This window comes from Cornus florida, unplaced genomic scaffold, assembly GCF_030987335.1.
Source record: "Cornus florida cultivar Cherokee Brave unplaced genomic scaffold, ASM3098733v1 CherokeeBrave_3.0.0_Hap2_Chr04, whole genome shotgun sequence".
NCBI lineage: Eukaryota > Viridiplantae > Streptophyta > Magnoliopsida > Cornales > Cornaceae > Cornus > Cornus florida.
In genome coordinates this window covers 29,538,965-29,611,053 of record NW_026775574.1, presented here as the reverse complement: position 1 = coordinate 29,611,053, position 72,089 = coordinate 29,538,965, and the positions used below count along the sequence as shown (strand labels likewise).

At 34.5% G+C, this 72,089-nt stretch overlaps 5 protein-coding genes across 11 annotated transcripts in view; 1 reads left to right on the top strand and 4 right to left on the bottom strand.

The window, feature by feature from the left end:
* Positions 1–13,860: 13,860 nt before the first annotated feature.
* LOC132303092 (ATP-citrate synthase alpha chain protein 2) lies at positions 13,861–19,147 on the bottom strand. The gene is made up of 13 exons (XM_059800181.1): positions 19,016–19,147; positions 18,628–18,737; positions 16,765–16,941; positions 16,487–16,648; positions 16,247–16,327; positions 15,835–15,886; positions 15,602–15,716; positions 15,391–15,472; positions 14,938–15,033; positions 14,716–14,817; positions 14,409–14,525; positions 14,202–14,318; positions 13,861–14,109 (listed from the first exon to the last, which is right to left on the bottom strand). The coding sequence occupies exons 2-13, from the start codon at positions 18,724–18,726 to the stop codon at positions 14,038–14,040; spliced, it is 1,272 nt and encodes a 423-aa protein (XP_059656164.1). The 5' UTR covers positions 18,727–18,737; positions 19,016–19,147; the 3' UTR covers positions 13,861–14,037.
* Positions 19,148–22,620: 3,473 nt separating this feature from the next.
* On the top strand, positions 22,621–26,444 carry LOC132303091 (uncharacterized). Of its 4 annotated transcripts, none has more exons than XM_059800177.1 (7): positions 22,621–22,738; positions 22,951–23,105; positions 24,173–24,255; positions 24,818–24,904; positions 25,167–25,315; positions 25,423–25,554; positions 25,956–26,444. In XM_059800177.1, the coding sequence occupies exons 2-7, from the start codon at positions 22,961–22,963 to the stop codon at positions 26,143–26,145; spliced, it is 786 nt and encodes a 261-aa protein (XP_059656160.1). In that variant the 5' UTR covers positions 22,621–22,738; positions 22,951–22,960; the 3' UTR covers positions 26,146–26,444. The 4 variants fall into 4 exon arrangements, with proteins under 4 accessions (XP_059656160.1, XP_059656161.1, XP_059656162.1 ...); XM_059800178.1 differs by having other exon boundaries at positions 22,630–22,738; positions 22,919–23,105; XM_059800179.1 differs by having other exon boundaries at positions 22,630–22,738; positions 22,908–23,105; positions 24,824–24,904.
* A 475-nt stretch (positions 26,445–26,919) lies between these two features.
* LOC132303090 (uncharacterized) lies at positions 26,920–36,898 on the bottom strand. 2 transcript variants are annotated; one of them, XM_059800174.1, is made up of 9 exons: positions 36,699–36,898; positions 35,279–35,628; positions 34,694–34,727; positions 34,131–34,358; positions 29,087–29,176; positions 28,183–28,248; positions 28,010–28,101; positions 27,861–27,908; positions 26,920–27,334 (listed from the first exon to the last, which is right to left on the bottom strand). In XM_059800174.1, exons 2-9 carry the CDS (start codon positions 35,599–35,601, stop codon positions 27,208–27,210), a joined length of 1,008 nt encoding a protein of 335 aa, XP_059656157.1. In that variant the 5' UTR covers positions 35,602–35,628; positions 36,699–36,898; the 3' UTR covers positions 26,920–27,207. The 2 variants fall into 2 exon arrangements, with proteins under 2 accessions (XP_059656157.1, XP_059656158.1); XM_059800175.1 differs by lacking the exon at positions 36,699–36,898 and adding an exon at positions 36,509–36,675.
* A 13,130-nt stretch (positions 36,899–50,028) lies between these two features.
* On the bottom strand, positions 50,029–52,062 carry LOC132304883 (uncharacterized). The gene is made up of 6 exons (XM_059802585.1): positions 51,918–52,062; positions 51,700–51,800; positions 51,537–51,603; positions 51,252–51,396; positions 50,311–50,389; positions 50,029–50,151 (listed from the first exon to the last, which is right to left on the bottom strand). Exons 1-6 carry the CDS (start codon positions 52,060–52,062, stop codon positions 50,029–50,031), a joined length of 660 nt encoding a protein of 219 aa, XP_059658568.1.
* A 4,910-nt stretch (positions 52,063–56,972) lies between these two features.
* LOC132303089 (uncharacterized) overlaps positions 56,973–72,089 on the bottom strand; it is a 16,636-nt gene continuing 1,519 nt past the window's right edge. Inside the window, exons 1-4 of one of the 3 annotated variants that reach the window (XR_009481092.1) lie at positions 65,153–65,338; positions 64,880–65,001; positions 57,540–57,624; positions 56,973–57,263 (exon numbers count right to left, since the gene is read on the bottom strand). Coding sequence is in view for 2 of the 3 variants with exons in the window: in XM_059800172.1 (XP_059656155.1) it covers positions 57,070–57,263; positions 57,540–57,624; positions 64,880–65,014; positions 65,153–65,167 (429 nt within the window). In the remaining variant the exon portion in view is untranslated. Of the gene's footprint in view, positions 57,264–57,539; positions 57,625–64,879; positions 65,015–65,152; positions 65,339–66,244; positions 66,315–72,089 lie in introns of those variants that run through there. The other 2 variants (XM_059800173.1, XM_059800172.1) reach the window with 2 other exon arrangements.

Below are 72,089 nucleotides of genomic sequence, written 5' to 3'. Positions count from 1 at the left end.
GCCCGTGTTGCCTCTTGGCAACAGTCTTGCGCTTAGTCATGGCTTGAAAAATAATTTAAAACTTGTAAGGGGAGTCAGTGCCAGAATAAAGAATTGAAAGCACAAAATAGAAACATGCATGTCAAATAAGATAGACAAAACATATATGACATGAATCTATACAAGTGACAGGAGGTGAACATGCTAAGCAATATAAGTATGAAATACATCCAATGTGGAATATCACAGGCATTGGGCATGAATGAGATAGCATGGACACAAGATAAGATAAATGGAATGTGTGTATGAAATATGTGAAGTTCGATCGATCACAAAAAAATATGAGATCGATCTCAAAACTTCGATCGATCTGAGAAACTGAAAAAAATGAGTTCGATCGATCTCTCAAGATCGATCTGAGATAGAAGTTCGATCGATTGAACTGTGTGAAGATGAAAACTGAAAGGTCACAGATCTGTGACTTTGGAAGCACGGGGGCCACACGAACAAGGTCGTGGGCCCATCAACACAACAATTCCTCAATCTTACTCACTTTACAAAGCCCATACTCCCACAAAACAAATCAAAACTCAAATATATACAAATATATACAAACACATATATACACAATGTTTCAAGCTTCATCAATGGTGGATTTCATCATTAAAATATCATGGATCTAGCATGTAAAGTACGAATACATAAAATAGAAGCTTAAATCATAAAGTGGATCTCGGATCTCACCTAAAATATAAGAGAAGTGGATAAGATACGAAGGGGGTGATGGAATCCAAGAGAAGAGAGAAGTCAACGCCCATCGGATCTCGCCGGAGATTCGCCAGAGAAGATGATGAAGATGGGTGCACAGTGGTGACGGGAATGAGGGACAATGGTCTGGAGGGTTGGATCGATCTAATGAATCAATCTTGAGACCCTCAGGTTCTATTTTTAAAAACTTTTCCCGTTCAGTTCGATCAATCGAACTGAGATTTCAGATCGATCGAACTGTGATGATCTCTCTTCAAAGTAATTTTAGAATTTTTGAAATTTTAGAAAAATTAAAAACTAAAATTAAAATTGAAAAATGGAAAATATTTTTGGATTTTTGAAAAATAAAAGTAAAAATAAAATCTTTTTGGTTTTTTTGAAACAGGAAACAAAATAAAAATATTTTTGGATTTTTAAAATTAAAAAGTCAAACAAAGTCAAAGATGGTGAGATGAAGAACTGAGATCGATCTGAACAAAATGTTCGATTGATCAGACAGAGAGCAAAAATATGCAGGTTTTTGGTTCAAAAATTTGATTAAGTGTTAGAACTTACAGATCGATCTAATGATGAAGTTGGATCGATCGAAAAACTTCAGATCGATCTTAAAATGTTTTCGATCGATGAGACAGAGAGCTAAAATATGCAGTTTGATGCAGGCTTAATTTTCTTAAGTGTTGGATCTCAAGATCGATCGAAATTTGAAGTTGGATCGATCTAAGGTCTTCTAATCAATCTGAGAATAAGTTCGAACGATGGGACAGAGAGGTGATTTGGATGAAGGTGGATGCAAGTCGAAAATTTTTCTAAGTGTTGGATGCAGGTGGAAGTTCGATCGATCGAACTCTCATTTGGGATCGATCGAACTTATGCAAAATGCTCAATCACAACATAAAAGTTCATGCAACCCTAATCACAGTTCCTAGCAATGCATATGAACCAAAACAAGTATCTAGACTTTGCAAGAAATGAAATTTAAGATAAAAATGAGGGAGGAATAGGGTTTTGACACCCTACGAAATGTTTTGCTAGTCTTTAACGTCTCTAGCAAGACGTTGGGCTCTTTTAGCCCGGATCAAAGATCTTGTAATGCATCCCCTCCTTGTTGGGGTGATAGATGTTTTGAACTCCACCCAACAAATAGTTCTTTGAAGAACTTGTTGGATTAAGCTCAAAAGAAACTTTTGATCCACTGTTAATGCAATCACAATCTTTGGGCTTCCATGCCCTTTCAAGGCAAGAATTTGAAACAAGACTTTGAGAATGCAAGGTTGAAGATGATCCCTTTGAAGTTTTGGTCTTACACAAAAGCTCACTTCCTTGACATTGAAGATCGTAGCATTTATCTACATCATTAACCTCTTCTTCATATTTGTCAAATGAGTTGGGTGTGGGATTGAAGATATTCAACTTCATCTTCATGTGGCCAAATGAGATCTTCATTATCCCCGTCCTACAATTGATGTTGGCAGTAGCTGTTGCCAAAAAAGGACGGCCAAGGATAATGGGAATTGGCTTTTAGAATTGGGGACCGGTTCCGTGTCAATGACAACGAAATCAACGGGGAAGAGAAAATTGTCAATCTTTATCAAAACATCCTCAATTATACCCCTAGGCTTCTTAATGGATCGGTCAGTAAGTTGTAAAACTACCGAAGTCGATTTCAATTCACCTAGGCCCAATTTGACATAAACTGAGTATGGAAGAAGGTTAACACTTGCTCCTAAGTCAAGAAGCGCCCGATTAATGATATGATCACCAATAATGCATGAAGTAGTCGGTGAACCGGGGTCCTTAAACTTTGGTAAAGTGTTATGTTGCAAAATTGAGCTCACTTGCTCAGTTAAAACCACTTTTCTTGGTGCTTGGCTCTTGTTCTTCCGCTTTTGGGTGCATAAGTCTTTCAAGAATTTGGCATAAGCCGGAATTTGCTTGATTGCATCCAAAAGTGGAAGATTGACTTTCACTTGCCTAAACATTTCCATGATTTCATTGGTTTTTGCCTTTTGCTTGTCTTTTGAAATGAATCCTTTTAAGGCATCCGGAAATGGAGCTTTTGGCTCAAACACTTTTTCAGCATTTTCTTTTGAAAACTCTTCGACACAAGAATTTTTTAAATCACTTTGTTTCAAATCATTTTTCAACAAAACCTTTTCAAATTTATTTTTTGGCAAATCTTTCTTCAAATCATTTTCAAAATCATTCTTCAAATCACATTTTGAAGCTTTCTCATTCACAAGATCATGTATATGCAATGAAGAAGGAATGGGATGTGAAACGGGACGGGTGACAACTTGAGGTTGCACCTGTTCACTCTCTTCATTGAACTTTTTGACTTGATTGTCCACAATCCTACCACTCCGCAAGGTAGTCACGCATTAACATGCTCAATGGTGTGGCCTTCCGATGAGGAATGGGTTTCCACAACACATTGTTGCTTAGGTGGGGCATTCATAGGCATCTTTCCTTTCTCTCTTGCATTAAGAGTGCTTGCTATTTGCCCTACTTGGGTTTCTAGCTTTACAATAGATTGAGATTGGGAATGAAGCAATTGTGTATTTACCTCAAGAGTGTCCAAAGCATTCAAAACTTTTTCTTCAAAGGCAGGACTTCTAGCATTTCCTTGGGAATAAGATTGGTTGGGAAAATGAGAGTTAGCAAATTGATTCCCTTATGATTGATAAGATCTATAACCTTGGGATCTTTGGTTTTGAAGTAGAGGTGGAATGTACTTCCCTTGAAAACCGCCTTGGGAAGGGTTTGAGCCCTCTCCTTGGTTTTTCCAAGAGAAATTCGGATGATTTCTCCAACTTGGATTATAATGAGTACTACAAGGATTGTTCCCTTGGTTCACAAAAGCTGCATTGACTTGTTCATTAGGTTCATTATGCACTTGTCCGTGAGGATAATGAGAAGTAGAATGAAGAACATTAGAATAAGTCATACATGTTTTATTTGATGCACGATGAGAATGGTTAAGGAAGGAAGATACTTGGTTCGCCGAGTTTTGGTTAATAAAAAATTGATCAAACCTTTGAGACAAAGACTTCATTTCGGCGGCTATTTCATTTAAATGGTCGACTTGATGTAAGCCAACACTCTTCCTACCTTGTGAATTTCTACCATTCTTGGATGATAATGTTCTATGCAAAAAAATTTCACTCATGCTCTCATAAAGACGCCACATGTCATCCTCATGCCTATCAATGTATGAGCCACCCATGGAAGCATCAATCATGCCTTTGTAATTGTCCGATAAGCTCTCAAAGAAATATTAAACTAATTGCCATTTGGGCTGTCATGATGTGGACACTTCCTAAGTAATTCATTAAAGCGTTTCCCTGCCTCATGAAACGTTTCTCCATCCCCATGTGAAAATTCCCGAATTGAGGTTCTCATGGCATTGGTCTTAGAAACCGGATAGTACTTCTTTAAAAACTCTTGTTGCATTTTTGCCCAAGAAGTGATTGAAAAAGGCCTAAGATTGTTAAACCAATACTTTGCCTTGTCTTTTAAGGTGAATGGAAAAATTTTGAGTCTTAAGACCTCTTCCGGCATGTCCGTATATTTTACTGTGGAATATACTTTTAGAAACTCATCCAAATGCTTGTAAGGTTCTTCACTTGGAAGTCCATGATAGTTAGGAAGCATTTGAATGGTTTGTGGCTTAATTTCATAGTGATGTGCTCTAAATGGTGGCAATTGAATGCATGTGGGTGCATTGTATTCATTAGGCACATAGTGATCTCTTAAACCAACTGTAGGATTAACAATTTGAGGTGCAACATGGACACCTTGATTTTGATTTCCTTGAATGATGGGAGGTTGTAGAGCATACATTGGCCTTGGCATTCCAAATGGAACTTGGCCTTGTTGTTGTTGTGGTTGGTGAAGAATGGCCTAGGCATGTCTAATGGTACTTGAATGTTCTCATGATGCACATTTAGATGGAGGATACCTTGTTGGTCTATGTGACCAAGGTCCTCTACATGCTCTTCATTATAGCCTGCCATTAATGTAATGGATTGGGTAGAACTAGAACTTCCTCTTCCCCTAGGATTTCTAACTACGGATTCAAGATGCAAATCAAGAAGGACAAAAGTTGGTTTAGTGATCTACGACCATGCATGCACAATGTAAAAACACACAAACACAATGAATGAACAAACACTTCGACTTCACAACAATTCAATGAATCTTCCTCCACAAACACTTACTCCTATGCTTTAACAACAATGATACAAAGAACAATTAAGAATGCCTCCACACAGGCTCACGATTTATCTAAGAATTTAAAAACAAGCCTCCACGCGGGCCGACGATTTAACTAAGCAATTGAGTAAAAAAAGTCTCACAAAGGTCCTTTAACATTTCAACTCCAAATTTATAGCTTAGCTTAGCAATTTTTTTAAAATTTTTAGCATTTTTCCTTTCTTGCTTAGCTCCTTTGCCTGAATGCTCCTTTGCTTGCTTCCTAGCACAATGCTCCTTGTCAAAGATGAACAAACACAATAAGTAATCAAAAGAAAAATAAAAACAAAGTAAAGACACGATCAAAAGAGTACTAATTCCTAATTGATTCCACAAATACAACGTTGCCTAATCCCCGGCAACAGCGCCAAAAACTATGGTGCGTCGCTACACCATAAGCTTAAGAGTGTGTATTAAGGCGAGGGCCAAGTTTTATATTTATAAAAGCCACTACTACCTTCACTAAAAATATAGTTAGGGTGAGTAGGGATCGTCCCAAGGGATTGGAGTCGAATTTGGTTGTGGAATCACTATTAGGGTTAGTAGGTCGAGTGATTAAACAAATAGTTGGTTGGTTGATTAAACTAGAGAGCAAATTAAACTAAATAATTGAATCCAATAAAGAGTAAGTAAGAGAGAGATCTTGGGATTTAGAGGTCACCACCAAACAATACTTTTCTACACCTTTAATAAGTGACTAATAAGGGAAATGTGTGTTGCAATATTGATGTGTGTGTGTGTGTGTTTGGTTGATTCAATTAGTAAGGGTGACCAATTAAGTATATATTGTCTAAGCAACATGTGAAAAGCACAATATATCTAACAATTAAGTATATATTGTCTAAATAACATGTGAAAAGCACAATATATCTAGCAAGTCATTAATCCTTTCATTAAGCTCACAAGCCAAATGCACCACAAGGTTAGAGACATATGCTACTTGTATTCAAAAGTATGGAACATTAAATAACAAGCATGGATTGTCCTCTCATCTAACAACTATGCTACCACTACATTACAATTAAGATAATGACATGAAATTAAACTAATTAAGCTAAGGAAGAGGCACAATCCATCAAGAAATGAGCATTAACCATCAAGAAAATTACAAGAGCATTCTATTAAGCACAATGTTTTGACAATCTCTAGATCTATGGCATTAATACACAGACATGCATCAATAACACAAGAAATAGAGACAAACACATGAACATCTATTCTAGCATACATAGACATGTGGATATAATGAAATGATCAATTGGAAGCATCAAACCACATAAATCATTGAATAAACAAGATCTATATATATAAAAGTGTCAAAACATGTATTACAATACTAATCCCTCAATAATACACAAAATCAAGATGTAGAAAGTATGCTTGGGGCTAACTCTAGCCCCAAGAGGATGTCTAGCCACTCATGGTAGTGCTTCTCCAACCCTCAAGGGCTAACTCTATGGTAGATATTTGCTTCTTGGTTGATGAAGAGTCTCCAATGGTATCTCTAGCCTCCTCTTCCTCTAAGCTTCCTCTCCAAGAGTTCTACAAGGTATGATATGATATGATGTGATATAATGTAAAAAGTAATCATTATCCTTATATAGGTAGGTCAAATGACATCCAAAATAAGTTGGGGTCATACAGCAAATATTCCCCAATGATTGGATAAATGATAACTTTTTATGAGATGGAAATTTAACTTTTTCGCAGTGGAGGAAGTTCGATCGATCGAACCTTGGACTTGGATCGATCGAACATGGTTGAGATCTATCGAACTGAAGTTAGATCGATCCTCAATGGCGGCGCTTTTTGGATACAAACAAATCTGAGATATTTCGAAAATATTTTTGAGCAAAAGGACAAAAGTGGTTGGTAGGGTAGTACAACTAGATAAGATCAATCATTTGGATAAGGACAAGGTAGTTCAATCGATCAAAGAATGATGTTGGATCGATCGAACTTTTGAGATCTCTGAAAATATCATCATGGCTCTGATCCATCTTGAAGTGCTGAGATCGATCATGTTGGATTGATCGAACCTTGATCTGAGATCGATTGAAGATGTTGAATTCCACCTTTTTCTTCATTTTGCTTCCACTTGGCTCCTTTCTTTGATTCATCCCAGAATTGCTTCATTTCTACTTTTATTTGGCTGAGTTAGCTTATTTTCGGGATAAGTGCCTGAAAATGGAAATAACATGAAATCAATCTAACACGGTAAAGTAAGATAGATAAGGGTACTAGAATGCCTAAGCTTAAGGAGTTTAAATATGCACTTTTCAGCACTCATCACCACCTCAGCGGTGACGTGGACCAGTGATGGGCCGACACGTGTTCAGCATGATTCTAAGGAAAGTCGGCCAACAGAAAGACAAAAGGAGAAAATCTAGGAAATATATTTCAACCACTTTATTTATAAGTTTGTTGCTGAAAATATATATATATATATTGTAAAAAGAATTTGAATTAATTCAAATTTAGTTATTAACTGAAAAAGGAATACTAGATACACGGCTAGAGAGAAATCCCTATGAAGTAGGGATTTAATCGGAGAAGGGATTCCAACAAAGAAAGAACAGTCATATGGATTCAAAAGCTGTAAAAGGTTATTTAGGCCATTAAAGGGAAGTACTTCATCCGAGCTTAAGGAAAGAGATTGCTAAAAATTAACAACTACTCTACCAACTTTTTAGTAATAAATCTGCAATTTGTATTTGACTAAATCAAGGAGAGTCTTCAGCAAGGATTTTCTACTGAAGTTTATTGAAGCAAGACGAAACAAGACACAGAAAAAATACTGGGTTGTGACCTAGTTTAAATAACAAAGTGAAGAAAATCAAGGAAAAGATGATTTTTAGAGCAATTAATTAGGGAATAAGTTGATTAAAACTTCTATAAATAGAAGTATTGTAATTCATTCCAATTAGTCCAGCACCAACCACAAATCAGCATGAATCAAAAATTCATCAAATGACTCAACGTCATCTTTATCTTCAATTTATTTGTCCAAATGGCAAATTTCATTCAAAGAAACTAAGTTCTAGTAACTTATTCTTCTTTTGCAATGCTTAATTATGCTATTTACAAATTTAATCTTTATTTTATGCAATAAATTCAAATGACAAATCTTTGATTAGATTCATGTTAATTTAATTCGGCTTATTCTATTCCATTGCACTATTACTTTTCAATCCATTTTAATTCAGCTATCTTTATTTTAAAGTCAATTAAAATTCAGCCAATTCATTTAAGTTACTTTACTTTTTATTGCATTTTTACTTCTTTAAACACTTTAGATAAAAAGTCCTTACTGCAAACAAGGCATAAAAGAACCTTGCTAGGAGTTCTTACTAGTCTCTCTCCCACACATTCGCCTGAGAGTCAGCCATCAAAAAAAGGGATAGGCTGGTGTTCGAATCAATATTCCAGCTAGTATAGTTACACAGTATAGTAACTAGCGTGGGAGTAAAAGATGAAAATGACAAGTTATTTGTCAAAGAGAAACACCAACAGGTTAAGAACCTAGTGATACTAGGAATCTACTTCTCAAAGGGAACTTAGGGATTCAAATCTATATAGAGGCATATGTGTATGTGTGTGTGGGGTACCAAAAAAAAAATTTACAAGTTGGTGAGTGAATCTTAAATTTCTTGCGTAAAGTTTTTATTTATTATGGTGGAAATTTTGTTCTCTATCTTTTTAATCTTTTGTTTTATAATTTCTATATTTTGCTTTAAATTGGTGAGTCAATCAATTTCAATTTCATAGAATGATCATGTGAGATGACAATAAGAAGTTTCGTGTGGAAGTCTTGAAGAAGAGGTTGATCAACAATGTTGCATGACCTTCCATGCCGTGAAGAAAATTTTGGTTGATTACCAAAACGTAACGTTGCATATATAATTATGGTGTACGTTTGGACCTTCTTCTTCTATCACCCAACTAAAATATATGTATACTCAGGTTGGATCAGATTTAAAACCATAAAAATGTTGAATTTGATAATGTATATTTTACATATGTGATTGTCCACCAATTATATTCTCCATCTGTTTTTGATAGCTGATGTTAATAACTTCACCTGGAATATACTCGTAGTACATTTATCATATAATAAGGCCTATACAGATGATATCTGTTTTTTCTTCAAAATGGATAAGTCCATTAGTAGTGTCATTCTCAAATTAAACATATAAAAAATGATAAAAATTCGTACAAACAAGCATGACGGGTTAGGTTTGAGTTTGACAACACTGGGTGATTAAAAACATTTATGTTTGGTTGGTTAGAAGGAAGGAAGATGAAAAGAAATAAATAAGTTTTTTACGTTACGTTTAGTAGATAAAAAGAAAAAAGATTATAGAATGAATGAGTAATCTTTTATCCTTCACAAATTTTCATGTTTTCAAATATGACAATAACAAATGACGTAAGATAAGCGAAATTTTTATAAAAGTTTTAAATTACAATACTATCATTCATAAATTACAATATTATTGATAGAGACGGGTATAATGATAAAAATAATTTAAAAATTCTCTTTCACATCCTCTTAATTGTCAGCTTGTTTTATTCTCTTCTATTCAACTGAAATGTTTCATTCATCTCGTTTTTTTTTTCAATTCCATCCAATTTTTTTACCTTCATACAAACATACAATGGAATCATAAATTAAAATATAAACTCTTAACACCCTATCCTAAGTTCCTAACACACACATTCTAAGGATATATATATATATATATATATAAAAGGATTCTCAAACCTTATAAGTAGAGAGCATTGTGAAATTAAGCTGAAAAAGCAGGATAAAAGTAGGGGAACATGTTGGATGGTTCAAAGTTAGAGTTGGTGATGATTATGATGCCAAATTGAAGAATAGGGTCCATTGCAGTACTGAGCAATGGATAAGAGCACATTGATGGAGATATGCACCACAAGAAACACCATCAACCACTTGTATGATATCACAGCCATTCTCACCATACACCTACCTATGGATAATGGATGTTGGACATCACAGATTTAATTTGGCATTCATTATTTGGATAAACCAACACCATTAAGGTCTCTAGCTATGGGAATTTGAATGTGAAAGTGTAAAATGAATGAGGCTATACCAGCATCAGGTTTTGTTTCACCTCCAGGTCCCCTCCACTTTCTCCAAAGCGAAACCCTAACAAGTGTGGGAAAAAGTGAAATCATAATGGTCCAAAGAAGTTCAATCAAAAATGAAAAAATAAAAAAATATAAAGAAATTCAGATTGATTATATATAATAAGTATGACAATCACACTCTTTACCACACTCGTTTGGTTATGAATAGAGATAAATGTTGGGCACAACACAAGAAAAATTAATGATTTACCAAGTCAGAAGAAGAAAAGTAATTTCAATTTTAAATCACAACACAAGATTTACATGGTTCATTTAAAATCAGGCTACGTTTATAAATGAAGAAATTTACTATAATCACGTAGAGATATTACAACACTTTGTAAATCCTCTCTACCCATTGTACTCACACCCTCACGAGATTGCCTTTTACGGATTGGACTATACATATCTCCACTCATAACTCACCTATATATTTTATTTCGGTAATTAACTCCCGTATATATTTATAGAGACCAAACATAACTTACCGACAGAGTTATCATAAAATTTAACGATACAATACGACTCTAAAATAAACACGTAATCATAAAAGAATTTGAAACATTATTATCCTAACAAAAAATGCTTTAAACAATTCAGTTTATGTAACTCCAAGACCTAATTTAATATTGAAAGGAGAAGAAAGAAATGGTATAAACTTTTGAAAAAAAATTAATGGATTTGGAGGGTTCGCTAAATCCATCAATTCTCTTCCAAAACTTAAAGTCTTAGATATCAGAATTCTATGTTGTTTTTGTTTTTTGTTTTTACTTTCTTTTCTCTTTACTATCTTTTGCCAAACACCATATGGGTTTAATACTGATTCTATCATTCTTCTTTGTTTTTTTCCCTTTCTCGTAACTTATCATTTCATTTTGAAAAACGAAAGTCAACTTTGTCAACTATTCACCGTTTTTAACATGACTTACACAGCCAACATTGGAAAGATATTATTTATGTAACAAAAGTAATGTTCTAGATTTGCGATTTTAGTGGGAGAAACTCCAAGACACATCGCTCGTTCAACAGACGATTTTAGAGAATTCAACGATTTGTAACATTGGAAAGATATTATTTACACAACATTTCTATAGAAAATTCATGTTAAATTTGACTCAACTGGATTTTATTGTAGATTTTTAAGTGTTTTTAATTGTTTTTTTTTTTTTAAAGTACTCCCTCACATATTTTACAAATTGCTCGTCTTGGTCTATGCAAATCCTTCATCTCTCCTTCAAAGAAAGAGATGTTCTATCATTAGATTAGTGACAAATCGATATATTTTAAGTGCATCATTCTAACTATCTTGTAAAACTCGCTTAAAATTTAAAATTTTCACATACAGCAAAATTTAAAAGAAGAAGAAAATAGAAGAGAAGAAAAACACAAGCAGAAGAAAGAAACACACTCAAATATTTTTTATTTTATTGTTTTGCTATTTGTTCTAAAGCATTAGGTATACAAATAAATTCCTTTCATGGGTTGAGACTTTTTTAGCGTGGTTAATGGAAAGTGAACTTTCTTTCTCTCTCTCTCTCTCTCTCTCTCTCCATTTAAAAGAAAAATACGATTGCCATAATGTTAGTGGAAATTCCAGGCTTTGGGATACACATGTTATACATGTATTTGATCTCAATTATGATGTAGAAGAATTGGAATGGAGTGACAAAATATTAATGGAAATACTAAAAGAAAAGGGTCCCATTTGGGTAAGTTCTACCAGAAAACTCACAACTTTTGTTACCCTCCTTTCTAAGCCCACTTACAACGGAGAAAGTCCAAAGAAAATGTTCCAAGGGTCAAATTTGGTATTTGGTTAGCTAAACCCTAAATTGGTCTCCTCCTTAGCCACTTTTTATTTATTTTTTTATTAATCCTGATAAATTAGGAAAAGGAAAACTCCAACATAAACATGTTTATTTGAGGAGTTGGACACTCTACCAACTAAACCTTCAGAAAGCTGAGTACTTTATCAATTAAGCGTTATAAGGTGAAAAGAGTAAAATGAATAGGTATGTAATACTAACAATTTAAATTTTTAAATAAAAAATATATATATTATAAGAGATACTTTTCCTTGTCGGATCTGACTAATATGAGACCACTTCAGTAATGCCCCTCTCCTAAGCCACTTACTATGAAAATTTAAAATAAAATATCGAAGGTCTCTCTCCTCTTTCACTGTCCTTATTGGGAAGACTTTGGGAAGTCAACAACCAACCTACCAAAATGTTACAAACAAACTAGGTTTCAAAGTAAATTTCAAATTAGTAGTGGATGGGTAACCTAAGTTGTTAAATTTCCATTTCTTAAGGTATTAGAAATTAAGACTTTAGAGAGGTGGATTATTTTGACTTATGATAACAATATATTAATTAATGAATGTAGTTGTTGGAATAGTAATATTTGATAAGAATTATCAATAATAATAATAATAATAATAATAATATTTGACAGGGCCCGTAATGATTATAATACGTATATTATAAAATTATTTCTTAAGAAGAAAAATGAATCAAAAGTTAATGATGCACCAAAATGCTTTGTGCTTCAAATCAAATGACTAATGACTTGATCAGGTCTAAGACAGCCCTTAAACAAAATCATATCGAATAGAGTTGTAATTGAGTTGAGCTGTTCACCAATATTTCAAGCTTGGAATTTTTAGCTTGATTTTTATGTTTATTAATTACTAATGTTGTTGTGAGATGGTAATAATTTATGGCATTGTGAAGCGTACTCTGTAGATTCAATCCTATGAACTCCAATTCCATAAGTTTAGTTTTTCTTTTCCCCATCAAACTATAAAACCCAAATTCATTCCTCACTGAAGATTTTGGGGAGGAAAAAAAAAAAAAAGAATAGCTTTGTTGTTGTAAATGGATCACTGACCCAACCTCAACCTGCCCATATTTTAGTGCACTAAAAGCCCAAGCCAAGTCCTAGTCCTGGACAAAATTTATAGATGCAAGCCTGTAGGAGCCTAAGAGCTGGGCTTATGTAGCTGGGCTAACCCGACTACCATATCACAATCCAAATCATACAACGCGGGAAGGGGGACAAAATCTAAGTGACACATAGTGAAAAGAGATCGAGAACGCACGGAGCATTTGATCGGCGATCATTTAGAAGGAAGTGTTCAGTTGTTCATTATCCCTATTGAGATGAGGCATGCAGCAAGCTTCCATGAGAATCTTTATAAACTTAAATTTCAGGTTTGGATATTTTGTTACTCTAACCCTCCACAATATATCTAAACCTCATTTTTTTCCCTCTTAACATTCACATTGTGGTATCTGAATCTCTTCTGTTTTGTTCCTTCGCAATTCACAATTGTTCACACATTAAGCATTATGTGTAGGTTGATTCCATGAATCGGGATCCTAATGCATATAGATACAAATGATCCAATGAGAGCAACAATTTCCAGAAACATTTCGTTTGAGCCATTTTCAAGTAATGTTCGATCAATTACGTATTAATCAATATTCGATTGATTGGCATTAATATTTATTGGCATGTACTTTTAGCGCACAATCTTCTCTACTTTAGGTGGTGATTTGAAACGACGGATAGCCTTAGATTCGGTATAAGTCTAAGCTTTGATAGTACTGAGATAAAGCCTAATTTCTGAAGAAATTAAATCCAAAGAAAGGTCCATTTCCAATAAGGTTGAGCTCATGAAAACAATGCAAGCAGCAAGCATAAAATTGAACACAAACTATTTAATTTATAGGGAACATTATTATTGGTCACAATTATATTAAAGTCACAGATACAATTGTACTCACCGACACATTTTCGGGTACAATATCACAAGTAAAACTTAAATTTGAACACAAACTAGCTATGAAGGGAGAATTACAACAAGAGTTGACAGACTTATGCAGCTGCAGTGATGCACTCAATTGCCTGTTTGCATATACCAGTCATTGTCGCCTCGGGTCCATAAACCTGCAACAGAACATACAAACAAAGCAAAAAAAATTCAGACCACCTTCCAAATCTACAATTAAAACCATTGTGTTGCATGTATGTATTGGTACCTCAATAGGGATGCCGATTTCCTCCCCAAGTGTCCTCATTTTCGCTAGACCCCTTTGGTAATTTGGACCTCCTCTTCTTACATAAATGTGCATTCTTGCGGCCTTAAGCTTTGATTCCTGTTTACAAAAACGACAGATTCAGCAATCGTGCTTGTAGCAAGAGGATGATGTTGAGAATAAGCATGGTCTCGATAGATGTAAGCTTACCTTCTCCTTCAAGGCTCTAATTATGCCGTTAAATGTAGCGGCAACATCAGTGAAGTTGGCGATTCCACCACCGATTACAAGGGCTCTAGTATGGCCATCAGGCTCAGCAGTTGCACACTGTAGAGAATTCATGAAATTAGTTGTAGAACTATAAGCAGAATTTCATAGCCTGATAAAAGCATATGTTAGGTTTATTGAAGGGAACGTAGAATTAGTTTTGCTAGTATGGTTGATAAATAAAAACAATTCTTCATCTGCAAAGTGGACCTGTAACATTAAATTAGGAGCGTAGAGGAAGAGTTCTTACATCAATTACAACTCTGGCATACTGCAACACCTCCTCTTCATTGGGAGCTCCACTGTATTCAGCATAGTTCCCAAGCTCAGAAGCATAGCCAAGATCTCCAACCTGATCAGGCAAAATTAGTTAGCATTTAAGAGAAGGACAACGATGATGGGGTGTGTGTGACAGAGAGAAAGAGAGTTTTAAGTCCATAAAAACTGCAACTGCATAGGATAAGAACCACACCGTATCTGCATAGATGACACTAGCACCTCCTCCAGCCACCATAGTCCAAATTCGGCCCTTGGGGTTCAGAACTGTGAACTTCAAAGAAGCACTTGTCTGCAAACAAATAACAAACTCGGAAATTTAATAAGATCCTTGTGGGTAAAGAAATTCATTGAACAGCATGTCATTTATAATCTTTTACCCACCTTGCTTCACAGAGGAAAAAAAAAAATGAAAAACTAAAAATGCAAACTTTTAAAAGCATGAACTTTTGGGTTTCAAGAAGCAAGCCACAACTCTAAGGTTTGCTTTTGGGTAAAAACATGAGAGTTCAGACAGAGTTGGAAATTTTTTTCAGAGATTCGAGAAAAAATCAACTCTAATAGCTTATGTTTTTCTTAAATCCAGGATTTATTAGTTTAAAAAAAAAAAAAAAAACAAATATCGAACACTTAATTCATCTATTTATACCTTTTCATCTAGACCATGTATAAAGCTTTCAGTAGGACTCATAACTCTTCCGAATGGCATTGGAAATTCAATATTGCCCCACCTGCAATAGAAAACTATTGTAAGAGGAGACAGTAATAGAATGATTAAATTGAATTGTTTGAGTTCCATAATAATATTATTGATAATGAAAAAACAAAGTAAATGTGCTAATCACTGAAAATTAATATACTTCTTGAAGTTCTTGAAAGCAGCAGTGTCATCAAGTTCTCCTCTCATATCCAAAGGATAAGGCTTTCCCTCGACCAATGTGAAAGGATTCATCTCAAGGAAAGTGAAGTCCAGATCTAACATAAGAAACAAATTTCCAAAAAAGGTAATGTAAATTACAACAGGATTTAAGGTTGCCTTAACAACTTGAAATGTAAAAAATAGATATATATCTGTTAAAGATCCTCAACATACCTAAAAATAGAGTAAAGATCACTGTAATGAAGTCCTCAAGTACACCTTTGATCTGAATAATAGAGCAACAGTGTCAGAAGATCTAAAACCGGTATTACAGGTATCTACACCAAGTTGTGTCTTAATTGCTACCCAGAGGGCATTACACATAACCTTATGTGAAGAGGGATTTAACAGCAGTTGGAATAAATTGTTTCATTTTTTGTATAATATTGATAGAAAAGGTAAAGGTAGGTATTTGTAACTATGAAAACAAAATTCAACAGAAAGAGACAGTATGACTGAACGTATGATTTTTTTTTCTTGGCAAAAAAACTTAGTGTTCCAGGACCTTTTGACTTTGAAATTTTGCAGCAAGGAATAAATAGAAGCAGGAGAATAGCCCACTGAAATATTGTTGCACAGAAATTACCTCCAAGGGAAGAGTTGCAACAAGTGGAGCGCATGTCTCTGATGTAAACGATACCCCTGTTGGGACAAATATAGTTTTAACCTGGACATAGAAGAAAAATCTTCCATTACTTTTTTAGATCTACAAAACAACATACTACAATAGCGGAAGGAAAAAGAAAAAGAAAAAAAATTGTTTTAGATTTCAAAAGAGTTTTATTATTTTGTAGAGTTAAACAGCGAATTTCATGGTCAAAAGTACCTTGTCCCAGTTCTCTTCGATATCGATTCCTCCACATTCAGAAAAGCTTATGCTACATCCAAGTCGATCTGAAACAATGTTAAGGTAAAATTCTTCATTGTGTGGGATAAAGGGTTCGACAATGAATGTTGTTATAGGTCCTTTGCATCCCCCCATCTCTACCTATTGAACAAAGAAGATGAATGTGAGCAACACAATTGAAAAATCACGTCATAAAAGGATTATATTGGAACCTGCTGAATTATTAAAATGAGCAACATAATGAAAATTTAAGTTACCTCTTTCCCAAGTCGCTCTTTCACAAAAGTATCAACTTGAGCCAAATCCAGATTTAATGCAACTAGACCACTCTTCCCACGCTTTCCAAACAACATATCGGGTTTCACAACAAGTTTCCCTGATGAAAGCCATGGTTCCTTTTCTACTAGCTCATTGACATCAGTTGATTCTGTAATCTATGCCACATTAAGGAAATAAACGCATCGTTAAGTTCGGTAAGCTAAATCTTACAGCCCTGCTTATATTGTATAAAAAATCCATTCAAACCATTTTGCATAATTTATACAACAAATATGAATGATTGAAAATAAAATAAATAAAAAATTCAAGCTTCAATCAGTGTTCACATTTCCAAACTGCTTCTACTCCAGGCTATGAAACATTAGAAAAATATATTTTGGAGGTCAAGCACAAAATTTGACAGACCTATGTAACAAAGTAATAGGTTAATTCTCAATGGTCATCTATTTCATGTTTCATTCATCACAGGTCATCTTGCTAGTTAAAGTGATTCAAAAGGATGGTCCAAAAAACCAAAACCTTTCAAGTTCAATGCTCCACATTTTGCTGATTTCTTACTGATCACCTAAGATGCAAGGATACCCCTCTAGAGGTGTCGTGCAAAAGTTGAACACGAGGACACGGTTGATACTTGTCTGACTCGGCTAAGAGTGTCATGGAGTTTGATTATTATTATTATTTTCTGGCTAGACACGGCATTGACATGACAGGGACACATTGACGCGATTAAGACATGGCGAGGTAGTTTTACAGTTATTTTTTCAGAAAAGGGTTCCAATGCCATTTTATAACTTATTATGGGTTTATAAAGCTGTAGAAAAGTAAAAAATAAATAAATAAATAACATACACATCCAGGTCTAACCTCCAAATTAGTGATTACATTGGAGTAAAAATCAAATTTTTGGATGCATAGTAATATATTATATTATTATTTTATTGTCGGATCCCTACCACATCCATATATATATATATATTAAAATTTGTTGTATTGTTGCGTTTGTATCGTGTCATACTTGTGTTCCGTGTCCATACCCGTACTTCATTGCCAATCACAAAATCTTTTGCAAGAACAAATTATTATCACCAGGTTCATTGTTACATAATTTACCAACTCTATATAAACAATGTAACTTCTGTTGCATATTTGATCAAATCTCTATAAAACAATGTAAGTTTCAAGCGACTTAAAATCCAATTTACAATATTCAAAGAATGATATTGCTAGAAATTTCTCAACTCCCATACAATGAAATAAGTGGACCAATTAACATGAATCAAAACTATCACATTCACCGATGGTATATACTTGGAAAAATAAAAAATAAAACCATGTTAATATTTAGGCATCAACTTAGAATTTTGGAGAGTCAGTTCCTGATGATACTAAACTACATGACAAACATTTCAAATCATTATGCATAGATTTAACATAGTGAGTCTTCTAAAAGAAGAATGGTTATGTTAGGCACCTGATTTAAAATCCTTTAGTCAATTTATGAACACGAGTCTTAAGAAATGGGATTTTTATGTAGCCGACCCTAGTTAGGTGTGAGAGGAAGCTCTGTTGTAGTTGTAGGTATAAGTTTTTTTTTTTTTTTTTTTTTCCAAGCAAACACACACACACAATATTGCTCCTAGCAGAGCTCAAACTCGGAACCTCCCTTTGGAAAGGAGAGATCATACAATTTGGGTTAATGCCCATTAGAATTTAGACTATAAGTATTTCTGAATAATAAAATGGAGACCCATTTTTAGCATAATCACACATTATACCTAAATTAAGAAGCTTATTATTAACAATCTCAATATGCCCAAAATTAGAGTTAAAAATACACATACTTGTGCCGATTTAATACCCAATTCGGTACCGCAGAGCCTCTTGAAGTGCTCCTTCAACAACCTCTTGGAATCATACTCTCGGATCTTCTTGCGTGCCATTCCTTCTTTACCTGTTTTCACAAAACCACAATATTAAGGAATTGAAAATTGATCTCAGATCTACAATCCCAGATCACAAGCGTCAAAGAAAACTTCAAAAAATTAGAAAAAAAACTGGAAATTAAATTCAATAAAAGCATAATATTGCATCATTAAACTCAAGAATTGAAGCAATATCTACACTGAATCGCATCAACACAGAACTACTGGAAATGGATGAAAAAAGTAGAGATATGTGGAGATCAAAGCTTGAAATTACAGAGGAAAATGAAAGACGAAATTAAATTACCGTTGATGTAGAGGCAAACGATGCTTTAGAGAAATTGAGAGAGAGAGAAGAGATATAACTGACACTGAAATGTTTTCGACTTAGCCGGGTCTATTTATAATTGAAATTTTCTGGTTTTTCTTATTTATTTTGTTTATTTTTAGAGTTCATATTCCATACGTATAATAATAATATATTATATTTATTTATATATATTTAGCGGGAAGATGTGAACATATGGACACATGTGACTCACCTACCAATGGAGGACCCAACTTGCAGTTTTCTCTCTGCTAGGATCCAAATCTTGGAATTTAAGTTGCACACCTTGTTTGGTAAACCCCTTTTAATTTATTTTTTTTTTAGTTGCCACTCACACACGCGCCTACTAAAGTTTAAACTCTTAACTTGTTGATCTTTTAATTTAATTAAAAATGGGCAATCCTAAAATAATGTATGATTAAATTACATTTGAGTTATGGTCTAATTACACTCGAAAAACTAATTTTTTTCAAAAAATTTAGCTAAAAAAATATCTATTTTTAAATAGTTAAAAATTTAAAAGTACAAAATTGAAGATCCTGATAAAAAAAATGAATAAAAGTGCTAATAAGACCGACACAAAGCCATCTTTCTTAACTTCTCAAAAATTATACTTCATGTCTTATTTTTAATTTAATATCATCGTAAACACGTTTGGGAACGATATTTTGTTATGAAATGTTTGGGACCGTGTTGCCCTACTGTTATGATTTTGGACTATGAAAAGTTGTCAAAAGTCAAAAACAAAAAAAAGAATGACTTTTTGGAATTTTAGTTTTATATTATTATTTATGAAGTATTTTAGTACCGTGTAAAATAAAACAAGACATATTAATCATATTTTTGTTATCAAAATTGACACTGTAATACTTTAAAAATAACATAAACAAAATACATGTTAGACGAGGCCTAAGTAAAAGAACACTCTGCCGTCTAATTCTCGTAATCCGAATTCGACGCTGAATAAAAATCCCCTCACAGTAGTTGAGTATAAAGTTTGAAAGAACACCAAACATAACTTTAAGTCCGTCAGCTGAAAATAATTGAAATGGCTGTTTTGAGTTGTACTAATATGATAAATTATTACGTATGCCAGTCAAAATAATATAATTGATGACCATAGTCAATACTGTACTGCTGCCTGAAAAAATAAATAAATAAATAAATAAATACTGTACTGCTTCTGCTGCTACTGTGTGTAATGTGTGTGTAACCGACTTAGTTTTGCAATTAATACGTTTCTCACATCGTTAAAATTCAACCTAACCGGAATATAACACAAGCTTTGGCAGGACATTGGTCACTCATAACTTGTAACTATCCCACTGGTCAGTCAATACATATATTTATATAACACTCCACCACTCAAAACACAGAGAGTATCACAAAATACATATATACCACTCCACCACTCTGAAGTCTAAACCCAGATGGTTGGTTGGTAGATCTTTTGCCCCGCGCGCGCGCACACACATGTTGGTTTATAATATGGGTCACGATTACGGTATCAGTATAATGAACTTAGAGAAAGTCAGTATAAACTGATTAATATAAATTACGTATCAAATTTAAAAAAGAATCACGTGTCGAATCATATGACGAAACACTTTATATAGACACACAAAACCACACAATATAAATATATTTATATATATATATATACATATACATATACATATATTATATACCCATATTAAAAGGAAAACTATAGTGATGTTCACGTGTCAAGAAAAGGGTGTGACGGTCCACATGTGGATGGTGGAGTGTTCAACATATAAAAAAACTTGGTGGTGAAATGTGTGGGGGTATATTTTAAGTAAGTCTTATGTTTCGAGGCTGCTGGGTGTATTATTTTGAATCTTGACTCCACTACCAACACATTTCCAAGTTGACTTTTAATTACAGTCTCAAATGGATGGCATAATTCAATGGTTTAATATTATTTGTATTTTGGTGACTATATATATATATATATATATATTATTTGTATTTAAACCATGCTACAAGTTGACTCAATTAGCATATAAGCACAGGTAGTGACAGCACAACCATTTTTTCAAAGTGATATTCACTGCAACCATTTTTTCAAAGTGATATTGATGACGCAACAAATTTAAGAATTGACTTAAGTAGTATGAACATATATATATATATATATAACGAAAATTTACAACTATATAGGTAGAAGAGAGCGACCGAAATTAATAAGGGATGAAATTATTAGAATTGACTTTAAAATTTTAAATGTTATAAAAGAGTGGGATTAAGAAAAGAATAATAGAAGAAGAAACATATTGTTTTTGTTTACTATTTTTCTAGTTGTATTTTTAAAACGGACATTTACTTTACTCATTAGTCCATACAATAAATTTCATTAAAATTTTGAAAGTGCGTTTGCTATTTTTTCTGAAAAATGTTATTTGTTTAAAAAATCACACAAAAAATACGTTATTATTCCGGAATGTTTTTTTTCCCAAAAATAATATTTTATATAAAAAAAAACTATTTAAATAGTTTTCATCACTTTCAAAGTTTTAATTTAAATTGGAAATCAAACATTTGAAACCAATCCTTCTTTTACTTCAAAAGTTGAAAAAAGATTAAAATAAAAACAATGAAAAAATAATAATTAAGGATTGAAGATGAAAAAATAAAATTAAATAAGGAATTGGCCTTTTTTCAAATGTTAGTAATGCAAAAAAATTACACTAAAACCATATTTCTTTTTCTCTCCTTTTATATACATATATGTATTTTATTGAGAAATTATTAGTTACCGTGTGTTTAATCCATTCACAAACTTTTACGTAATTAAATATGTTAATTTTATTTAATTTTAAAAATTGTATGATAATTTATAATTGAATTATTTACTCCTAAATTTTAAATATTTTTTCTATTTTATTAGAAACTTATAGACTAACACTCGACAAATCGAGATACTTCTGTCCAATGGAACCACCCCGATTTCATTGGCATCATATGATATCTTATACTCGTGAAATGTATAATTTGGAATTTTTCATGAGGGTTCGAGTTTTTAACTTTGGTGTACAACATAGACATGAGATAATGAATTTAGTTTAGATTATACCGCCATTAGGAACTTTTAAAAAGAAAAATAATATAATATCCAAAAGTTGTTTGAACCTATCGACGGATTATTTTACTACTCCCTCCATTCCACTTTAATTGTAAAGTGGAACGGATGGAATATATGTAAATGAGAGATGACATTATTATTATAACTTCACTCATTATAATAATGTTATCTCTCATCCACGTAAATACATTCACCGTGACCCTTTTAAAACTAATATGGAGGTTTCTTACTGGTGTATAATTTACTCAAATATAATAATAATAATAATAATAATAATAATTCAAAATTTTAAATACTTGTCTTTGAACAAGATAGTCTCTCTAAACCAAATTGACTAGAAAAAATCTCTCAAACAAGTTGAGAATGATTTATAGGCCCAAGTTTTCAACCGGACTTGGGCCTAAGTAGCATGGTTCTGATCTTATTATAGCATGGATAAGTTGGGTCGGATCAACCCAAGTTTTTTTGTCCAATTAAAAACGGTCTGATGGTTTTCAGTTTTCACTTCACTGAACAACCCTCGTCTTCTAACTTATAGGGTTTGGTTAACCTCGCCAGTATACAAGATTTCGCCCATATATTCGCAGTTTTCCGATCAGGTAACCTCTCGATTCGGCGTTCTTTTTGCAATTTCTATCTGATTCATGAAATTCAATCGACTTACTGATATATATATATATATATATATATATATTTGCGTGCTTTATGTATATGTACCTGTGGATGTATATTCATTTCATATGCCAAATTTGATGCTGAGTTTTGCAGTCTGATCGAAGATATTAACGGTCCTTCATCGATTCATTGATAGTTAAAAAGAGATGGATGCGGATGCAGTTGAGCAATGGAAGAATAAGCTAAATCAATGGTTGCAGCAAGGGGAAGAATTCATTCATCAGATACCCCCAATTCAACTCTATGCCGCAATTGGAGCTGTCTTATTGACGACTTTGCTTTTCTTACTGTGTAAGTCTTAAATTGTAGTGTTTGTTTTATTTTCTCATTGCTCCACAAATTTTTTTTTTTTTTTTGTTTTCTATGACTAAAAATCAACTTACCCGCTAGCCACTTTGGATTATCTGATGGTTGCAACTCCAATTGCACACAATCGCCTACAAAAACTCAAACCAGAGACCCCTAAAGAATTATAATTTCTTATAATAAAAAGTAAGTTAGGTATTTTTTAACCTTTTAACTTATATGTGTATTTGGTTGTATACAAAATACATGAGCTCTGTCACCAGGGTATAGTTATCAACTTAGCATATGAATGACCAGATAGCACAAAATTATGTATATCAGAAGTATTATCACATTGTTTATATTATCTTTTGTTTCAGTTATGTTAACATGGGATGAATACGTTTGATTCGTTTATATAATCCGCTGATATTCCATACCTATTTTGTAGCTTCTGCAATACACTAGCTGTTGTTTGACCTCTCATAACCCACCAAGTTTAGGATAGAAATTGAATTTATAAGCCTTGATGCAAATGGGGGGATCATTACTTGGTGCAATTGGGATAAGCTTGTGCTGATAAGCTAGAGTACGCAATGTCAAGTTTCAAAGAAGCCTTCTTTGTGCAAATAATGTCAAAGTTTAGTTTCGTCTCAAGTCTTCCGACCCTTCCCCTCCCAGTACTCGTGTAGATGAAACTGGGTTATGCACTTGAATTTTAGGATGCACATTTGGGAAGTTTGGCTCCTAAGATTAGATAATGCGCACTTAATGTCAAGAAATGAATCATATGCCTTTCATTGCCAACTTGTGAGAAAAAGAATAATTAGGTTGAAAAATCAGCTTTGAAAAGTGGTTTTGACTGAATAATAGCTTGTTTCCTAGTATAATGGTAAAAGCTCGTGGGTTTTATTCTTTAATGAATAATCTCCTTCAATTCTTTGTTTTGTTGATTACATAGTCTGGAGTAGAAGACTTCATGTTCTACGTCATTGTTTATTATTTTGTTTCAGTGGAAGGTTCAAAGTTTGGTATCCAATAACTAAATTTTCTCCCTTTGCTTTATTTTGCAGTTCGTTTGTTCAAGCGCCCATATTCCAACACCATTGTACTGACCGGGCTTAGTGGAAGTGGGAAAACTGTTCTTTTCTATCAAGTAAGCATTCTCAATGGTTGAATGGTCTGATTTCATACACTTTGATATCTAAGTCAATGATATGTTTTATAATTCGTAGAGGAGAGTTGTGCACTGTGTAAGTAGAATAATGACAAGTTAATGTATTGGTTGAACCCACTTATCTAAGACTTTAAGGGAAACTATGCCAGGTTGAGCTTAAATCACACAATCTGAAGAAGCCGCACCATGGATGCCCGTAGTCGGACTACAGTAATAGTTTGGAGATGTATTATCATATTAGTTGTTACATATATTCCTTTATTCTCTCTTCATTTCCTTGTTGTTCGTGTGTGTGTGTGGAGAAAATAGTTAGAAATTAATTTGTTAACATAATTTCAAATTATTATTAAAGAACTTTTTGCCATCCAGTTAAATGTAGTTAAATTTTCAGGAGGTGAAAGGCATTATACTTGATGATCTAAGTCAATACGTAACCTGTTCATGTATTTTTCTATTATTCTTTTAAGTTGACTGATGGTTATGTGTATGCTAATCATATGGATCCTCATTATGCTCTGCTGTTAATCTGATTGTTTGCCAGCTTCAGGATGGATCTTCTCATCAGGGTACTGTGACGTCAATGGAACCAAATGAAGGCACTTTTGTGCTACATTCTGAAATGACTAAGGTACTATATTTCACTTTGGTATGTTGAAACATACACATGGACAGGCATGCTTAAATGTATATCATAGAAATCTCAATTTTCAGAAAATGATGCCATTTCGCTTTCATAAAATGAGAAAGTGCCATAAATCCTGTTAGCCTCTGTTATAATGCCTATTAAAATATCACCAATTGCAGTTTGTTTTCGCCCCATCTTCTTGTCTCTGTAGAATGTTTAACTACAGGTTTGATTGAATTGAATCCTCTTTTTGCACCTTTTACAGAAGGGAAAAATAAAGCCTGTTCACATTGTTGATGTTCCTGGCCATTCTCGTCTTCGACCCAAACTAGATGAATTCTTGCCTCAAGCAGCTGGCATAGTTTTCGTAGTGGATGCTCTGGAATTCTTGCCAAACTGTCGTTCAGCTTCAGAGTAACTACATTACAGCAATATGTTGTTTATGGATGCTCATATCATGCACATGTATAGCTTTATGTTATTTTTATGATTTTTAACATCTGACCTTTTATTTGCAAAAGGTACCTCTATGAGATTTTGACCAGGGCAACTGTTGTTAAGAAGAAAATTCCTCTACTCATCCTCTGCAACAAAGTGGATAAGGTGACTGCACATACCAAGGAGTTCATCAGAAAACAACTGGAAAAGGAAATGTAAGACACTTTGGTCACCAAATGTTCAATTTTAATATAACTAATTCTGTGCTTGTCTCTCTTAAGGGGTTGGAAGGGATTGTCTGGCTACTAGGGCTGTCTAATTACCTCGTGCTTGTAATGACAAAGAAATCTAAATTAGGAGGAGGGAAAACAAAAAAGACAGAGAGAACCTAGTCCATTGCATAACCTTTATTCACAGCAACTTATTACTGACTTAACGGATGTAGTGATCTGTATTGGATATTTTGGGTGATTTTAAAACTTTTTGCTTATATTTGAGACTTTTGATATCAGGTGATCTTACTTTGTTACGTTATGCAATCACTTGTAATGTTTTTTACAGATCTTACTTTGAAGCGAAACCATACTAATATATTGGTTTTTTTAAACAATTACAGTGACAAGCTCCGGGCATCAAGAACTGCTATATCAGATGCAGACATTGCTAATGAGTATACACTTGGGGTAGCTGGAGAAGCCTTTGCGTTCTCTCAATGCCACAACAATGTGATTGTTGCTGAAGCTTCCGGTTTGACTGGTGAGATATCTCAGTTGGAGCAGTTCATCAGGGAACGTGTGAAACCTTAAACCTGATATTCTATTAGATATCCGGAATATGTGATTGTACTTAATAGAGAATTCTTTTTCCTTGATTGCTTAAGTAATCCAAGGGAAAGAACAATTTGATTGTGAAAAGGAAAGAGGGAAAAGAGGGGGAGGTGGTAGTGCAGAGATCCTTCTTTTACGATGCATATTAGCCTTGTAATTTTTGTTAGGATGCATTGCAAATGCTAAATTCGTTCTGGTTGTTCATGGTCACCTGATATTTGACATGAGTTTAATTTGATTTGGATAAATCCGTTTTACCGGTGACTAATTGCCATAAACGTATAATTCTTATTTAGCATTCATGAATTATCATTCAATGCAGCTAAATTGATAGATTTTCTTTTGTCAACAAATCATTTTCTGCCAATTGAGCCCTGCCTGGCTTGGCCAAAAATGAAAATTTTGCACCACCTCACAAAAAAAGGAGGAAATACGAAAACAATGTTTGCAGCTTCTGCAATCTCCACTTTCTTTGCTTGCCTTCAGTATTTGCTTGATTCATCATCTCCTTGTTCTCTGCCAACTTTTCTACCATTTTTATCAGTTGTTCTCTCTCTCTCTCTCTCTCTCTCTCTCTCTCTATATATATATATATATGCATGTGTGTGTGTGTGTGTTTGTGTGTGTATATATATATATGTTATTATTTGCGTTATCTCTTCTGTTAAAATGATTTTCTACATACAAAATTGCATTGCAAGGAAGAACACCAATGTATAGTCCATCATCCTGGGGATCAAACATGCATCATCATGCAACAAATTGTATACTTTATCATTCCCTCAACGAAAGTTCATTATCAAAAGCATCAACAGTTCTCTACTTCTCTCAGAAATAATATCAAGAGAAGAAAAAATATACCCCTTTTTTGGGAAAGTAAAAATATATCTCTACCAGATAACTACCCAGTTTTTTTACAGATATGGACTACATTTGGAACCCCCTCCAAGAAAAGAAGCCTGAATTATTGTAGGTGAGATCAACGCAAGGAGAGGAGTTGGCACCGGTGCAATGCTTAACTTGTCTCTGGTGCTGAGGCAACTAACTTTCTCCCCTCAGGCTCTGATAGGCCTCCGGGAATGATCTCGAAAACCAAAGTTGCTTCAACCTTACTATCAGAGCGAAAAAACCGTAGCATGGGAGATGCATCAATCCAACTGCCAAGTACCTATAAATTTTTTATGTCAACAGAAAAGGATTAAGCTATTAAGTTACAATGAATGCTATTGGGTAGAATTCTATGTTTAATTTGTTGCTATTGCAAGAAGTTGTCAGCCAGACCATGATGTGTGTGTGAGTGTGTGTTTGTGCGTGTGTGTGTGTTTTGGGTTAAAATGGTGTGAAGCCACATGATTCAATACGGGTTAGCGATAATTACAGAGGTTGTGATAGTAATATTCAATCTTGATCTGTTGTAGTACCAGAAATCCCTCCATTAGTTCATTTGATAAATGCAAAAGTAAAATACCTCCCTCACAAAATTCTTGTCCATTTTCGGCATTTCAGCCTTTAAGGAACATGCATTTCGTGCATTGTCCTCTTTTGAAATTCTAGAACTATCATTTTTTGGATTTTATTAAGGTAGAAACTTTTTGCTAATAGTTTCTTGTTTGTTTATGTTGAAAGTCGGAAATATATTCACTCTGAGGAGGTGGTGAATAGCAACAATAACAAAAGGAATTATAAGTACATACCATAAGGGAGCATAGGAGGATGACAAGTCAAGAAATGGATATGGCCACCTGCACCGAAGGAAATTATTATCATGAATTGAAACTCAAATTTGCCAATGGCTTAAAAAATGAACAAAAAAACCAAGTAAAATAATAGGAATCCAACATACCACATTGAAACAAAAGCATGGAGGATCCATTGGAAAATGACGTATATAGTGGTCCATAAAACAAAATACGCAATTCGGAAGAAAGGGAACCGCTGGGAGAAGAAAACTTTGGTTGGCATGGATAAAATATCAAAATAAATTTGTTTTGAAAACATTATGAGACTGTAACATACCAAGCAATTCAAAATCACATCACCAAGGAGGAAGATAGCGTTGAATGAGTGCATAATCACCTGCAGCTGCAATTATAGAACATTTTCTCAATTCGATCCACAAATAAAATAAAATAAAATAATAAGCAGATGCATATCAGTGTAGGTCTTTGTTGCATAAATTTTATGTGCATGAATGTTAGTATGGAATATGAATAATGAATGCATGCATGAATACTTGCGTCTATGTTCTATATTTTCTACCTTCGCCACAATCAGCAGTCAGTGCTAATATAACAGTTCAGCGTTTTCTAACTTACTACATTGTAATAGAGGTCAATTAATTGCCATGAACTTATGATACTGCAATTCAAGACAGGGAGTCATAGTTAACGCACCGAACTTGGCCAATAATTGCCAAAAATGTTCTCCATAAATCTTGATCATATTGAAAAAGGATCATTTAGCTGAATTTCTGCTTTTTACTATTCAGAAAAAGAAATATCACAAATGGCATGAAAAGAGAAATGGTTTCAACTTGAGTTGCTGAAAGAAACAAGACTTATTATTGTCACACGTCACGGAAAATTCTTCATATATTGAGGCATCTTCAAGTGCTTCCTGTTTTTGATCGTGCAAAGTAATTGAATAATTCAAATCCAATAGTTTACTTCAGTGCTAATTGTAATTGTTCAACCTTGACAATGATTTCCAATTTTCTTTCAAGTCGAATCAACTTCATGGCTCAGGCCTTTTCGGTTTACATTTATAAATGTGTATTAAAGTGAGAGGCTCCTTATATATAAGTAGTACACGGCATTGAAGTAAGCAAATATGCCACTAATAAGTTTACAGAATTCGTTTACTCACAAATATGATTCCACAAAAGAAAATAAACAAAAAGAACTAGAGGGTTCAAACTTACAGCATCCAATTTGTAATCTGTGTCAGTGAGAAATGGATAGATCACGAACCAAAAGACGCAATCAGTGATCGTCACGGCACCTGCACACATCTTTTCACAGAAGGAGAAGAAAAGAAATAAAAAAGAAATCTCAACAAGATACTTCTGAAATATTTATACCACTTATAAAAGGGTTGATAATTGAACAGAAGAAAAGAAAAGGACAACAATACTTAAACGCCATACATCTGCTATGTTATCCTTGCACAAGTAAATTTACAATAATACATTATTATCCCATTAAGATTGGTATTGAATTTGACAAGTTTGAGTGCTTTTTTCTCCATTGGATTGATAACTTTTTTTTTGGTTTAAATACAATCTAATTTTCAATTCAAGCTAATTATAATAGTGTAAATGATACCATGCCATTGTTTGGTATAATATCAGATTTAAGGCGTTTAACAACAATTTTACCAATTTTTCTTTTACGAAAAAAATATATTAACAAATATTTTTTTATGAGAAGCAATATTAATAGATAATTATTAGGTAAACATATTATGGGTTGTTGATTTCTGACATTTTGCTTGGGAGTGATTTTCTTGTAATTCATTATTGCAATTAATTTTTTATTAGCTAAAATGGAGAACCTTTTATATCGTACCCTGAATATATACGCAAATGTCACTGAAAAGGAAACTTCTTATTGTTCACTCTTGATAGTTAGTCTACAAAATTCAATAATGAAAATGAAAGAATTGGACCACTTCTAATGACGTCTACAATTTTATGTCCAACTCTGAAATATGTTTTATGTATCTTTAGTTTTGTAGACTTCTGTTAACGAAATTGCACTTAAAATTCTTCATTTATAATGAACTCATAACTATTCTTATAAATGCACATTTCATGCCAAATTAGGTTTTTTAATCGGATATTGCATCACATTACGATTGGCTTTTGCACGCTTAAAAAGTTCCATTCCTTTCAAGCCTGTTTGGACTCCAAATGATATATTACTTTTTCTGAAAAACATTAAAAACTCCAAAATATTCTTCAGTCTAAAAATTCCATATAAGTAATCCTTGGTCATAAAAACCACCCAAACTATGAAATCCTGAAGTCTAAAAGCCCAACTCTGAGATAATTGTTGGCTCCTGTTTAAGAAATGCTAATTTGACAGTACTCCTAGAGTCCTAGGACCTAGATTTGTTACTAAAGCTGAGATACGGGCAAGTGACACTAGAACAGCGTTGTAGGGTGTACAAGGTGAAAGTGTGAACCATAGACGAGGATGATCTCTCTCTCTCCCCCCTTGGCCTGTGATGGGGGTGATATATGGTCTGTAAGTTGTTGGCCATGAGGATAATAATGACTTTGTTTTATGTTAAGGTTGAAATTCGTAATGGTGGTTGCAGAGATGTTGATGTTAACGGTGGCTCAGTAGCTCTTGGTATAAGATTGTTATAAATGAATGGGCATTTAAGATATCTTTGTCGTCAGGTTTTCTCTCATCTAAGAATATTGGTGCAACTTCTTTTGACTAAATAATATTTCTGAAGGGTCTTTTGGCATTTTTTTTTTCTCTTTTAGGACATTTCACGTTTACTAAGCTTTTAATAACTATTTTTCTTCATTGAGTTTTACCATAGCAATGACAATGGTGAAAGCTAAACAAACCTATTTGAATATATTTTTTTTTTTTACCTAAACTTATTTGATTGACAATGTGAACACAATAGAAATTTTTTGAAGTTAACTTTATATTTGTAATTCTAATCATTTTTACTTATCAAAAAAAAAAAATTTATTTGTAATTCTAATCAACTTAATTGTTAAAATTAGTACATAAAAGTAAAAAACTATGAGAATTTGTTAGTAACAATATTCATGATTACAGTCCTAAAAAATGAAAGAGCAATGTTATGACGAGGGAAAACTTGTGATGAGCTTTCGCACTCATCCATTGGATTGAGTGTGTGACATCACATCATCACCTGACACTTGATCCAATGGATGAGGATGCAAGCTCAAGTGAGAGCACCCTCATCATAGCACTTTCCTAATTGAAATGAATAAGTAGTCTCCCCAAAAAACTGCTCATTGTCCACTAATTAGATAGCTTTATAAGTTGACCGGTGTTCCCATTTCAATACGAGCACTTCACAGATTATTTATTAACAGTGTGGCTCAACCATTATTATTATTTTTTGTCAAATATGAATTTTTATCTTTTTAATCATTTATATATTAAAATTTTAACACCTTATAAATTTCTTATAAATGTCACAATTCCTTATTCCAACTATACTAACTAAAACAACTGGTCTTCGAAGAATAGATTCTCAATTAGCCAGACTAATTATCAAAAATGAAAACTATAAGGTAGTGTTTTTTGTAGCTAATCTCTCACATGCAATGCACAAATTTCACCTAGCAGGAATAAACCACATCTAATCCAACAACACTTAGATATTTGAGTTCTGACAAGCAGGTTTGTCTGAATGAGTTCATTGTGAATAGACAGTGGGATGATAGAAAATTCAGGTCAGTTCCTCTGAAAGTGAAACAATTCCTCTATGCTTTCAAAATTCAGGGTGGTGAAGATAAGATGTTATGGCTGGATAAACAGATCACTTTTAAAGCTGCATGGGAAGCATGTAGGGTGGTAAGGCCTAAGGTATTCTGGTTTTTGCTGTGTTGGAATGGTGGCAGACCTAGATGGTCTGTCTATACTGCTTTGATCCTACAGGACTCAATTATGACATACTCCAATCTTCAGAGGAGAGGCATTTCTTTGGCTTCTAGGTGTGTATTGTGTGAACTTCATGTGGAGGATGTTGATCACTTGTTTGGGGGTTGTAACTAATCTGGAGAAGTGTGGTGCTGCATTGCTGATGTTCTGAACTGGAAAGTGCAGAGATTTGATTCTATTTTGGGATTGGCTCATGCTATTGCTCAGCAATTTACAGTCAAGAACCAGAGACGCAAATTGTTTTACATGGTGTTTACAGCCACACTTTATTACATCTGGTCTGAAAGAAATGGAAGAATCCATTGATCTGCTCCTAGAGTGCCTGCCTTGCTAACCAAATGTATTGTGTGGGACATCTTGGATGTCTTGGGGGTATGCCTCCAAGATGTCATTGGATAGGTTAGTTTTAGTTGAATTTCTGTGCAGCAAGGGTATGCCCTTGCTTTTTCTGTTCTCCCTTCTGTTTATGGGCTTTTCCATGTGAGGGTATGCCCTCATTGTTGTAATTGTACCACATTTCTTTATCTATAAAATTTTCCTCCACTTAGGAAAAGAAAAAAGAAAAAAAAAAAAAAACCGCATCAAAAGCATCTTAACCCTCACATCAAATCTATCTAGGTAAGTCGCAACAGTGCATACTCCTCACCACACAACACTCTCTCCATCCCCCTTCCACTTCTCTCATCTTTACAATTGAAGTGAGTAGAGGAAATGTTGTAAGCTAAAACTGCTATACTACCTTCACTTTTTCATAACTACTTATTGGTAATATATATATTTTTTTCATGGGCAAGAAACTCACACACACCACTCACACACCTACTACGCTCCTTTGGAGACTCGAACCCTCACCATCTACTTTGGGAGGTAGAAGAGATACCACTGGGCCACAAGGCCTTTGGTTACTTATTGGTAATAATGGAGGAATGGGTGACACAAACTAATTAAGACTTGCAGAAAAGATTAGTACAAATTCACTTTTTAATGACAAAATAAATTTCAGAGACTATTATTAGCCTAGTATCTAGAAAATAAAATATAAAAAGAATTTTAAAAATTAGCTCAAACAAATCAAGATTTTTCCGTTAACAATCAAAGACAAATATCAATCAGGAATAGTAAGCAATGGGCGTCAGTAGTACTAGAAAGGACAGCTTAAATAGTTAACCAAACTGGTAAATGTTAAGCCTATGACTCACATATCACATGCATTTTAGTGTTCTACAAACACTTCCACCAAGATAATAACTGTTTACCCTTAATTCTTCTCAAATAGAGGGCTCCAAGACATTTCTGGTCCACCAGTAACCATGAATGCTTGGTTTTCGTAAATCCTGATCAAAAGCTAGCCAAGTTAAGAACTAGCTTAAGACTGATAATCCTATCCCTGCTAGTCATTGATTAAAAGAAGACACTCCAGCCTGGATCATTTAAAAATGACCATTAAGGTAAGAAGTTTCTAACATGAAGAGAAACAAAACATTAGATGCATAAGAAATGTAGCCATCTCTAGCACATACTACATAATAATAGACAACACATTGTGTATTTGATAGACGCACTATTCAACATTTTCAAGATATTTTTATAGGAAAAGGAACTTTGAAATTTTCTCCAGAGACAATTAATTATTGTCCAAAATTTAGGGTCTTCAAAATTTCAGGCTTATTTTAGCCCCTGCTATCCCCTTCCCCTTTCTACAAGGAAGAAGATAAAGAAAATATAGTTTTTTCTTATGCTGGTAAATTTATAAAGCCTTTGGCCCATTGACGTCCATCGTCTATTGACTCTATAATGTTATGCCAAGACTAACTGTTGTTTCCACTTCTATTTGGAGGTAAAATCGTAAAAGCATATGTTCAAACAATTCAAACTGTTATATTTTAACACAAATGGTGGCACGGTAATTTTAAGATTACCTCCTCCCTAACTATCATATCTTCAATAGTGAGAAAGATAACAAAGTTTTATTTAGTGAAAAAAATGATAATAAAGTTCTTACTCAATGTTTCAAACCCAAACCATTTATAGATCCACAAAGGGACAGCTAGATAGGCTAGCAGTTCAACTGTGTGGGTCATAGGGTTGAGCCATGAAATTATATACGGAATTGGATATTATATTATTGAATAACTTATTTCTCCAAGACAATGGACCAAACACCAGGAAATGATACAGTTGCATTCTAAATGTAATCTAAAGAATCAGCAGATGACAGCTGAATGGAACTCCTGGATACAATTTTGTAAATTTACAAGTTTTGCAAATTAGTTCAAGGAAGAAACAGAATTGATGGAGAGAACTTACCTGGAAAGTAGTTTGAAAGGCGTAGCCCCATATGCTGGCAGGTTTACGAACATGAGGTTCTTCATTGGTATTTAAGCTTTTGGAGATGATGGGCATATTTTCATTTTCCCCAAAAGTGGGAGCCAAGAAAGTGCCTCGGTCTGCATCTAAACCCAATTGATCAACCCTATCACCACCAACTTCATTGCAATTTTGGCAACATCCATAAATGGATAATGAAGATCCAAGCTACAAAGTGCAATTGAGAACATAAGCACCGTACTTGCATAAAAATGAACATTCCCAAGTCAAAAATTGACATTAACTCAAAATTTAAAATTAAAAGAAATTTTGAACAATTGAATCAATGACACTTAGATTTTCATTCACTTTATTTCGGAGGAAAATTTTATTCTAATTATCTGAACAACATATACAATTACAATATAGGCCCATCTTTTTTAGGTTCCAAGAAGTTGAAAATTTAAAAGGTTCATTACATTTCCATGTCTAACATATTTAACCAAATAAACACATACACACAGAAAAATCTATGCAGGAGGGTGTAGGGATGTATTAAATACCCCAAAATATATTGTCACCAATGCAAACGTCCACCTGTTCAGCACCCAAAAGAAAAAGTCAGAAAAGTGGGCAACATTTGATCCTTATTTTTCTATGATCAACCATTTTTCGTGTCATGTTCTTCATCTTAAGGAAGGTTTTCAAACCCTCCACATTATAGGTTTAGTTGAAAGTAAAACAGATGCTTTCTAACTACTTATAGAATGCAGAACAGTCATGAATTAAGAAAAAACAATTTAAGCAAGACTCAGAAAGAAGTCTACTTATTCAAAAATTATTTTCAAATTAGTCAAAATTTTCTAAGGGAAGGTTCAATGTTTGTGGAGACAATAACAAATAATTGTGGAGACTATGACAAGAAACATCTTAGGAAACAAAAGGTATGCTTAACAAATAAACTACGTTGATATATAGAATGCATAGCCAAAAGAAATCATTTATATAAAAAACAACTCCTAACAAATTGCCAAATTTGGGCTTCTCAAACCAAAAATAAAACTAATTGTTCAAACCTCACTAAGTCCACGTTACATTGGAGCCATTATGAGAATAAAGATGAAAAATTAATACAATAGATGACTTACTGAGTATAATAATAAAATATGCCGCCTCCATCAACAACAACATTAGCGATGAGTGATGCTAAAAGCACACTGAAAGCAGTTATTCTATAAGCAAGCAACCAAGCAGGATGGATTGTTTTCCAACATGTCTTCCAAGCTTCATCCTCGTACAAAGACCCTGCGGTTTCTCGCTGATTATCTCTTCTTCCATTTCTTGATTTGTTGAAACCTTCATATTTCCATATTAAAATTGATGCTGCTACCATGTCTGCTAAGATCCATATTGCACAGAAAAGGAACCTCCAGTTTAACCAATAACTCAGGGTGGTTGTATCATCAGTCATGACCTTCCCGAGTATGGTTTGACCTTTCTGTTAAGAAACCCAATGTTATTCCTATTTGCACCACATTGTTGATTCTATTTCACAAATCACAATTATATGACAAATTATTTACAAATCTTTATTTTGGAAGCATAAATGAAGAACTGCATTGGATTTACTTTAAGAATAGAATGTAAAAGTTTAGGAAAACAACTCTTAATATCAGGGAAAAAATAAAATAAAAGAGGGACAACTAAGCCAAAGTTCAGCAGATAAAAGCCTAAGGCTTCGAAACAGAAGCAGATGTTTGATGATATACAAACAATGTGAAGCCAAGAGAAGTTCTAATAGAATGATGTTCACTATCCCCAAATAGGATAAAGGGAAAACCAGTGCATGAGAATCCCGCCATTGCGGGGACAGGGGAGGGTTAGTTGTACGCAACCTTATTACCGCCTAGGCTATTTCCTTATTTCGAACCAATTGCCTCCAGGTCACAATGGAGCAACCTTACCGTTGCACCAAGGCTCGCTCTCTATCCCCAAATACAAAATAATACAAATGCACACATGATAAAATCAAAGCCTTCCAACTGATCGATTGAAACAAAAACATACAGCATTCAAAGCAAAGTTGAGAAAAAGAAAACTGTGACTTATTTTAAAGTCTGTATAATCCACAAGTACAGAAATCTAGGGGAGCACAATAAAGAAGCAGAAAATAGGACAAAAAAGTATCAGTAAGCAGAAACAAAAATGTGAAAACCACTACCAACATGAATGTTGTTAGTCCCCACTCAGAAACTACAATTTTTTTGTTCATAGGCAACATAAACATAAAACCTAACTATTTTGGTCACATTAGTACATGAAAAAAAAAAAAAAAAAAGGCTTCAGATTCTAAGCAGAACTAAAATGGGGATGCTTACAATTCCTCAAATGAAACGCAGAACATAAATGGGGATGCTTCGCCACTTTATATACTTTTAGAGAGAGAAGATTAAAGGGTCGCCTCTCTCTCTCTCTCTCTCTCTCTCTCTCTCTATATATATATATATATGCGAGCTTTGTGTATAGATGACAATCAGAACAAGTAAAAGAAAGAGGTTTGTGGGTTACCTTTTCTTATAGGGGATCGATCTTCTAACTAACACTTTCTTCTTCTACCAACACTTCCTTTATAGATTCACATTGTCAGGGGAGGGAAGGATGGATTGTTAGGTCAACTTGAAGACCAAGTGACAAACACTAACTGCTGTAGCAGCAGCTTCTGGAGAACAAAACTCCACCACAACATCAAACTTGGACCAGTAATGGTATACCAACTCAATTTGACAACTTAAAAGTTGAACCTTTTTTTATTTTTTTACTTTTTTATTTTTTTTTAAGGTATATTTTTTTTTAAGGTATACTAAAAAAAAAAAAATTATATATACATAACCTATATATATCAGTTTTTGGCGCGATTCCAATACTCTCTTCTAAGAGCTTCCGCACCGGGCTCTTTAAAGCCCAAATCCAGCGAGCCTTTGCTCTGTAGGCCTTCCGCGGGCTAGCTAAAAGAAATGGGGCCCAGTAGCGATGGCGGGCCGGCTCGCTGTATTCAGCGAGCCGGCCCGCGATCGCTGAATTAATTTTTTTGTCTTTTGTTGCTTCAAAACGGCGCCGTTTTGGGCTGCCATTGTTTTGCCTCATTAGGCCATCCTTGCATAGTGCGCAAGGCACTGTTTGGCAGAAATTTTTTTTTTTTTTTTAAAAGCTAAAAATAGGTTATTTTTAGCTCCTTTTAGGGAAAAAAAAAAAATCAAAATAAAATTCATTAAATAAAAAATATATTTTTGAGGCACTATTTATCAAAAAAAAAAAATTTGGGCCAAAAATAAATTCAAAAAGCTTTTGATTTTTTGTTTTTTTTCCTTAAAATTTGTTTTATTTTTTATTTTTTTATTTTGCTTTAAATTGTAATCCTTATTTTTTTTATTCCAATTCATTATTTTGTAATCCTTAAAAAAAATTTATTTGGGCCAAAAATAAATTCAAAAAGCTTTTGTTTTTTTTTTTTTTTTTTTTTTTTTTCAAGAAGCTTTTGTTTTTTTGGTTTTTTTCCTTAAAATTTGTTTTTATTATTATTATTATTTTTTGCTTTAAATTGTAATCCTTATTTTCTTATTCCAATTCATTGTTTTTAATCCTTATTTTGTAATCCTTATTTATTTGGGCCAAAAATAAATAAATAAAACATTTTTTTAACACTTTTTGTAAAAAATTAAAATTACAAATTTATCTACTTATTCCCATAAAATTTTCTAATACTTATTTTCTTATTCCAATTCATTATTTTTAATCTTAAAAAACCATTACATGATAAAAATTCTAGTGCACGAAATGTCATAATATCTTAAAAACAAACAAAATGCAACATAAATTAATAAAGCCGTTAAAAATATAGCAGTTACAAATATAGCCGTTTAGGAAAAGTTAAAAAAAATAATAATAATTTTAATTTTTTATTATTATTTTTTTTTTAGAGTAAAAATTCGGAGAGTTTGATGGAGTGCATGTTTTTGGAGAGCGAAAGCTGTTGACGTGGCTTTTAGAATTGCTGATGTGACTCTTGAAAAAGTTGATGTGGCGTTTTTAGATAGCCAAAATTCGAAGAGACTGGTGCAGATGGCCTAAGGCCATGACAAATGTTGTTGTTAATAAGTTTATTATTTTTCTATATTTTATTTAATATATTTGCAAGGAGTTCCCAATACCTTTGTCTATTAAAAGATTCTGATTTGACAGATTCTTTCATATATATGCAATAAATAAATATTAAAAAATATAGTTTAATAGCTTTCGTGATTCTTTTTAATAAAACATGACTTTTTGTCGTGAAAGAATTTTATTGATAAACTTCTAAATTGGAAATTTTCAACCCGGATCTGTGCTTAAAATTTGAGACGATTGAATTTGGAAAGAAGAAATTAAATTGGACTTGAAATAAGGTTTGAGGGTGGATTGAATTTGGAAAGAAGATTTTAGATTGAAAATCAATTAAATTGGACTTGAAATAAGGTTTTATTGGCTGAATTGAGCATGGGTTCATCATTCATCAGTGATTTCGATTGGAGGTGTCCTGACAATTTGTATTAATCGTGTTCATCAAGACATGAGTATTCCGTTAAATGACTATATGAATACGACACAATTATTACACGAACGACACGACACACATAACATGTTTAATAAATTGGTCAATACATGACACAATAAGACACTTTTAAGTCATTTTTTACATGAACACGACACATTTATTCAACACATTTACTTAAATGAATCATTTTTTTTTATGCGAATACGACACATTTATTTAAACAGATTTATCGGATGGTAAAGGCATTGGTGAGTTAAACATGACACATTTATTTACCATGTTAATTCGGATCGACACGATTACAACACGAACATAATTAAATCAAACCCAAACTCATTTATCCCGCTCGTGTTCGAGTCGTGTCAAATATTGCTCCATTCATCATCTCCTTGTTCTTTGCCATCTGCTTATTGATTTGCATTCTTGACCTCTGGGATGTTAGTCATCTTTGAATGCTTTTGCAACTTCAAGTCAATTTCATGTCGATTGCTCGATCATTGTTGGCTTCATATGCACACAACACTGAATTTAAACATTAATACTTAAACACCATTAAAAAAATTTAATTATCAAAATTATTAGATTACTCTTGGGTCAAAACCTTTGAATCAAAACAATGTATTTTAAACCCTTCTAACCCACCCAAAATTTTTATAATATTCTATCTTTTGAAATTAAAACTAACCCAACCCATTTATTGATATGAAGGCATCAATGATCAAGCAATGAACCTCTTAATAATAATAATAATAATAATATTAGTATCACAGGGGCGACTTTAGGGGTGCAAGTTGGGTAGGCCAAGTCTAAACCAGTCCTAATCCAAACTCAACCCGAAATCGGGTTGGGTTCGGCTGGCCCAATTTCAACTCATAGCTGGACTCCTAAGTAACCTAAGCCCAACAATTTCAGGTCGAACAAGTTGACCCCCTCAAATTTTTTTTTTTTTTTTTTGAAGACATTAATTTTTTTATGCTTCCAACTCTAATTTTATTTTTATTAATGCAACCAAAATAAAACGTATCTTATTTTGTTTTAGAAATAAAAATTAAAAACTTTTTCTCTTTTTATTTGTTATTAAATAAACTTTAATTTTAAGATTTTCCCAAAACAACCATAAAACAAACTTATACATATACAAGCAGCCGAGATCAAACCAAAAGATTTTGAACAAAATGTATGAGAGAGAGAGAAAAGCTCTACAACGTTAATTAAACAAGTCTTTCTTTCTTGGTATATGAAACATGGAATTATTTAGGATTGCAATCAATTATGTATTTATAGACATACATGATTTAGAATTGCAATCAATCATGTATATATTTATAAATTTATAATAAAAACAAGGGTAAATTACATTCACCTACCCTCTAGTTAGCTAAAAACTCAAACAGCTCCTCTTAATAATCTAAAATATCATTTTCCTCCCTTAAAACTAACGTCTGTTGAGCTCAATTAATAGATTACAGGATTTTACTAAAATGACCTCACATTTTAGCATATTATTTTAATATAATAATGGTAAATTTTTAATAAGACATTATTGCCCTTATACATATATCAAAACACCAGCACATGTTTTCCATTTTCTAACTGAAAAACCACTAACACGTCCATTTAAACATGTCTTCATTCTCAGAACTCTTTAAGGCTCAGTTTGGTAGAGTGGAAATGGGAAGAAAGGGAAAGGAAGGTGATGGAGAGTGATTAAAAAAGTGTATTTGGATAGAATGGGTGGAAGGAAGGAAAGGAGGGGGAAGGGTTTGGAGGGTTATGTATAGCTTTGTACAGTGATTTGCTTATCCTCCCAAAAATGGGAGAAAATGAAAGGAAAGGGAAGGCAATGGTTGATGAAGGAGTTGTGATGCCAATTTTACCCTCAAAATAATATACATTCAAGTTACATACAAGTTAGCAGTTGCAGAGAGAATGAGAGATGGCGCGCCGGTGGCTGAAGCTTGTGAATGGCAAACCCGAACTGGAACAGCGGCGATGGAAACTGAAAGATATGGGTTTTGATTTTCTGAACAATCTGAAATGATATATCGGGGTTTTGAATTTTTGATTCTTGCAGATAGAAAGATAAACTGAAATATATGGGTTTGGGTTTTGAACTTCTGAATCTTGTAATACAGAGAGAAAGATAAACTGAAATATATGGGTTTGGGTTTTGAACTTCTGAATCTTGTAGTGTAAAGAGAGAGATAGCGATAGAGATAGAGAGAGAGGGCAAGTTCAGAGGTTAGAACGATGATAGAGATGGAGGCGAGAAAGGGGAGGCTGAAATGATTTGCCCTAAATTTTTCTTTTCTTTTTTTGTGGCCCAACTGTTGATATAGGAGACTATATATATTGGGGAGGCTGAAATGATTTGCCCTAAATTTTTCTTTTCTTTTCTTGTGGCCCAGCTGCTGATTTAGGAGACTATATATATATATATATATAGTATCCTATACCTGCACAAAAATTTAGGGCAAATCATTTCAGCCTCCCCAATCTCACCTCCATCTCTATTATATATATATATATATATGTAAGGGTATAATAGTCAATTTATTAAAATAATTCCCTTTCCTTTCTTTCCCTTTCTTTTCCGAAACATGATTATTATCCTTCCCTTTCTTTTCCTTCATTAACCAACCAAACACGATAGGGGGTTAAAATTATCATTCCCTTCCCTTTCCCTCATAACTAATGTTATCCTTCCCCTTCAAACCCACCCTACCAAACATACCCTAAGGAACGAAGGAGAGACTGCAGAGACAGAGAAAAAGAGTAGTGTACAAGCAAAGGAGAACGAAAAAAATCAGAAGCTTCCATTTGCGTTTAAGGTAAGTTCTTCAAACTCATTTATGTTAATGTTTTAAAATTTGGGTTTTGGGATTTGTTTAGAGTTTTAGATCTTCAAACTTGTTGGGTTTGCTTTGTGTTTAGGTCATGAAATTAGGGTTTTGGTAATGTTTTGAAATCAGGTTTTGGATTTTATTTTCTGGGTTAATTTTTTTTTTTTTTTTCCCTTTTCAAATTATGCTTTGAAATTATCGTTTTTGAATTTTTTTTTTTTTTTTTTTTTTTTTTTTTTTTTTTTTTTTTTGTTGGCTTGTTTGTGATCTTCGAACTTGTAGTGTTCATTTTTTTTTTCAAATGAAGTTTCTTGTAATGTTTAGAAATTAAGGTTTTTATCCATTGTTTGTGTTATTGAAAATGGTGTAGCAAAATAGGATACTAATATATTACTTGATCTCTGGTTTGTACTTATTTTCTAGAAACCTAAAGTTGTTGGTTATGTTAATCTGTACTTTAAGGTTTTGAAGGTTTGTAGAAATTTGTATGTATTTGTGTTGATTATTTTTTTATAGTCGTATGTTTATGCATTATATTACTACTCTGTTGGTTATTGACAATTTGCAAATACGGTTGAAAAGTTAGAGCTTTATGGAATTTGGGTTTCTTTGTATTGATTAGGCTAATTCCTTTCTTATCTAATGTTGAAATTATTCAATTTGGCCGAGATGTCCATTTTTTGGGTTTTGTAATCTTTGTTAATGTTCAAGTATTTCTATATTCTTTATAATTTTTTCTTCTTAATTTTGTATTGACAGTGATGGATGCACCCATTGTTTATGACTTAGTTGTGCATTATGGTGAAAGTGTTAATGTGATAGCGAATATAGATCCTGGCGGATACAGTTACTTAGAGTTCATGGATCACGTTATGGAGCTTGCATTATCTAATGTATCAGCACAAATTGGAATAGACATTAACATATATCATGACTTACCTAACAACAATGAAAGGGTCTTAGTTAATAATGATAAAAAAAGTGAACGACGTGTTTATGTTGAATAGGTTTAGGCATATGATTAATGTGTTTGTAGAAACTGAGGAGCCTGTAGGAGTTGATCTTGGTTTAGCTAAGTTAGTGTCAGGTCCTGCAACAAGTGTTTACCCTGCAGCAGGTGTTGGGCCTTCACAACCTATATCAAGTTTTGCTCAAGTTGATGTAGAAGATAAGGAAGATAATGATGATATTTTTGGTTTTAGTTCTGAGGATGAAAAATGGAAAGCTGTTGAAACTAATGATTCAAGTTCAGAGTCATCTGGTGGTGGGTTAGTGAATGAAGAAGATGAAGGAATAGAAAATAACAGCAAGGATGGGTTTAGTGATTACCAATCTGATGATGATTGTAGGTCTGATTCTGGAGATGATGTTGTCAGTGAAAAAAAAAAAAAAAAAAAAAAAAAAAAAAAGAAGAAGAAGATAGGAACATAGTGGGATTGAGCAAGGTTCATAAACACTCCAAGTTTGGGAAGGAATTTCAATTGGAAGAAAATGGAAAGATCAAGTTACACAAAGGTCAGATCTTTGATAATGTTAAAAAATATAGAGAAGTATTGAAAGATTATGCAATTCAAAAAGGGTTCAAATTATGGAGGATAAAAAATAAGAGAAAAAGAGTTACTTGTAAATGTGCAGCTAGGGATTGTCCATGGAGGATTCATGTTTCACCTCTCCCTGATTTGGTCACTTATCAAATCAAAACCTATGACAATAATCACTCATGCTTTAGAAATAAGAAAAATAAGGAGGCAAGTTCAACATGGATAACAAAGAAATTGGCTAATAGATTCAAAGAGACACTAAACATCAGTTTAAGTTCTTTATATGATGCAGTTCATACAGAGTACGGGGTTGAAGCTCATAGGATGCAACTTTATAGAGCAAAAAAGAAGGCTCTAGATGAGCTTGAGGGAAACCATGGGAAGAATTATAGTTTTCTCCCTATGTATGCAACTGAGGTTATAAAATCAAACCCGGGAAGCTTGGTAGAATTTAAGCACCACTGGCCAATTCCCACATCCACACTAGAATTCCAAAGAATTTTTATCTCATTTGAGGCAATGAAAAGTGACTTCCTAGAAGGTTGCAGGTCTTTTATAGGATTGGATGGATGCCACCTCAAGGGTGTCCATGGAAGTGTGTTGTTGGCTGCACTTGCCCTTAATGGGAATAATGGACTATTTCCTATTGCATTTGGTATGGTGGAGAGTACTGAGAGTAAAAGCAGCTGGACATTCTTTCTGAATCACTTGCACACCATTATTGCTATTGGGACTGAACCCTTGGTGTTTCATGTCAGACATGCAGAAGGTATATTCCTCTTTTATTTAATATTCTTTTCTTTTTTTTTTTCTTCCCTTTTTTTTTTTTTTTTGGTTGTTGTTGTTGTTATTGTTGTTGTATTCTCATTTAAATTGTAAATAACATGAACATGTATGTCATGTATGGATTCAATAGGGTCTTGAACAAGCAATAGCCAAGATTTTTCCTAATGCTTCTCATAGGAGATGTTGCAGACAGCTCTTTAATAACTTTAAGAAGAACTACCCTAGGTAAAAAGATATTTTTGGAGGGCTGCTAGGGCATATAATACGCTTGATTTTCAGGAAGCTATGAACCATTTGAGGGAGTTGTCACCTGAAGGTTATGATTAGTTAATGAGAAATGTTTCAGTTGAGAGTTGGTCTAGGCATGCATTTAATGAGAGGGTTAAAAGTGATCATGTGACAAGCAACATGGCAGAGAGCTTCAATAGTTGGGTGGGTGAACTTAGGCAACCCATTTTAACTTTGTTGGACGGAATAAGGACTAAACTGATGGAAAGTGTGATACCCCTCGGTTCCGAGACATGGGTTGATCAGGCCCAGGCCCAAACCCGAGGGAAATCAAACAATTAAAGTATTTTAAAACGAACACAGATGAAAAAAAAAAAAAATGAAATAAGAATAACTATTAAAAGCTGAACAGAATACTAATATAAAATCCTCAATAGCCTGATAAAACTTAATAAAATCCAACTTCCAAAACTTCCATGAATTACAACTCGGGAATCCATCTAGTGGACCCCTAAATAAAAATCTCAACTGAAATGTAAACAACTGACATAAAACCAAATACTAAAATATGGAAGGACATCCTACGTCGTCGGTGGAATGAATGATAATCCCTGCACAGCACGATCAAGCCTAAGACTGGAACCGTCCGATACCTGAAAAATAAGAGTGGGTCAGGCCCACGAACAAGTTCTAATCTAACTGCAATGCATACAGTGACCCGATACGCAGATACACCTAAATACCTCACAATATCTATCTAGTCCATACATAAATATATCCACACTAGAGGACCTTCACTGGACTATAATGGGGTCTCAACCTGAGTAAAAGGCAACATGCAAAAACGCACCCAAAGGTGGGCATGAATACCTAGACCTAACAGGGCACACCTCAACCATCATATCCAGCTATGCATCCCAATGCATATACGCTCCCTAACCAACGATTTTGAGACTCATGCCCATATCATGGTGCCATAACATATATATAAAGTCCGTCTAACCCAAGGTATGCCATTTTATTGTTTATTGAATTGACATAAGAATTTTAATCCAGTTTAGTCATTCAACTTAATCAGTCGATCTGCCTTAAACACAACCAACATTTAATCCAGGTAGTCATTCAACTTAATCAGTCGATCCGACTACACACAAACACAATTAATCCAGATAGTCTTCCAACTTAATCAGTCGATCTAACTAAACAAGGTTTAGGATTCAATATTTTACAATCTTTCCCTTAAATCCAATAGGTTAGGTTTATGCGTTTTGAGTTAAACCATCCCTAGTATGACACCGTCCCATATCGGTTTATACCATCCTCCACAACCATGTAATTGACAGAATCTATTAATTCAGCAATTAAAATTCCACATATATATATAATCGTTTAGCAATTTATAATCCAAAACCAATATCCAAGTATATGCAATTAAATCTAAGCATTTAAACCATATAGTTGTAAGGAATGATTTCATAATTCAACCACTAACATCCAGAGCCTGCATAGATCACATCTAACACATCAATGACCCTATAATATATTTAAAACTATTTTATAAATATATTAAATCCCACTGAAATGCCTAAAAATAAGCTTAAGTATTTAAAACTCCATCTATCCACTAACCGTATACAATGTACATAAGTGTTATACAGTTTGATCTGTTAATTTAGAATTAACCTTAAATCAATTTAGGGTCTTAATAACACCCAAAAATTAACTATTTAATCCCTCCGTGAAGTCTCATTAAATTTCTAAAATTTAATCAAGCCATTTAGTTCCTTTCTTCTGTTAGTAGCATACACCATTGTATATTTTTACACTGCTACATCCTTTGTCTTAGAGACTTAAACTATGCAACAATGAGTTTAATAACACTTAGAATTAACTACTTAGATCCTCTGTTAAGTCCCTACAGTTCATTAGAATCACTCAGAAGCTCAAACAGTGCTCAAAACACCAAACAGAGCCCTAGAAAACACTTTCTGGACGTAAAACAAATTGGAGCCGGCTCTTGGAATGGAAGAGCCGGCTCTTCCCCTATTGGAGCCGGCTCCAATTCCCTAGGAGCCGGCTCTTGCTGAAGGGGAGCCGGCTCTTGACTTTCTAGAGCCGGCTCTCTCCCTCTTGAGAGCCTCCAGTTCATCTCTGCTCCGTTTCCGTCAATCTGCTCCTTCTCCGATCAATTCCTACCCCTCTGCTTGTTTCTTAAACTGATCTAAAGGATCTAACACCCTCCTGATAGCATCCCCAAGGTTTGATTATAGCAATTTAAGTCAATTACAAAGCTTAAGTTTGCTACCCAACTTAACATGCTGTTAGTATAAACACTGGAACCATATGCAAATTGAAGCGGAACGGATTGCAACACGTATTTAAAATAGAATAATAGCATCCCTATAAGCTTTGTATAAGCCCAGTAGTGTTGCTATACTGTGTTTACAAAAGTTGCAATCAAATACAGAGACTAAATTTACAACAGAATCAATATACTTAATGTACAGGATACTGAAACAAATATACACAAACTGTAAATATATTGGATTTTAAAACAAACAGACTATCACCCAAGCATATAATAAACATGTAGGTTTCAATCATTGATTAGTTATTCCCTAGAGATCATCTAGGTGCACAGAACACAGCCCAAAGGGAAAGAGGAAGATAGAACTTGCCTTTGAGTTTCAGACTTTGAAACTCTAAACCACCGTCTCTGAGGTTTTCCGACCACCTTCTAAATTGTCGTTCTACTCCTCTGCTACTCTTGGTTAAACCCAGAAGAAAACCTTTGTTCCCTTCTTCTTGAACTTCTCTATAGATCACTCAAGTTTTCTCTGTTTCTCTGTCTCTCACTCTCTGTATCTAGGTACGTGAACAGAGTTGTACGTACTTCCCAAAACCCTAAACCCACATTATGATATATTTATAGGCCCAAAACAATAACCCTAATCCGTGTAAAAATTAGAGACTAAGCCCTAATTCCAACCTTAATCGGCCCATGAAACTACCTAAGTTGAAACAGACGGCGGCTATGATAAAACCTAAACCCTACGTTACGATAACTCAATTATAAACAATTAAATTAATTACCATTTAATACAATAATTAATCAATTAATATAAAACGCAATTAATCAAATAACTCACGAAATAACAATTAATTTAATTTAAAGAAAAATACAATTTAAACAATTAATTAAATTAAAATACTATTTAAACAATACATTAAATATCAGGAATATCCTTTTAAATCTAGGGGTATTACAGAAAGGATACAAAAAAGGTTTGAAAAATGGTGTGACTTTCAGGAATGGTCACCCCTAACATAAGGAAGAAGTTGAACAAAGTATTGGAAGATTCAAGGATTTGCATTGTAATATTTGCTGGTGGTGAAGAATATGAGTTCATGGATCAGGGATTTATATATGTCATTCACTTTGGTAGGAGGACTTGTATTTGCAATTCATGGCAGGTCAGTGGTTTGTCATGTAAGCATGCAACAACAGTTATTGCTTACAATAGGTATAACATTGAGAGGTTCTGTGATTCATGCTACACCAACAGGCAGTACTTGGCTGCTTATGGAAACATGATCCATCCAATTGTTGATCAACAATTGTGGTCATCTACTGAGGCTGAACCAATAGATCCTCCAACTTTGAGAAGGTTACCCGGCAGACCTAGAAAGAACAGAAGAAGAGAAGTTGATGAGCGAGCTGCAGGCGTTAGTGAGGTGAGAAGGTCTCTAACTGTGAGATGTAAGATACGTAAAACATTTGGGCATAATAGGAGGACATGTCAAATAACAGAAGTGAGAAGAGGGGTAACACACAAGCCAATGTTAACCACCAGCAGCAGGTATTCCATCTTCTATAGCTTGTTTTATTTCAATAAATTATATGAAATCATATCGTATTTAACTTGTTATATAACTTATGTTGTGTTAGCCACAAGTTGGAAGAAACAACAACACTCAAAGTAGTCAACAACTGCAGACCCTTCATGTGTGAATGAACAACAGGTATACTTTTATTGATTGTTTTTTTAGCTCATTATTTTAGTTAATTTCATAAAGTATTTAAATCAATCATATATAGAGAGGAGGGGAATTGGAAGGGGAGTCGATGTGAACCGACAACAGGTACAATTATTTTTATTAGCGGAATAAGAAGAAGGGATGATGAATAATTTGTATTATTCTATCTTATGGAGGATAGGACCCAGCCTCTATTTATACAAGACTTTATACTAAAAAAAAAATAAATCTGCCAGCTATGCAGCATCACTAATAACTATACAAATCTGAATTAATTCCTAGAGATCTTACCTACCACAAACTATATGGAAAATAATTCAAATACAAATACAAACAGCTAATACATGGAAATACAGCTATAATGCCTAATTAATGAAACGAATCTGCTGTAATCCCAATACTCCCCTTCAAGCTGGTGAGTATATGTAAGCTGGTGAGTATATGTCAACCATTCCCAGCTTGCTCCTTAGATCTTCAAAGAGTTCCGTTGTAACTCCTTTTGTGAGAATATCAGCTAATTGTTGACGAGTTGTTACGAATGGTGTAGTGATCTGTCCACTTTCAATTTTCTCTTTGATGAAGTGTTTGTCCACTTCGACATGCTTGGTCCGGTCATGTTGAACGGGGTTGTGGGTTATACTGATTGCTACTTTATTATCACAAAATACTTTTATAGGAGATGTAAACTCTAGTTTAAGTTCCTTTAGCAACTTATGTATCCATAGAATCTCACAAATTCCCAAAGCCATAGCTCTATATTCTGCTTCTGCACTAGACCTGGCAACTACATTATGTTTCTTGCTCCTCCAAGTAACCAGATTGCCTCCCACGAAAGTGCAATAACCAGTAGTAGATCTCCTATCTGTGATTGAACCAGCCCAATCGGTATCTGTGTAAACTTCCACTAGGAGATGTTCATATTTTTTAAATAAAAGACCTCTTCCTGGTGTAGCTTTTAGATACCTCAGAATTCTTTGAACAGCTTCCATATGACACTTCAAGGGAGAGTGCATAAATTGACTTACCACCCCTATAACATAGGCAATGTTTAGTCTTGTGTGGGATAAATAAATCAGTTTCCCTACTAGCCTTTGATATCTCCCCTTATCAATTGGATTATCTTCACTGTCAAGCCCCAATCTATGATTTGGATTGATTGGAGTTGCTGCTGGTTTACTTCCTAAAGATCCCGTTTCCTTAAGCAAGTCAAGAATGTATTTTCTTTGAGAAACAAACATACTATCCTTCGATCTTGCCACTTCCATACCTAGGAAATATCTGAGATTTCCTAAGACCTTAATCTCGAACTCTTTTGCCAGTTGAGCCTTTATATCTCTAATTTCTTCGAAGTTGTTTCCAGTCATTATAATATCATCAACGTAGACAATAAGAACAGTAATCTTCTGATGAGGGGAATGTTTGAAGAATAGTGTATGATCTCCTTGACTCTGTGAGAAGCCACACTTCATGAGAAACTTTGAGAATCTTTCGAACCAAGCTCTAGGAGACTGCTTCAGCCCATATAAAGATTTTTTTAACCTACAAACTTTCTCACTACTTGCATCTCCAAAACCAGGAGGTAATTCCATATAAACCTCATCTTCTATATTGCCATGCAGAAATGCATTTTTCACATCAAATTGATGTAAAGGCCAATCTACGTTAATAGCAAGAGAAAACAAAATTCTTATTGAGTTCATTTTGGCAACCGGAGCAAATATCTCTTGGTAGTCTAAACCATAGGTTTGAGTGAACCCCTTGGCAATGAGTCTTGCCTTGTATCTTTCTATTGACCCATCTGATTTATACTTCACATTGAAGACCCACTTGCAGCCCACAGGTTTATTCCCTCTAGGCAGATTAACAATTTCCTAAGTTTCATTTTGCTGTAGAGCTTTCATTTCCTCAAGAACTGTTCCTCTCCATTTTAGATCCTTTAGTGCCTCAGAAATATTCGCAGGAATACTTTCGGTAGAAATTTGAGAAATAAAAACCTGAAAGGAAGGTTTAATTCGGTGATAGGATAGAAAATTGGTAATGGGATGTTTAGTGGTACATGACCTTACTCCTTTTCGGATAGCTATAGGAATATCTAAATTCGTATCACATTGAGGTAAAGAAGGATTATGTAAACTACCTGACCGAGGACTTACATAGTGCTCATTTTCCAACTCCGGAGTTGAAGATTGATTGCAGGTAAGAGTGTCGGGCTGTATAGTCTGACCAGGTTTCCTTCATGAGTACATAAGTGGAGTGTTTGGCTGAACTATAGTTCGGTTTCCCTCTGATTTTTCAACTTGAATATCCTCCCTTAGACTTGGTTGTTCTGGTAAAGCAATAGGAGTAGGAATAGGAATAAAATCGAGATTTATTTGGTCAAGATTTATTAAAAGATCATAGGAAAGATCTTCCTTTTCATCACCAATCTCCCCTTGAAGATCGGACTTGGGATAGTAGGAGAGATTTTTGAAAAATTTTACATCCATAGTGACAAAATATTTCTTCGTAGGAAGATGAAAACATTTGTAGCCTTTTTTTGTTTGGGGAATAACCAAGAAAGATACATTTTTGTGTTCTAAGGTCAAGTTTAGATCTTTCTCTACTTGGAAGGTGAATGTAGGCTACACACCCAAAAACTTTCAAAGGAAGACTGTTGAAAATACTTTCATTTGTGGAAAAGGATTTAAGGCAGTCAATCGAAGTTTTCATATTGAGTGTTTTAGAGGGCATTCGGTTGATCAAGTAAGCTGCTGCTAGAATAGCATCACTCCAATAACACTTGGGTACACTCATAGAAAACAATAAGACTCTTGCCACTTCGAGTAAATGTCTATTTTTTCTCTCTGCTACCCCATTTTGTTGAGAGGTATCAATACATGATGATTGGTGTAAAATCCCATTTTTATTTAGGTAGGTTCCCAGAGTTTCATTGAAATATTCCCTCCCATTATCAGATCTAAAGACTTGAATATTGGTATGGAATTGATTTTTAAGCATCATGTGAAAGGACTTAAATATATTACTGAACTCAGATTTTTTTCGAAGCAAATAAATCCAAGATATATGTGTGCAATCATCAATAAAACTGACAAACCATCTAAAGCCAAACAAGGATAGGATATGGGAGGGTCCCCAAATATCAGTGTGAACCATCGAAAAAGGAATTGCAGAAAGTTTATTACTAATTGGAAAAGGAACATGGTGACTTTTAGAAAGTTCACAAATTTCACATTGAAAGACTGAAAGATATAAACCCGAAAACAAACCAGGATAAACACTTTAAGGGACTTAAAGTTTGGATGACCAGTTCTGAAATGGAGCAACCATATCAGATTTTCTTTATTACTGACTGAAGTATGGGCCTAAGCAATCTCTTTACCAAGATAAAGATAATACAGCCCGTCTCTCTCTTCACCACTGCCAATCTTCTTCCCTGAGGTTAGATCCTGAAACACACAATAAGTAGGGAAAAAGGTCACTGAGCAGTTTAGATTGTTTATGATCTTGCTAATGGATAACAGATTACAGGGAAAACTAGGGACATGTAAGACAGATGAAAGAGACAGAGTATTGGAAATAGGAATAAAACCTTTTCCATGGATAGGAACAAACGACCCATCAGCAACCTTAACTTTATCTTTGCCTGAACACGGATTATACGTTAAGAAATCATTGGAATTACCAGTCATGTGGTCTGAGGCTCCAGAGTCTATAACCCAAGGTTTATTGGTGCTACTAAGGAGGGCAGTAGGGGTAGTACCTGATTGGACAAAGTGGCTAGTGGCAACTGAATTAGAATTTGATATACCAGAGAGACCAGCACGTCCCATTATCTGTTGTAAAGCCTCAAGTTGTGCTTTGGAGAAGATCTGGCCATTAGAGAGATCCTCTATATTGCTTTCCATAGACTCAGTCACGGCTTGAAAGGCCTTCCTTTGTTGTGGACGATTTCATTTGTCTCCAATGGAAGGTTTCCCATTCAATCTCCAGCAAGTTTGTCTTGTATGCCTTGGTCTATTACAAAAATCACACCACCTTGAGTTAGTCTCTCCTTTTTTATTATGATTTTTATACTGCCCAGAATTGAACTGAACTCCTTCAGTTTTGAGGGCAGAAACTTTAGGGGCAGCAGTTTTAGAGAGAACTGCTTTTCGATCTTCTTCGTTACTAACATACGAAAAATTTTCCTCCAAAGAGCAAAGAGGCTCTTTTCCTAGAATCCTCCCACTGACTTCATCAAAATCAGAATTGAGTCCAGCAAGAAATTCAAAAACTTGATCCTCCTCCAAAATCTCAGCAAGTTGTTTAGCAACTTCAGCGTCCTTGATCTCAAAGTGTTGGTGAAGGTCTAGCTCTTGCCATAATACCATTAGAGTATTAAAATACTCCGTTACGGAGGAGTCTCCTTGCTTGGTGTTGTGGATTTTTCTTTTCAGTTCAAACTTTCGTGGAGCCCTTCCTTTTTTTGAGTAACTCCGAGTCACACTGTCTTATATTTCTTTTGCTGTGGAAAGGAAGAGAAATGGTTTACTAATTCCTGGAGTCATGGAATTAATTAACCACGTCATGATCTGGGAATTTTCAGCTTCACAGGAATCATAAGAAGGATCTGATTCTTTGGGTTCTTTAATAATCCCCCGAAGATACCCCATTTTTCCTCTGCTTTTGAAGAATAGCTGCACCAATTGGGACCACTCAAGGAAATTTTTTCCATTGAATTTCTCAGGGGTAATTTGGAGAGTGGGGATATCAAAATGGATGACAGGTTTAGTCACCACAGTGACTGGAACAGGGATTTCTGCCATTAGAACAAATAACTAGAGAGGAAACAATAGCCACGAAGAGGCACAAAGGCTGGGCTAGTAAGAGGCACATAAAAGAGAGACGAAAAAAATAATATCAGATTCAAAATTCCAGCTCTGATACCATATTAGCGGAATAAGAAGAAGAGATGATGAATAATTTGTATTATTCTATCTTATAGAGGATAGGACCCAGCCTCTATTTATACAAGACTTTATACTAAGAAAATATAAATCTGCCAGCTATACAGAATCACTAATAACTATACAAATCTGAATTAATTCCTAGAGATCTTACCTACCACAAACTATATATGGAAAATAATTCAAATACAAATACAAACAGCTAATACATGGAAATACAACTGTAATGCCTAATTAATGAAACGAATCTGCTGTAATCCCAATAATTTTGTTTAGTTATTTTTTTCCTCTGCTTATAACTTCTTCTTTTTTGTTTTTTGGAATGAATCATATAAAGAGAGGGATGGGAATGGGAATAAGAGTCAATAGTACGAGTCAACCACAGGTTGGAGTCAATGTGAACCAGCAGCAGGTATAATAATAATAATAATAATTATTATTATTATTTTCAGGTTGTATTTTTCAGCTTATAACCTATTTTATTTGTTTCAATGAATCATATAAAGAGTGGGAGAGGAATGGAAATTTGTGTCAATGCGAACCAGCAACATGTATAGTTTTTTTTTTTTTTTAATTTTTTTTTCCCTGTGTTCAGTTTTTATTTATTTGTTTGCGTATAACCTATTTTATTTTTTTGAATGAATCATATAAAGAGAGGGAGAGGAAAGGGAATTGGAGTCAGTAGTATAAGTCAGCCACATGTTGAGGTCAATGTGACCCAGCAGCAGGTATAATTATTTTTTTACTTTGTTCTTTTTTTATTTTCTTTTTTCTTTTTTCAGGTTTTTTTTTTTTTTTTCACATATTATAATTGAATGAATAATATACAGAGAGGGACGGGGATGGGAAATCTGAGTCAGCCAACACCAGTTCCACCAATGGCATATTCTGCAAGAAGGGGAGTTAGTAATATGAGTCAACCACCTGCAAGGATGAATGTTAACCATCAGCTGGTATAGCCTTGGTGTTTTTTTTTTTGTTTTTAACTTATTATAATTTTTTAAAATAGTTGTAGATTTTTTTTTCAACTTGTAACATATTTTAATTAGATGAATCATATAGAGAGAGGGAGAGTGATGGGAAGTCTGCTTCAGCCAACACCAGTTCCACCAATGGCATATTCTGCAGGAAGGGGAGTTAGTAGTATTAGTCAACCACCTGCAAGGGTGGATGTCTTGGTGATTTTTTTTTTTTTTTTTTTTAAATTAGTTTTTTTTTAAATAGTTGTGTGTGTGTGTGTGTGTGTATTCAGTTTACAACATATTTCAATTAAATGAATCATATACAGAGAGGGAAAGGAATGGGAAGTCTGAGTCAGGCAACACCAGTTCCATCAACATCTTTTGCAGGAAGGGGAGTCAACAATGTCAACGAACATAATTTTTTTTTTTTTTTTTTTCCTTCTTGCGTTAAAAAATAACGAATCACCATTTCTATTATGTATGCATAGATTGGAAGGGTTAACAACCTATTAGGACAGAGAGGGAGGGGAATCAGTGGAGGATCTTTCCATGGAAGGATAGTTAGCAGGGGAAGGACACATTCAACCATGAGTAGCAATGTTGGTCATGGTGCAAGCTCCTCAAGCCAAACCAATATATGATAGGAAATTGCAAATGATGTGGTACAATGTTTTTTTTGGGGGATGCAAGTGACTTGGTTTTTATTTTATTTTATTTTTTTCTGGTGAAATGAAGTTATGTAATGACAATATAGAACCTGTTGGGTCTTTTATTGATTACGTAATGAAAATTATGTTCACTATTAATTATGAATTTTCATTATATTTTTGGTTTTACTTCTCTTCTTGTGAATTTTTATTAAGAATTTTTACTATTTTATGTTTTTGCTTTAACTTATAACAAGTTGATCTAATTTTATTGATTTGTCATATGTGGAAATCTTAATTTTTGCAAGTGGGACAAGTTCAACTGAGATGATGCTATCTGTAAACAAATTAAATAGGACAAATAATCAATACAAATTACCAATATATTAATAGAAATTATCTAATGCAATACAAACCATCAAATATAGAAAATATTCAATATAATATATTAATATATATAGAGAGAAAATGGAGGGAAATGAACCTGTTTGATGTTCGATGGGACGTGAAAAATGGAGGGAAATGTGTGCTTCATTTTGGCAGGAGCATATTGTTTGGGCAAAATGGTCTACACATATATTTATTTGGAGGGCAATATGGGCTTTCTGTAGTTTTAGATTGCTGACATCATCAATTAATTGAGGGATGTTTGTTTTAAAGGAGGCAAATGATATTTTGAATAATTGAGGAGAGCTGTTTTGAGCTGTTAGCTAACTAGAGGGGAGTTGTTTGAGCTTTTAGAAAACGATGCACGCTACCAACCGTTTAATAAGATCATTCAACGGTTAAGATTTGAAAGGTGTAAAAAAATTAAAATATACATATTTTGGGTTTCGGGTTGAATTTGAGATCAATCTAAACACTGCTGGGTTTTTAAAAAACCCAACCTGAATTGGGCTCAATTTACGAATCTAAAAGCCCAAGTCCCAAAAGTTTTGGACTGGGTTCGGTTGGGCCGGATTTGCCTGCCCAAATTGCACCCCCCCAGGCGACTCACACAATTGATTATTATTATGAATCAAGTTAATAATATTTTTTTCTTTCACTATTGTAGATGCCTTAGATGTTCATTTGTTGGGTGAGTTCAATTTTTTTTTGGGGGGGGGGGGGGGGGGGGGGTGGAATGTGGAATGAGGGAAAAAATGAAAAGAATTAGAAAAAGAAAAAAAATATTATTAACTTAAAAAGTAAGGGCTTTTGGTATTTTAAAGGGGTTGGTCCTATGACTCCTGTTGGGTGGGGGCATTAGGCAATTCTTAGGCTCCAACTGGCGGCCATGATTAAAATCATTAGAAGCAGACTAGCAATTTGATCGAGATGTTGATAAACCATAAGTTTAAGAAAATTTTCCATTCCTCTACTTAACTCATCATTTGAAAGGTACTGCTACTACTTAACTCATCTTGTCTTGCCTTAGATTCTATAATTTCCGTTCCCATGATATAAAAAAAATTTGCAATTTGTTTTCAGAAAAACAGTAGAGAAATCTTGCCTTTGATTTTGCAAATTGTTTTTGGAAACGATTTTAGCATTTTCACTCTATAAAAAGTCATCAATCTTAACTAATTTGTCCCTATTCTTTTCTTTTTCTACAGCCTTTTGGCTTCGATTCTAGTAGTTTGAAGTTTACATAACCCCCGTAATCATGATGATTCATTCTGTTTAGTTGAAATGTTGTGATGATTTTGGGATATGTCCTATTATATATATCAATTCATTTTCATGATACACCTTATATATATATATATATTCCAGATCAACAAACAAAGGTGCATTTAATTGAAGTGATGCTTGCTGCAGGCAGGTTAATCCCCACCCACACTCGGCTGTGATTTTGGGTATATATGTCTATGTCTATTAGCAAATTTGCGTGTGACTGACTCATTTGTCTTGCGGTCTTTGTGTTTGGCAGCATAGATATTAATTAATAAATCATTGCCAAAATATATAATTTATTTAGTCACTCCTTTTCACTCTAACTAAAATATTCCATATTCATAAGAATCATATATGTAATTGGTTGTGGCTACTTTCAAAGTCACAACCAATTGATGATATAAAAGGCTCCAATCTGGAAATGTAAAAGAAGACCTTTGTTGGCCTTCAATCAACCAAATTAAATTAAAAAACACACAAGACTGTCAGTCAGTGGTTACGGCAATACAGGAGGTCTTGTGGGTGGGAGGCCCTTCAAGACCAAATTCAAATGGTTTAGTAAACTTGGCATGATTCTTTAACAACACAATGCAATGCCGAGGTCTATAGTGCTTATAAAATTACTATGAACAAATTAATAAGCAAAAATAACAATGTTCGTTCGATTAAGGAAAAACAGCTAAAGCATTCAAATCCATACATTATACTCTCAAAACTTGAGCACCAAATAAGCAAATAGCCCGATCAACATAGGGTCCAGCCTCTGCAATACAGAATATGGTCCAAAATTCAAAAGACAAACTAAGCATCAAAGTAGTTTTGTTGCGACGACAGAGCACCACAATTCTTCCGACCACACCAGTAACAACAATCCCCACTATGCCTCTAGAAACATCTGCTAATCAAAAAGAAAAAGAATTAACTAATTATTATCCCACATTGCACTTAAAAATAAAAACTTAAGCAGCAAATAAGCACATAGCCAGATCAACATAGGTCCAGCCTCTCCAATACAGAAAATGATCCAAAGTTCAAACTATGCATTAGATGCCAACGACAGAGCCCCACAATTCCTGCAAGCATACCACCAACAGCAAACCCCACTATGCCTCCAGAAACATCTGCTAATCAAAAAGAAAAAGAACAAGTAACTAATTATTATCCCACTCACATTTCTGATTATCGGAGGTCTTTGCAACAGGGAGCTGAATAGACTCAGCAGCTCGGGCAGAAGGGGCAGCTTGTAGAAGACCACTCTGCATAAAGAAAAGCTGAATATAAATTATGAAAAAAAAAAAAAGAAGCCGAATATTAACAATGGACTGGGTGCTAAAAAAAGTCCCACCCAATACAACAATATAACACATATAGCTATTAATAAGATAGCAATTGGTTGCTACTTTTTAGCAAATAAAAACCACACAATCATAAATTCACTCTACAAATTAGTGCCACTATTAAGTATTAACAAAATAATCCTCTTCCTTGTCATATTAATGGGTACAGCGTGCCACATGCAGAAAGTCAATAGCTGAAAAGAGAGGCTGCTACCTGGTCCGGTCCCTGTTATTAGAGTGTGGTGGGAGTGGTAGATTGGATGTAAACCTTGGCATTGTTTGCAACTATGACCTCCTAAATTATTCACAGCCCTTGGACTTAAACTTTTTGAAGGACAAAACTCCCATCCTTAGCCTCCTCCTTGAGGCCAGAAGCCACAAAGAAGAATTTTCACCTGCCCTTTATGATTCTAAAGAATCCTAACAAAATGATAGCAAGAAAACTTATAGTAACTGTTAACAAGTAATAGAAACAGAGATGTGCATTAAATATTTAATAGAAATAAATCAAGAAATAAAAAAATAAAAAGGCTCTCTATCTTGGGGTGATTTAGGGCACCTGAAATTAAGGTTTCGTTTCCTTCTCGCCTCCCGGTGGGCTAGGTCAACGGTGAGGGAGGTTGTGGTTTATGACAATGGAGGAGGGGACTACATCCTCAAACCCGTTCGTGGAGGCAGTTAATCCTCACAACCACTCCCCCTAAAACCTCATGGAGGAGTTTCTTTAAAGGAGAAGCAGAAGAAGATGGAACAGCTGCCATGCATTCGTGATAATAGTGACGATCCGGTGGTTCAAATACTGGAAGAGGATATCAAAGAGGAAATTGACTGATGGAAACACTCTATCTTGGGAATTTGGTGGGGAAACAACCATATTTCCCATATTTTCATGAATTTTTGAAGCGGATTTGGCAGAATGTTGGCCAATTTAAAGTCATAACAATGCCCAAAGGGTTTTTCATGGTTCGATTTGAATCAGATATTGCTGTAAACACCATATTACAGAGAATCCATACATACCACGATCAGCCGATGATTTTGAAGCAATGGGACAAGAACGTAAATTTGGAAAAGGAGGTATACTAGGATCTGTTCCGATTTGGATTCCCTTGTTGGTCTTCCCATTCATTGCAGGATTGCCATAGCCATCTCCAATGTATGTTCGAAGTTTTCAAAACCTCTTTTCCTTGATGAAGTCACTATGGCTAGGGAACGTGGGAGCTATGTCCAAGTTATGGTGTAAATAGATGTCCAAGAGGAACTTCCTGATATAATTCAAGCTAATGTCATGGGACTCCCTGTGAAATCAGTATTGAGTGTGATTGGAAACCATAAATTTGTAGGGAATGCAATGGCTATGATCACCGGAGGCTAAGTGCCCTTTGAAAACCCAACCCCAAAAGAAGAAGATAATCACGGAATGGGTTATTAAACAGGATAAATCTATACCCGTTGAAGTAGCTGAGTCCGATCCTGTGGTGAATAAGATTGATGTTGTGGAAGCCAATCTTTTAAAGATTGTGTCTTGTCCAGAAGAAGGTGCTGATAAGAAGTTTGTTAATTCGGGTCAGGCATGTAGGTGGAGACTGGGAACGAAGTAATTGGAGAAAGGGTAATACAGAGAATGGTATTAAGGCTGGGGATGTTGAAGTTGAGACCAATCCTTGTCCTTCTTTGTCCCCACAGGGAGCTGCATCTTCAAAGAAGATGAAGAAGAAGATAAGAAAAAATAAGCCGAGGCTGACCCTAACAAAGTGCGTCTTACCAGAGGTATGGTTGCTGGCGGAACTAATCCACCAAACCCCTATGTCTTGTGATTGGTTTTTGGAATGCAAGGGGTCTCAACAGGAGAAAAATGCAATTCGAGGTTCGCTCCTGGTTGGGTAAGTACTCCTTTTCATTAATTAGTTTAGCTGACACTAGAGTTAACAGGAATAAGTTTGATATTATAAAGTCTTTGGGAATTAGAGTGATAAACGTACTGTTGATGCTCTTCCCCACACATACATGATAATAGTTATTAATAAATCCTGTATTCAACAAAAGCCCAATTCCATTTTTTTGACCTTAAACATTCCCAGAATTACTCCAAATTATCATTGATGTGTGTGACCGTTATGTAAATTCTGGCCATCTCTAAGATTATAGCAAATATATTGTTGTTAGTCCTTGATAAATTAGGGGAGCAAATTTCAAAAACCTAAATGCTAACAAATTAAATATAATGCACAGAAACGTTACCGATGAGATTTTTTTCAGTTCAGCAATCATAGTTTTATTTTGCCTGCCAGAAGAATACTGAAATCCACACATCAAAGAGCCTAAGAAGATGTTCACGAGACCATACTTCTCAGCATTCCCTAAAACAAACCAGCTTAAAAAACATAATTAAAGATGTGCTTGTGTGTGTGTGTATAGTAGATGAGAGACAAAACCTGTGGATACTACATAGAGTGAGATTCTGGTGAATAGGCGAGGGTCAGCTCGGGTAAAGGGCCATAGTTGAGAGGAAGAGGTTTAAATTTCCTACAGACAGGCAAGGAGTTTTGGCGAAACAGAAATGCCATTGAAACTGGTATGAAAGGAAATTTGTGTATTTCGTAGAGCCTCTATAGTAGGCACTAAACCCTATTCTGTATAGGACTAGAGATGATTGGACTTTTATTTAATATGTAGGGATTTTTTAATTATCAATTTTCAAGCTTGAAAAGTGGAAACAAGACTTTTCTTTTATGGGTTGAGATTTGGTAATTATTCAAATAAATTGACTAAATGAAACCTCGTAGTTACAAAAAATATATATTATATTACATGGGTAAATGAGTCTAGGAATGTAATTTTGATTCGACAATTCGTAAAATTGGATTTAATTTAATCTGATCTGGGTGGATCGGATTAATTTTTTAATCTCACGATTCAATTATGGATTAATGAATAAGGAATTTACAGTTCATGAATTGGTTAATGGTTTGAGGTCACAAAAAACCGATCCGATTGGTTAAAATTTACAAATATATATATATATATCTATAATATACACTTACCTATTTTCTCTATTCTTTTATCGTTTTAAGTTGTACTAACTTTTAACCCTAAATGCTTACTACCTTTCAAGTTTTTTTAATCTATTGGGTCACGATTAAAAAATACTTCGTAATAATATTGGGCAGGAAAAGGCCCAATCCACATAACTAATCCGACCTGATCCTTGAAGAAACTTAATCCGCTCCAACCCATAAAGTAATGGATTGTATCGGATCGGATTCAATTTTCTCTTCGGATTGGAACATGTTTAATTCCTAATTCGATCCGTGGTCAATCTTTCCTAAAAAATTGGAAATCCGTAATTATGTCAAGAATTAAACTATCTCAACAATTTTTTGCTTTGCATAGAGACGAGAGTGACCAAGCAATCAAAGGCACCCATGAACAATGCTCTCTAAAATTAAATTCTCAAGACTTTAATTTGTGGTGCCCCTAAAGCCTAACTTATATGTAATATTAAAGGACATTTGAAAATTACTAGTAAAAGAAACGTGCAATACACGTGGTTAAAAGTTATTTTTATAATCTTTAATAAAAAAAATTATACAAGATGATCAAAAGAATTAATAAAAGAAATAAAGTGATTGAATAAACAAATAAAAAAAACATACATCTTATCAACTAACCAAAAAAAACAACTAAGAAGTCACAAATCACAATACTTTCTTCCAATTTAGTCATGCACAATTAAAAAATTCAGTTGCATTATAAATTAAAAATTAGATATTTATCAAAACATTTTGAGAATCAACAAATTTCAACGCTTTTATTTAAAAAGTTACATAAAAATTGAAAGTACAACAATACAAAGTTTTTCTCTGCAAATGAAATGAAAAGCGCATAACTTCAACACATAACAAATTAAAGCAATACCAGAAAGGATGGGATAGCAATATGAACAGTGTAATAAAAGATTATACTAAATAAATAATTATAAATAAATAAAAAATCACTGAGACACAGAAGTCACTCACCTATAAACATGCCTAAGATTCCTGTCTACACCGAAATGATGCCACAAATACAACTATGTAGTGAAATAAATTTTTACAAATTTTGTTAATAATATTGATTTGTAATCATTTATGCGCTTCTAAGAAACAACCCCAATCAAAAAATTTTATATATTTTACGCAGCTACTTTCAATTGAGAATCACCAAATTCTAACTCCTTTATCAAAAAAGTTAAAAATAAAATTACATTACAAAGTAATTGATAACAATTGAACAAATTAAGGCAAAACCATAAAAGATGGGATAACAACATGAGCGGAATAATAAAAAATATATATATAACACGATCAACCTAATTCTCCGTAACAAAAATATACTTGAGAATTTAACTAATCAATCTTATCATCAAACAACCAAATATACTTTTATCAAACGGTTCCAATTCATAGAAGATACTATGACACAACCACAAATTAAAGCAATACCAAAAAGGATGAGATAGCAACATGAGCGGAGTAGTAAAAGATTATACAAAATAAATAATTATGCAATGAAATAAATTTATAAAATAACTTTAAACAAATATTTGTAAGACAAACAAAACATAGCCGATGGCATTGATCCTAAAAAAAATTAAAAACAATCAATCAAGTTCTCTGTACTAACTAAAAAAACACCCCCAGAAACATGCCTAAGATCCTTATAATTTTATTTACTTTAGGTAAGAGCTGGAAGAGATTTTAAGCGAAAGGCAGTACTGAACCAGAGCCACATCGAGTTAGTTCCCCTCAAAGCCTTCTTCCGAAGTTGCAAAGAAGTGCTTATGAAAGTCGTTCTCTATCAAACACGCTAGAGACAACAAGGGCTTGGGGCAGGAAGATTGATAGACAAAGAAAGAGAAGATCTTTCTTTCAAAGAAGGGAATCGAAAGCTGTGAAATTCTGTTTTTCTAGATTGAGGAGAGCAGCAGAAGGCACTCGCCTAACTTACCTAAGGGAACAGAAAGCACTCCCTTCATTGGCTTTCAGATAGATAGGAGGTTTGGCTTTCGAGCGGAATACACTAGCCGAGCAGATTACCACTAAACAGTAGCACAGGGCTGAAGTCTCCTATCGCTTCAACAATTCCTAATTCAGTGGGAAAGCCATATCATATGTCTTGCTTTATTTTGGGAGTGGATTGTAGTTTTCTTCCTTAATAGAGATAGGGTTGGCCAGGTAAGGACTTTCATTCCGTGTAGTCTACATCCGTATGCTTGCTTCCAGACACAGGCTTCAGTCTTGACCAGTCCACCTGTAGGGAGGAGAAAGAATAGAAGGCGAGAGTAGGAACCGCTTAGTGTGAGTGATCCGTATTTAGCTGAGTTGGAAACTTGGACAAGCAGCCAGCATATGAAGAGATAGGGCTGTAGTTAGCGGAAGTGCCGGCAGTCAAGCAAGGATAAGCTGGCAGGGCTGGAAAGACAAGGCTAGCCCCTAATGAATGCGGGGTGAGCACATCGCACGGGGAGAATAATATTGGTTTCTTCGGAGATGGAACTAGAGTTGTTGACTGCTCCCTCTCCGGTCAGTAATGGCTGGCAGAGTAAAGGGTCTGCAAGAGAAGCGCAAGTTTCACGCATGTTTTCCGCGGTCAGTCTTACCTGTCCCTAATGACCTACTGTGAGCTACTCTCATTCCTAGTTCCCATTTGCCCACTGCACAGAATAAGAATCAGAAGACCTATTGCACCAACAAAAACAACAAACCTCCGCTTTGCACTGGCGGTTGGCCAACCACTACTTTACCTGGCATGAATGGCATTTAAAAAGTCTCCTTACCCGGACCTCCTTTAACCCTAGGTAGGCTCAGGATCACTAACATAGAACAACAGAGTCTTCTCCTGAAAAAGAATGAAAGCCATTTGCTCCATAAATTGTAAACGCAGAGCAAGAGAAATCTATTCTCTGCTTCCACCTCCCCGTATTATTTATTTTTCTTCGTAGGCCGCCCCGTTCACATCCAGCAAGGTGATCATTCAAAAGCCGGCATCTGCCTTACTTGATTGAACAAGCAAGCAAGTAAACTAACCTCACGCCATTAGAGGGTCGTTGATCACCGAAAAAGAGAGAACACCATTAGGTGTAAAAGGGGTTGTGGGCATGACCTATCCTCTCTTATTGCATGAGAGGGACACGTTGATTTCCACCAAGGAAATGCTGCCTAAATAGAAATCCTCGCCTATCAACAAGATAAATGACACAGCAAATGTGACCCCCACATATCATTAACAGAAAAAGAGAAACTATCTAGATAAAAGAAATAAGGCCAATATTCATTAATTAAAATAGCACAGCATATAGTAAAAAAGTTTGCAGAAGTTATACAAAAGATTTAATAAGTTTTTTGATAGCTAAATATTGCATTCTGTGCTCTTCTCCGTCGGAATGCGCTTGAAGTGTACAGAGTGCAATGTGATAGTCGGCAACATCCATGAAGGAAATAACTCAAGCTGACACCGAAGCGGCCTAATGAATGAAAGAAATCCTAACGAAACATGTAGTCAAACTTCCTTATATTGTCCATGCACCAAAGAGAAATTTCCGATCCAACCTAGTAGTAAGCGACCGAAATATGCAACCAAAAGCAGACCATCATCATCTCTTTTTTAGGCTGCCCTTTCATTCTCAGAGGGTTGGGCCTTCATTGCTTCTAAATGTCACATTAAATAGCCCTCCCATTGCCTTGTTGATATCATCCACTAGGGTGCCCATAATCTCTAAGGGTCCCACTTTCCCTAATGTTGTTATCAAGCTTGCTTGTGTTGTTTCTCTCTATGTCATGTGGCGTGAGAGGAAGAGCTCATACATTAATCATATCTGATTATAATTTTATACTTTTTATTGCAAAATATATCGTATAAATTTAACATTGAAAAAGCTTCAGAGTAGCACCGAATCAAAGCACTGAAGCTTATAATATACTAACTAAAATAAAAATAAATAAATAAAATGAAAGAGTCCTCTCAAAATTGAGAGCTGGATTGAGAAATTCATTATAAGATTCTTAATCCAAAAAACACAAACCATAAAAAAATGTCATCAAATCAAACAAGAAATCAAGAACAAAAATTATACTCAAAACAAAAAACCAAAGCCAAGAGAATCAATTCGGGGTAAACAGAATCATCAACTCACAGCAATTGTGGTCACACGAGAATAAAACTCAGCATGTAGCAGCAGCAGCGTTCTCTGAAGGTAAATGCTACCACTCGCAAACCTGGAATTGGACTGGTTGGCAGAGGCTTGCTGTCCTAGCACTGCAAACCCACCCTACAAGTAAGTTCATAATCCCCAAATCTGTAGCAAAGTCTGAAAAAATATATAATAATAATAGTAATAATAATAATAATAATAACAATAACAAGAAGAACAATGAAAAGTGAAGTCGTAAGAGAGAGACAGAGAGACCATTGGAGGGCACATTCACATTAACTTTCGATAAAATGTGAGGGTAAGAATGGGTGTTGTGTTGGAAAATGCTTGGATTACATTTCCTGCACAATTGCAATGTGGTTTGTCAGAGGAAGAAAGCCATGGGTGAGGTGTATAGTTCAGAAATGCCTCGGAAATGGAGTGGGAGGGAGGAGGAACCCTAAACAGTGTAGTATATATAGATATAGATAAAGTTCAAAAATACCCCCTGCTATATAAACAATTTACAAAAAAAAAACCCACTCTCTTTAGGCGTACAAACTCATATAATTTTTTGAAAACTTGTAGCAAATTACTCCCAAAATACCATTAATAAAAACTCTCATATTAATAAAAAAAATGGTATTCCGATGTCAACAGTGTGGATTCGGGACGGGGCACTCCTTTTCCAGACCTATCCCACCAACGAAATTTTTTTCCAAATCCATTTTGGGATGGCTTGTATCGAAATCGGGGTAGGTTTAAATATATGCCTTTATTTTTAAGAAAAAAGTTCAAAGTTGAATAAATTTAAGATATAAAATTATATATATATATATATATATATATATATATATTTGTGGTGTAGTCAAATATTTGACGATCATAATAACAAAAATGTTGTTAAATTTTAAAATTATCCTAAGAAATAAAAAAATAAAAAAATTATACCTAATGAGATAATATTTATTTTATAAATAAATATTAATCAAGGGGAGGGGTTGGATTTTCGCCCAGTTGAAAATGGGGCGAGGGGTTGGATTTTGGCCCGGTTGAAAATGGGCAAGTCAAAATGAATTGAGGCTCATATTCAACTTGTTTGTAATGGGTCAAATATGAATTGGGTAATGTTCAAATTTTTTTCTAAAAAAATATTTAACTTCGGCTAATTCCAAAAACTTGAAAATAAAAGGGGAGGGTAAAACGTTTAAAAGAAATCAACCAGTTTACCAAAACAAAAACAAAAACCTATTACAAAGAATGGACCAATTTGCAAAGGATCTAGTTTGGATCTTAAAATTCTCTCTCGATAACATGACCCAAAAATACAACATAAATTTCAAGTTGGCATGGGCAGCGTTTGCATACCTCGACCCATTTGTAGGGCTCAGCCCATTTATATAATCCGGCCTGCTTGCATGACCCCCGTTTATATGACCTGAACCACTTGAGCCTTAAAATCATTCCAAAGAGTATCAAATACATATATACTGTTTGTTTTTCAAACATAATGTTACATAACTAATATAATCATCCACTTAGTATTGTTTTTTCATTTACATAACAATCATCAATGCCATCCAGCAAAGTTAATTCAATCAATTTCAAAATATAAAATAAAAAACTGAATTTTAAAAATGGGCAGGTCAAAATGGATACCTGTTACAAGGGGAAACTTGTTCCACATCGGATCCGGATGGGAAGTGACACGGGTATAAATGGGTGGGTATGCAGCACTACCCAATAGTTTGAGCATTTGGGTAAATGGGCAAGCGCCCACCCGTTACAGTTGGTATCAGAGTCAGACCCAATCCTTGATCCGGTGCCACGCCAAGCTCCCGGCCCGGAAGGCGTCCGGGTGAACCACCCTGGGTAGGCAGGGTGGCCCGACCGCAACGATGGCGTTGCGAGTTCGGGTGGAGGAGAATATTACAAGGGGAAACTTGTCCCATATCGGATCCGGATGAGAAGTGACATGGGTGTAAATGGATGGGTATGCAGCACTACCCAATAGTTCGAACTTTTGGGTAAATGGACAAGTGTCCACCTGTTACAATACCCATATTCAGCCTGTCTGTGATGGGTTAAAATGGGCAGAGTTAACCCGTCATGACCCAATGAGAGAGAGAGTAGAGCAAACGATGAGAGAGAGAGCGACAAATTGTAGGAGAGGAGGGACAGATCGAGAGGGTGATGGATAGTAGAGAGATAGTGATACAGTCGAAGAGAGAGAGAGAGAGAGATAGCCTAATTATATTAATTTTGAGTGAAAGATGAGCTAAATATGAATACTCATATTTAATTAGTTTTACTCGTCCCTTAGCCGATTCAATTCATTAAAAAGTGGACGAATATAAACAAACTAACAAATTAAGAATAATTTTACCACCCCTAATTCTAAGGATTGCTCATTTGGGCCGTCACAAAGAAAAGAGAATAGTTAAAAATAATAATAATAAAATAATAGTAACAAAAGAGGATTGCAAAATAAAAAATAAATGAACCCATTAGCAAGCACACACACATTCACCCCCACCCAATGCAATCAACCCACCCAACACCAAATGCACTACAACACAACACCCAGACGCGACATACATAATACACTCACACACAAACAATTCACGTACCACCTATAAATAAAGAAACCCACGTATACTTGTACCTGTTACTTTTCAAACTAATAGCAACATGTCACTTTCCTTGCACCTACAGTACACACATACACCATAAATTAACCCACCAGATTGATTGGCTGATAACCACCATTAACGGTTTAACATTCCGTTAATGATGGTTATTAGTTATAGTTTGAATGATGGTTATTAGTTATAGTTTGGGTTAGATAATTGGGCTGGGCCTGGTCCCTTGTATGTCAAAATTGGGACTGTTCTCCCTATATAGGGCCGTTTGGCTAATTGGCCCACACTATAATTATTTTAATATTTATGACAATTGCTTAAAATTCCATATAAAAAAAAATAAAAATAAAAATAAAAAACCGGACCGCCCCAACACACAAAAAACAATGAAAAACAAAAAATAAGGATAATAATAATAAAAGAAAAGACAAAAGTTCAATAAAACAAGTAGGGTCACCAAAGAGAAATTATTGGATGGTTCTGGTTCATTGGCATTAAATTGAAACACTCAGATTGAAAGAAAAAAATGGCTATTGATATATTACAAAAACATCTCAACATAAGTTGTCAATCCACCAAGTATCAAATGCAGGAGGACCATCCAATAATTTCTGGTTACCCAAGTCTAAGGGGTCGCCTCACATTTTTTTATACCCTCAAAGATGCGGCCCAATTATGGGTCGCCACATCACCACTAACTCAATAAAGTTGCTAAAACACCCTCAACTACCCTAATAAACTTTCACCTTCCACTCTCACCCCTTCACCACTATAAATACGCCTCTCACTTATTCTAGACACCAACACAAAGAAAAGAGTGAGGGAGAGGAGGGTAGAGAGAGAAACAATGTGATCTCTTTGGGCTTCTACTGAAAGTCAATAGCCGAAGAGAGAGGCTGCAACCTGGTCCGTCCCTGTTATTAGAGTGTGGTGGGAGTGGTAGATTGGATGTAAACCTTGGCATTGTTTGCAACTATGACCTCCTAAATTATTCACAGCTTTTGGACTTTTACCTTTTTGAAGAACAAAACTCCCATCCTTAGCCTCCTTGAGGCCAGAAGCCACAAAGAAAATCTTCACCTGCCCTTTATGATTCTAAAGAATCCTAACAAAATCATAGCAAAAAACTTATAGTAACTATTAACAAGTAATAGAAAGAGAGATGTGCATTAAAGATTTAACATAAATAAATCAAGAAATAAAAAAATAAAAAGGCTCTCTATCTTGGGGTGATTTAGGGTACCTGAAATTAGGGATTCGTTTCCTTCTTGCCTCCCGGCGGGCTAGGTCAACGGTGAGGGAGGTTGTGGTTTATGAAAATGGAGAAGGGGACTACATCCTCAAACCCGTTCGTGGGGGCAGTTAATCCTCACAACCGCTCCCCCTAAAACCTCATGGAGGAGTTTCTTTAAAGGAGAAGCAGAAGAAGATGGAACAGCTGCCATGCATTCGTGATAATAGTGACGATCCGGTGGTTCAAATACTGGAAGAGGATATCAAAGAGGAAATCAACTAATAGAAACACATCTTTGGAATTTGGTGGGGAAACAACCATATTTCCCATATTTTCATGAATTTTTGAAGCGGACTTGGCAGAATGTTGGCCAATTTAAAGTCATAACAATGCCCAAAGGGTTTTTCATGGTTCGATTTGAATCAGATATTGCTGTAAACACCATATTACAGAGAATCCATACATACCATGACCAGCCGATGATTTTGAAGCAATGGGACAAGAACGTAAATTTGGAGAAGGAGCTATACTAGGATCTGTTCCGATTTGGATTCCCTTGGTTGATCTTCCCATTCATTGCAGGATTGCCATAGCCATCTCCAATGTATGTTCGAAGTTTTCAAAACCACTTTTCCTTGATGAAATCACTATGGCTAGGGAACGTGGGAGCTATGTCCAAGTAGGGTGTAAATAGATGTCCAAGAGGAACTTCCTGGGATAATTCAAGCTAATGTTCATGGGACTCCCTGTGAAATCAGTATTGAGTGTGATTGGAAACCACAAATTTGTAGGGAATGCAATGGCTACGATCACCGGAGGCGAGAAGGATTTGTTTCCTTCTCGCCTATCGGCGGGCTAGGTCAACGGTGAGGGAGGTTGTGGTTTATGACAATGGAGGAGGGGACTATATCCTCAAACCCGTTCATGGGGGCAGTTAATCCTCACACAACCGCTCCCCCTAAAACCTCATGGAGGAGTTTCTTTAAAGGAGAAGCAGAAGAAGATGGAACAGCTGGCCATACATTCGTGATAATAGTGACGATCCGGTGGTTAAAATACTGGAAGAGGATATCAAAGAGGAAATCGACTAATGGAAACACTCTATCTTGGGAATTTGGTGGGGAAACAACCATATTTCCTAGAGGAGAAGAGAGGGAAAAAAGAAAAGGAAGAACTGACGTGGCTTCGTCATTCATCACTGCAACTAGGGCTTCATCTTCATCTTACAATCTCATTCTATCGTTATTCGGTTAACACTTTGACTCTTGAACTTTCTATTTTTTTATTCTTTTGAACAAAAGTTCCTTATATCGTATGAATGAGCTTTCTTTTTTGTTTACTAAGTGGCCAAAAGTACCCTTTTTGACTTAAGAAATAGAACAATCGTATTTTTTTAAACAAATATCAATGAGGCGCGCCTATGCTCACCTCAAAAATAGGACGAGGCGCAACCGAGGCGCGCGCCGAGTAAACATCAGTGAGCCTGGGATGACAACAGGCGCTAAACCTGAGCCTCCAGACTAGGTACACCTTTAACAACATTGGAATGAATGACTTGCCGTAGCAGCTTCCTCAACCGTAAAAGCAGTTTCCATGGTACCAGCAGCCTGTTCGTAGGAGAAAGTTACATAAGGTCCTAATTAAGAGAGCCCAAATGCCTTTGACATGAATTTATCCTCTATGTACTAGCTAAATGATTAACATAATTTTGATTTTTTCTTTAAATCATCACCGTGCTTGCCATTTTCTTACATAAATGGGGTCAGCCACATGTCTCTATTCCATCCTATTAGATTATACTTCATGTCACGTCATTTTTAATTAATTAATTCATTTCATTTTAGTGAGCAGACTTACCGGACGATTAAAGCGGCACATAGTTACGTTCAAGGTTCGGGAGAGAGAGAGGAGGACTGTAGACTTGCCTTGTAGTTGCCCTAGGTAAACCAATATATATATATATATATATAACATATACGAATGTAAATATATAGTATTTTATAAAAAAATTTAATCAGTCCCTCTGGCTATTATAATAATAGTGAAAAATTTTATTTCACTCAAGGGCGGATTCAGGATTTCTCAATGGGGTGAGCTAAATCAAAATATATCTAAGTCCAAGTACAAAGTTACAAACATATATATATATATATATATATATATATGTATATCTGTATATATGTAAGATATACATAGTATCATATTATATTAGTAAAGTAAGTTAAAAATATATAATATTAATTATTGTCTATGTCTGTAACTTTGAGTGCATCAGAGCTTTCCATTTCATTTTTGTACACTTCCTAGATCCGATGCATGAAACAAGCCAAAAGCTCACAACCAAATCGTTGGTTCACAGTTGTCGTACACTTTTGTGCCCCAAACCATATATCTTTGTCTCTACAATTCCATATCTATAGAAGTCTCCCATGCCAATATTAGTCAAGGCGTTCAAAGAGCTTATTTTGTCCTAAGTTGGGTAATTCCTATTGGTAGACTCTCTATCAATGCTCAAACTGATAAAGTTAAATTAAAATTGCTTAAAGTCTTCTTTTTCTTTTTCATAGATAAAATTAGGGTTTAGAGAGATGAAAAAGAAGAGAGCCCAAGTAGATGAATCATATTAGTATTAAACACCATTGTTTCAGAATTTCAGGAACTGAAAAATCGTGTGTGAAGTGACCAAAGATTCTTGTAACTAAAAGAATTAGACATTATGCTCAATAGTATGTCTTCAACTCTAAATTTCCTTCAATTCAAAGTGCTTTGACTTAATTTGAGTGCATCAACATATTATCAACATCATCAATCGTCATCACTAGAGTCAACGTTGACATCAACATCCTCATAACGTTGACATTAACATCCTCATCTAAAATCGTCATCTAGAATCACGTAATCCTCTTGCATTGATATACATTTGATTAAGATAAACTGAAAAGAGACTTCCTATCATAATTGGTCATTTTAAAACCAACATCACTGCTACAACGGTAAAGAGATTTATATAATTCAACTAGCTAGGCAAAAAAAGCATACATTTTTTTGCCAACTCCACCCATTCCCATCAACTCTCCTTTCAGAAAAGAGACCTATATTATTAGGAAAAAAGAGGAAAAGTTTTAAATCATTAATAAACTTGTAAGACATATATTCTGAAATTGAAAACTAAACTTCCAAGTCTTTAATTCCCATTAATAAATTGTTCAAGCATCAAATCATAACAATATTATATATATTCATGGTTTACATACATACATACATACATATATATATATATATATATATATATATATGTATGTATGTATGTATGTAAAACATGAATATATAAACGTAA

Bases quoted from the DNA above. Each gene is read 5' to 3' on its own strand.
- LOC132303092 (XM_059800181.1), bottom strand. From the start codon at position 18,726: ATGGCACGCAAGAAGATCCGAGAGTATGATTCCAAGAGGTTGTTGAAG. The intron at 15,034-15,390 runs GTATAAATAGAT...ATTTGTTTGCAG, and splicing joins TACATGGTCTAGATGAAAAG to ACAAGTGCTTCTTTGAAGTT. The intron at 14,818-14,937 runs GTGTGGTTCTTA...TTGCCTGATCAG, and splicing joins GTGTCATCTATGCAGATACG to GTTGGAGATCTTGGCTATGC.
- LOC132303091 (XM_059800177.1), top strand. From the start codon at position 22,961: ATGGATGCGGATGCAGTTGAGCAATGGAAGAATAAGCTAAATCAATGG. The intron at 23,106-24,172 runs GTAAGTCTTAAA...TTTATTTTGCAG, and splicing joins GACTTTGCTTTTCTTACTGT to TTCGTTTGTTCAAGCGCCCA. The intron at 24,905-25,166 runs GTACTATATTTC...CACCTTTTACAG, and splicing joins TACATTCTGAAATGACTAAG to AAGGGAAAAATAAAGCCTGT.
- LOC132303090 (XM_059800174.1), bottom strand. From the start codon at position 35,601: ATGACTGATGATACAACCACCCTGAGTTATTGGTTAAACTGGAGGTTC. The intron at 29,177-34,130 runs GTAAGTTCTCTC...TTCTGTGAAAAG, and splicing joins CCTTTCAAACTACTTTCCAG to ATGTGTGCAGGTGCCGTGAC. The intron at 28,102-28,182 runs GTATGTTACAGT...TTCTTCTCCCAG, and splicing joins ATGTGATTTTGAATTGCTTG to CGGTTCCCTTTCTTCCGAAT.
- LOC132304883 (XM_059802585.1), bottom strand. From the start codon at position 52,062: ATGGAAAGCAATATAGAGGATCTCTCTAATGGCCAGATCTTCTCCAAA. The intron at 51,604-51,699 runs GTCCCTAGTTTT...TGTGTGTTTCAG, and splicing joins CTCTTTCATCTGTCTTACAT to GATCTAACCTCAGGGAAGAA. The intron at 51,397-51,536 runs GTAAAGAGATTG...TATATCTTTCAG, and splicing joins GCTGTATTATCTTTATCTTG to TCTTTCAATGTGAAATTTGT.